At 46.8% G+C, this 71,695-nt stretch overlaps 2 protein-coding genes, 2 long non-coding RNA genes and 1 pseudogene across 4 annotated transcripts; 4 read left to right on the top strand and 1 right to left on the bottom strand.

The window, feature by feature from the left end:
- The first annotated feature begins 28,585 nt into the window (after positions 1 to 28,585).
- On the top strand, positions 28,586 to 29,716 carry LOC120680746. Its single transcript, XR_005677785.1, has 2 exons — positions 28,586 to 28,801; positions 28,997 to 29,716. It is a non-coding gene; the product is annotated as an uncharacterized LOC120680746 (long non-coding RNA).
- A 358-nt stretch (positions 29,717 to 30,074) lies between these two features.
- On the top strand, positions 30,075 to 30,624 carry LOC120680747. Its single transcript, XR_005677786.1, has 2 exons — positions 30,075 to 30,316; positions 30,398 to 30,624. It is a non-coding gene; the product is annotated as an uncharacterized LOC120680747 (long non-coding RNA).
- Positions 30,625 to 31,316: 692 nt separating this feature from the next.
- On the top strand, positions 31,317 to 32,484 carry LOC120681052 (annotated as a pseudogene).
- A 658-nt stretch (positions 32,485 to 33,142) lies between these two features.
- LOC120683642 (F-box/kelch-repeat protein At1g67480-like) lies at positions 33,143 to 39,236 on the top strand. The gene is made up of 2 exons (XM_039965735.1): positions 33,143 to 33,679; positions 38,642 to 39,236. The coding sequence occupies exons 1-2, from the start codon at positions 33,153 to 33,155 to the stop codon at positions 39,165 to 39,167; spliced, it is 1,053 nt and encodes a 350-aa protein (XP_039821669.1). The 5' UTR covers positions 33,143 to 33,152; the 3' UTR covers positions 39,168 to 39,236.
- A 3,996-nt stretch (positions 39,237 to 43,232) lies between these two features.
- LOC120682818 lies at positions 43,233 to 45,474 on the bottom strand. The gene is made up of 3 exons (XM_039964844.1): positions 45,138 to 45,474; positions 43,757 to 43,837; positions 43,233 to 43,670 (listed from the first exon to the last, which is right to left on the bottom strand). The coding sequence occupies exons 1-3, from the start codon at positions 45,322 to 45,324 to the stop codon at positions 43,312 to 43,314; spliced, it is 627 nt and encodes a 208-aa protein (XP_039820778.1). The 5' UTR covers positions 45,325 to 45,474; the 3' UTR covers positions 43,233 to 43,311.
- Between the last annotated feature and the right edge of the window lie 26,221 nt (positions 45,475 to 71,695).

Here is a 71,695-nt window from a genome sequence, read left to right as displayed (position 1 = left end):
TGATTGGGACCATGACATAGTATAAGAAGAAGTTGAAGAAAATTGAGGCAACAAAGGTGAAGACACATTGAAGATGATATTCATACACATGAGGGAAGGACTTCAAGAATTGCAAGATGGTCCATCTTCTCCTTCCACGCCTAGCATCATGCTAAGCATGGGGGGATTTTGTGGACAAGGAAGAAAGATATCATGGAGTAAGATAATCACGGTTGCCACAAGATGCTCATGATTCTTCTTCCATGCTTGGCACAATGCTTAAGTATGGGGGAGGCCGCGCTACACTTCATTACGAGCATCGAGAAGGACGGTAATTTTTCCTCAACTCTCTCTTTTTCTAAATGCTTGTACCTATATGCCTTCAACCATAGATGCAACATTTGTTTATCTCTCCCTATAATAACATGGCTACTAGGAGTACAACCTAGATTTGTTTTTGTTTTCAATGAATGATAACCACCATCACCTTGAGCTCACCACGATGATATTCTTATATGCTCTTGCTTATGGAAAAGTGATGAAAGTTGCTGCTTTGTTTTACCTACGCTATGTTGTATATGACTTGACCATTTGCTCTCAATTAAATGGAATTAAAATGATTAAAATACCGGCTCTTTTATTTGTGGAGGTTAAATGACTGAATTCTAGACCCACATATTCTATGTTGCTCTTTGATTTAAGTCTACCGATGACCTTACACCTTGTGTTGTTTAATTTCAAAACTTAATTTCTATGCTATCTACATTTGTGAATCTCTTGTAAAGTTCTACCTACCAAAGCCTATACATACATATTCTTTCATGATGAAACCTTTAGATTGCAAACTTATATTTTGATGAGTTGGATTAAGATTGATTTCTTCGGTATGAGACTAAGAAGCTGGTCATTCCATTTTTTTTGTGTAACCTTCTTTTTGCTAGCTTATTTATCCATGCATTGTGAGTTTCTACTTCGGGAATTTTGCAAACCTCGCTGGATATCCACCCTAAACCAAAAATATCTTTTTGTGATTACCTCCTTGACCACAACCCAATTTGAGTATGGATTATCATTTTGACGGAATCAAAAGAATCAAGGGCACCATATAAAGAAAAGTTTTGGGAGACAAGGCTCCCCGGAGATTCAAGAGGTTCTACGAAGAAGAAGGTGAATTTGAGATACTTACCCTAGCTAATTGGTTCTCCCACTATTCATACTCGAGGACGAGCATTTGTTCAAGCATGGGGGGATGGCTGGGTAAGTATTCTATGTTATCAAAAGTTCTAAGGAGCAAAAAGAAAGAAAAAGAGAAAAATAGAAAAATGAAAAAAAGAGGAGAAAAGAAAAATGAAAGAAAAAAAGAGAAGAATAAAATGCTCCTTAGTTCTTTTTGGCTTCATTAATTTTCCAAGTTACTTTGAAGAACTATTCCATACTCAAATCTTCCAACTATGTGCAATTCGATAACGAGAACTTCATTTGTGTCTCGGGATCATCCATTTGCCACTTGCACATGTCCACCTATCTAAATGTGTGTGTTTCATCTTTCTCCCTCTCCAACATTATTTTCCAATGGCCTTTTTGACAAGTCTCAGAAAATCCAATAGATCTCTCTCTTAGTTTGACAATATTTTAGATATAATGTTTTGCTAGGATTGTTTTTACCTACCAAGCTCCACATAAGACTTCCACTTTTATATATGAGTAGAATAGGTTGAAGACAATCTAATGTAGGCTTGAGAGACTTGATGAGATGAGTATTTCCATGTTGGCGCTCCTTAAGTACCCATTTAATCCCTTGTTTATCCTTGATAATGGCATGAATTTAATATCAAAATCACTAACCATCCTAACCCCGGCTTAATTATGGGTCATTTTCACACTTGCACATATATTTTGGAGGAACTTCGTTTTTGCAGGTTTTTGGCCTATTTTGGAGCATGAAATGACGAGGCCCGTGATCGAGCGCTAACACAGAGAAAGACGAAGGCCAAAGCCCAAAGGAAGGACCAAAGCCTATGTTGATTCGAAGCCCATTCATGCACATCCATCCTCCAAGAGAGCTCAAAGGACCAAGCCCACGAAGATGAGATCAAGATACTTCGGGATTAAGCAAAGCAAATGAAGATTTAAGGAAGGATTCCCTATCCTATCCTTTCCTCGAAGATATCTCCAAGATAACGACATCTAAAGGGGTGCAATTGTGAAGGACATAAACTCTAGAAGACGCGAGGAGTCTACATGCGAAAGAGGAGACCGAGGTGGTCCCGAAAGAGGGTAGGCCGGCCGGCCTAGCCCGTTTCCAAGGCGGTTCGGCCTCCCCTTCGACCAGTGGCTTCCTAGGCTTATAAATAGCTCGCACCTTATTCAACTCGGGGAATCAATCCAGCCAGAACTCAGCAAAAACTTAAGGCCAAGACCGGAGGAGGCTGACAGCCACCGCGAGTCTTCGAGGGTACCTAGGAGATGGCTTAGGCCACCCCTAGCCACCATGGCCTCCCTGCGAGGTTGTGCCATGATGGAGTTCGGGAGTCATCCCCAACATTCGTCGGGGTATGTACACACACGATGGTGATATCAATCTACTCTTTATTCTAGTTGTCTCGACATTGGTCTACTTCAATGCATGCTTTCTTTCTCATATGTGATGCATCCATATGTTCACAGTAAGATTAGATCTATTCGTGGTGATTAGTCTATATCTTGCGGATACATTGAGGTAGCGTGTTTTAGCTAGTTGGTTGATTACCCCAGTGTGGTGACAGCATGGCGGAGGGAAAAGCCCTAGCGATGACATGATGTGGAATAGGATCGATGGCGAGTATCATGGGAGTCGTGGCGCGGCCACCAAGAGGAGGAGCTTTGAGTAAGAGTACTTGGTGGGCGTTTGGGGTAAAGCTTTGGGAAACCTTAGGCGTCGACACGCACCTCGCACCGGTGACCTTGGGAAAGTAGGCCGCTTGCGAGCTGCCTTTCTGAGAGATGATTTCGTGTACCTTTAGTTGAGATGCAATCTATGTTTTGATCACCTTTTTGACTAGAACACTTATGCTTCATTCATATCTATCAAGTGTTCTATTTATATGCAATCTTCGCTTCATGTTTAGGATAGGTTCGATAGATTAGATGGTAAACTCTAGTCGGTTCGCTTCCGATCCACGGATTGATAAACCTTGGGGGAGTACTCTAAGGGAAAATCTACCACGATCCATGTGCTTGCGATACGTAAATTGGGGCTCTAAGGAGCGTCAACAGTTAGTTACATAGGGTTGTGTTCCACCCCACGGAACCGTTGTGGTAGTCGGCAGGTGGTGACAACCCTGTCCATCCTTTGTAGTCCACCACGTTCGGGTGTTTTCATAGCAGTAGTGCTGGTTGCCATTGGACTCCCCTCTCATCCTTTTCTGAAGTCCTTCCTTTTCCAACCGCCGAAGCAGATCAAGATAGTTTAGTTGCAAGTCCTCTGAGTAATGAGTTGGCTAACCGACGTTAGACCCTCTACCCACTTATCTCTCTTCCCCTGGTGGGTTCGGTTGAACTAGTTCTAGGTTTGGTCGAAGCTTTACCATTCCTTGGATTCGATATCCAAGGTATACTCCCTGGTGAAAGCTACATCGGTCTTTGTGCGCTTGCGGAGTAATTCGTATAGGTTAAGGAGTGCCAACAAGCTTTCTGGTGCCGTTGCCGGGGAACGGTAGCAACACTAGTCTAGAATTCGTTCAGCTGTACACCTTTCCGCCCATCCACATGGAGTTGTACTCCTAGTTTTCCGGCAGTTCCATCTCGCGAGTATTTGGAACGGCCACCATCCTACCATCCCCTCCTTATCTGATGTTTACGAGATCAGTCCCAGTCTCGAAACCTTGGTTCGCGCATAGTCCTTCTCTATGAGAAAGGACAAGAATCCCTGCTGTAATTCAACCACACCCGGTTCAAACCAAAACACCTTATGGTGAATTCACCCATACCTTCAGGAGAGTGTCATCTCTCAAATAATCATTGATCGGCAAGTCCGATCCTTGTACTTGCATTCTTGAGAGATGATCTGCCACGCAATTATCTGCTCCTTTCTTATCTCTTATTTCCAAATTAAACTCTTGGAGGAGCAGAATCCAACTGATGAGTCGTGGTTTGGCATCCTTCTTGGTTAGGAGTTCCTTCTCCGTTGTGGCGTAGTTGAGTTGGGGTCCGGTCAATGTCTTACTAGCATAGGATATAGCATAGTGTTGCTTATCTCTACATTGACCAAGCACTGCGCCTATAGCATAGTCGCTTGCATCGCACATAATCTCGAAAGGAAGTTTCCAATCGGGAGGTTGGATGATAGGCGCGGACACAAGTGCCTTATTTAGGGTGTAGAAGGCTATGAGGCATTCATCGTTGAAGTTGAACAGGGCATCTTTTGCCAACAAGTTTGTCAAGGGCCTGGCTATACAAGAGAAGTTCTTAATGAACCTCTTGTAGAAGCCAGCGTGACCCAGAAAACTTCTGACTCCCTTGACATTTGTCGGGGGTGGCAACTGTTCGATAATATCAATTTTTGCCTGATCCACTTCTATCCCTCGCTCAGACACTCTATGCCCGAGAACAATTCCTTCTCTGACCATGAAGTGACACTTTTTCTAGTTGAGAACTAGTTGTGTCTCTTGGCACCTCTTGAGAACTTTATCTAAGTTCTCAAGCTATTGATCGAAGTCTTTGCCATAGACTGAGAAATCGTCCATGAATACTTCCATGATGTGCTCAATCAGGTCTGAGAAGATCGCCATCATGCACCTCTAGAATGAAGCTGGTGCGTTGCATAGACCAAATGATATTCGCCGGTAGGCGAACGTACCATAGAGGCAGGTGAAGGTAGTCTTGCTCTGGTCATTAGGATGAATAGGAATCTGATGATAACCAGAGTATCCATCGAGGTAACAAAAGTATGAGTGTTTTGCCAACCTTTCAAGCATCTCATCGATAAAGGGAAGAGGGAAGTGATCTTTCCGGGTGGCCTTGTTGAGCATCCGGTAGTCGATACATATCCTCCATCCGGTCACTGTCCGCTGAGGTATGAGCTCGTTTCTCTCATTTTGGACAACCGTCATACCTCCCTTCTTTGGGACCACTTGAACTGGGCTGACCCACTCACTATCTTGCACAGGGTATATGATACCCGCGTGTAGTAGCTTAAGTACCTCTTTCTTGACTACCTCCCTCATCGCATCGTTAAGCCATCGTTGATGTTCTCATGACAGCTTATGTTCCAGCTCCATAGGGATGCGATGGGTATATAAGTTGGGGCTGATCCCCTTCAAGTCTTGGAGAGAATATCCAATGACGGACCGATATTTCTCTAAGACTGCAACAAACCGCCAAGTTTCACTCTCTATCATCTTGTCACTGATGACAACCGGCGTGGCTCTGTTGTCATGGAGGAATGCATACTTCAAACAGGGGGCAGCGGCTTCAGCTCAGGGTGAGGAGGTTGCAGTATCTCCTCTTCGTTGATCTTACTTTTGCCGTCCGGATCTGTTTCCTGGGTGAAGTGTGAGACATCTTCCTCAAGAATGGGCTGAGCTTGCTCTTCTTAGCTGATGTTCACTGCTTCCTCCTATGGGTCTTGCTCCGATCTAACCTCAGCAATAGTGTTGCATGAACGAACTAGACTGACCGGGGAGTCCGACCCTAGAGGGGGAGGGGGTGAATAGGGTCACTAATCGCTTTTTAACCTAGGGCTCAAACTACTTGCATAAGATAAACCTAACACGTCCTATACATGCTAGTTATGACTAAGGTTTATCTTTGCTACTCTCTACTTACCCCAAAATACTTGCAACCTATAGCCAATCCTAAACAAACTAACTAGGAAAGTAAAGGCACGCAAGATAAAGTAAATGCGGAAACATAGTATGGTAAGTAAAGAGGTAAGTGCAAGAGGGATGCAAACTCCCGAGTAGACACGGTCATGTAATGTGGTTCGGCACAAACGCCTACGTCCACGGGACACCGAGGCTCTTCCGATCACTGTCTTGCACTACGCCACCAAGGCGATGCCGGCAAGCAAAGGCAAGTGCCCACAAGACACCGAGTCTCGTGCACCACCACCGTCTCTCTCGGTCACCTAGCCGAAATCCACTACGGAGCTTCTCCACCAAGGAGGGGGTCTCCTCTTCCCCCGCACAAAGTGTCGTTGCCACTCCACACCAAGTCGGAGGGTCACACGATGGATCACAAGGATTGCTTGCCGCAGCAAGACTTCTCTCAAGGGAGCTCTCGCAAGAACTAATCCCTATTACAAGCACTAAGCACTCTCACAAGTGTGCTTAAGCCTATATGATGTACAATGAAGCTCTAAGGTGGTTGGAGATGATCTTTGGCTCTTGTATACTTCCTTGGTTTCCAGCACACTCAAATGAGCCGTGGGGTGGCATTATATATAGCCCACACAACCCAAACTAGCTGTTGGAAAAAAGCTGACAAAAAGTGCTATCACCAGTTAAACCGATGCTCCCGTTTTTTTCATCACCGGTTTAACCGGTGAGTGCATTTTCCAACTAGCCGTTATACTTCAACGGCTACCTCAATCGACCGACGTAATCAACCGATGCAGTGTCGGTTTAACCGGTGAGTGTAGTTGCTGAAAAACTAACTCTCTGGACAACAGCACCGACGTTCACCACTATCTAGCATCGGTTCATCCGGTGTATAGATTTTGCCTTAGCTGCTGAGTTCATTGCACCGACGTATTCAACTTTCCTGGCGTCGGTTCAACCGGTGTTACCAAAACTCCCAGATGTGCTCCAAGTCAATGCACCGACATATGTAATTTACTTAGTGTCGGTTCAACCGGTGATACTAAAATATCTCTGTCTTGATTGTTTTGACTTGGTTTCTTCACGGTCTCTTGAATCTTCGAATCCTTTGGACCGAAGAGGTTTCAGGGCGTTGCCCTGAGACCCGCGAGGGGCGGCTCCCCCTCGACCCCCGTCCACTTCTCTTTGTCATCACTTGAACCTAAAAGCCTGAGAATGGTCATCTTAACAATCATATTAGTCCAAGTGTTGTGTTGTCTATATCAATCACCAAAACATTATATTGAAATATGGCATGAGAGGCCATTTTCGCTACAAAGGGGCTCTATTGGCTGACCAATCAAGACAAACTCTTCACCTTCTGGGACATCGAAGACGTGGAAGTCCAGGATGACCTTGTTACGCCCCATTTTCAGGGACATAGCATGAAGAATTCCCTTACTTTCCACTATCTGGCCGTTGATCCACTTCAGGTGCTTACGCGAGAAAGTCAGGGGCTCGTATGAGACGCGATCTGCCAAGGTCTTGGATATCACGTTCACCCCCACCTTCGGGTCATAATAAGTCTCTTGTGGTTCAGCGTCCCCAATAGTACATAGGAGCACTATAGGGTTGCAATAAATCTGGATGATGCTACTGCTGGCCTCGGCTTCCTCTGTCCATTCCTTGCTTATGATTGCAAAAAGACCCTCTATCTGTGATGAAGCCTCGGGAATGAACACCTCAGATCTTGAGCATATACACTTATGCTACTTCGGCATGCTTGCAACATTACTGAGTTCCAGGTACTCTTCCTCTATAAAGAGATCGGGCATGAACATAGGCATGTCTTCAATGAGGGGCTCATGATCTGGGGACTTTGGTGGTTCGGTGATTTCCTCTATGTATGGTGGAGGTGGAGAGGATGCAGCTGAAAGGATTTGAACCTGCTGTGTCTCGCTGGGCTGCTCTATCGGCTTTGGTGGATCATCGTAGATACCGATATATGTCAGTGCTTGTCGGTGTCCTGACCCGGCGGTCCGGCACCAACTAGTAAAATGCTGCGTGATCCCTCACCCTGGATGTTTGATGCAAGTGGTAACACCGGAACGCACGAGTTTATCCTAGTTCTGGCCGCGGGGCCGTACGTCCAGCAAGAGTGTGCGAGTGCGCTGTATTATCTTGCACCGGGGGTGCCTGTAGTAGGGGGTACAAGCGAGGCGAGAGAGGGAGGAAAGCTCCCAAGTCTCTGCTAGAGGAGGAGATGATTGAGGCAAGTGCCAATATCGGGGCTCAAGAGAGCGGGTGTGTGTGTTCTGTGAGTTACGTGTGTGTGAATGATGATGAGATCGTGGAGAAGATGGTGCCCACCTCCCCTTTTATAGACACAAGGAGGGACGGAGTACATATACGGGGAGATCTAAAGTCGTCGTCTTCTCCCCGAATCGGGGGTGCACAGTGGGTGACTACTGTAGAAAGTACACTGTGGGGCACTGAAGAGCATGGCGCCGGGCATGGCAGTTGTCCTGGGCGACGTCCTGATCCCGTGGAGATCGCGCCGGCGTCCTGGCAGCTCCAGCGGGCGGTATGGTGGTTCCTGTAGAGGGTACCATCCCCTGCGCCCGACGTGGCGGCATTCTGAGGATCCTGCAGGTGGGGGTCTTGATCTGGTCAAGGCTCGGCCCATGCCGAGGGTCGTGCCAATGCCATTCGAGGGGCCTGCAGCAGAGGAGGTACACGGAGTAGGCAGCACAGTGGAAGGGGCAGCGCCGCGCACGTTCGCACAGTGCGTCGCAGGTTCCCATAGTGTTGCTACAGCAACGGGGATGGTGGAGCAGTGACCGGAGTTAGCGGACGAGACTCCGGGTGCTGTTGCTGTGTGGAGTGGTGGCCTGATGCCGTCTGACCCGGGTGCTGCAGTGGAGTTGTTGGCATTTAATGCCTACGTACGGCGGTCAGGTGATTGGATGGGCCGTTTGTCCTTTCCATCGAGGGGTGGCCTCGAGCGAGACAGAGTTGGCATGCTATCCCAAGGGTAGGTTCGCTACCCTCGAGTGAAGCGGAGGTGCGCGGAGCTGTCGAGGGCCTCGGCGGGGAACCCTCGAGCGAGGCGGAGATTGCCTGGGCCGTGGATTGAGCATCTTTGAGTCCTTTCCTTTCCTTCGGATTGGAAGGAGACTATTGGCCTTCGTGGGCCCATTTGCCTAACATGTGTTTTGCGTTTTGAGGGTAATTAAGTCCCCTGGTTAGGGTGCCCCTAATCATGGTACCCGACAGTAGCCCCTGAGCCTTTGTAGGTATGAGCATCAGACCTGCAGAGGCTTGATCCCTCGAGGGCGTGACTCGGGTGCTGACCGTGGGGATCTTAGTTTGCCCGGGGTGTGACGGTGCCCCGGTGAGTGTTGTCGGAGGAGATTAGTCCAAGATCGAGGTTCGTTGTTGGAGAAGCGGTGGGGAGGTCACTCCGAGTTGTCTATGCAGATCATAGTCGCCTCGGGCAATATTGCGTTGCCGCTGGTGGCGTCGCCATTGTGCTGATAGGAGAGTCCGAGCTAGTCTGCGGAGGATTTCGATCCTCGAATGTGTGAAGTTTCCTCCGTGGGGGCGTGTCAGCGCACCCGCGGGTGTAGCCCCCGAGGCCTTGAAGGAGTGCTCGCACTCGTCCAAGGGCTATAAACGCCTCTCTGCATGGTTGATTTGGGTGGGCGATCGCCCAGCTTCTTTTTCAGCCGGCCTCGGCATTCCTTTCAACCGGCTTCGGCATTTTTCTGCTGGTGCGGCAGCCAGCAGCCTCATTTGGTCCCGTTCGGACGGTCGGTCGGGAGCGTGATGGGATTTGATGATCATGTGAGGGGGAATTCGTTCGACATGTGGAACTTCACAGCCGGCGGTGGCCGACTCATTCGAAGGTGTGGCCTGAGCAGCGGTACGCGAGGAGCCCCCGAGCCCTGGCCCGTGTGAAGGCGTTCAGGGGAACCCTTGTCTTTTCATTACGACCCTCGTCGCCCTTCCGCAGGGAGGAGGGGTGAAGTGCGTCATGCTACCCATGCCCGGACCGCGAGCTATGGCTGCTTTGGTGAGCTGTTAGCGGGTGGTTCAAGTGGACGTCCGTGCCCCGTTCGATAAGGCTCGGCTTGCGGTCCAGGGACACGTTGCTTAAAGCACTCGCAAAGGTTCGCTAGGCGGGGCTCGGACCCATTCGATAGGGTCCGAGGGCTCGATGCTCTCCCTCGACGGGATCCCCCTGCTAGGCACCCTCGATCGGCCTCGAATCACTGCATGGGATGTCTCGAACTCCGTGTTTGAGGATTTCTTGTTTGGCATGCCCATGCAGTCCCTGACTCTGGCGATCTGGGGCGCCTGTCGAACCCTCGACGGGCCAGGCTTCGAACCTCTAATCAGTAAGGCCTTGGAATCGAATTCCTTCGACGGTAAGGAATCCCCGAAGGGAATATTCTGTAACGGTTCGCTAAACGGCACGGAGTTGCCGGTCGTGCACGTGGGTCTTCCACTAGTCATGGGCGACGTGGCCCGGTACGTGCGGTGCAGTGCGGGCGCACCTTTTCAGGCGGCTGCCTCGGGTAGGCGGAGAGGCGTGGGCGGTGGCTGGTGGATGGGACGGCGCTACAGTCCTGCCACGCCCCGATAGTTACCGTGCCATAATTATTGCCGAGCATGCGCGTGGGAGCCTCAGCGGTCATGGGGCCCGGTTGTCGGCGGTAGCAAAACCTACCGCATTCAATGCGGTAGATTTGGGGCCGTGGCGGCGAATCTGCCCGTCGTGGTGGATAAAAGCGAGGAAGGGGGAATTGATTGGGATCACCTGGCCATTTTGCTCTCGCTTCCGCTGCCTTCTCCGCCTCCCCTGCATCCAGAGCCCAGAGCCAAGAGCGAAAGGAGGAAGAAGAAGAGGAGGGATTGCACCTTAGCCATCATTTGAGCTTGTTTCCCGTGCTCCCCGCCAATTCGAAGTGATGGTGTAGACCGAGGAGCCGCTACCATGGGGGAGGTCCTCCGCCACCGAGGCGGTCTTTGAGGGGCTCGTCGCCGAGAGGCTCTTGCCACTGAACACCAACCCATCGTGGCTTGTGTGGATCGCTCCGCGACCGGAGGAGATCGAGCCGAATCCCCCAAGCGGCTACATCGTGAGCCTCGTGCGGCTCCATGAGCGGGGGTTTGGCTTCCCCGTCGGCCGGTTCATCCGCGCGCTTTGTGACTACTACGAGGTGGAGCTGCACAACTTCGGCCCCAATTCCATCTCATAGGCGGCGGTATTCGTCGCCCTCTGCGAGGGTAACCTGGGGATAGAAGCACATTGGGATATGTGGATCCACCTATTCCGCGGTGAGCTCTACATCGACAACGTCCAAGTCCAGCCGAAGAGATACGCCCGTGCCGGTGGTCTCATGCTCCACTTGCGCATGCAGCGGGCGAACCTGTACATCTCCTGCAAGAAGACCACGAACAATGCCGGGTGGTTCCGAGGATGGTTCTACCTGCGTAACGACGACCAGCGGCTCCCGGTGTTCACCAACAAGGTGCTTTGGGAGAGGCCGGAAAAGTTGAATTGGGGGTGTCGCCCACAGAGCAGCAGAATAGGCTCGAGGTGTGCACCAACGCGCTGCAGTACTTGGCGAAGGAAGGGCTGATGGCGGCTACCGTCTGTTGACAGTAAAATTTGGCAAGTCAGAGGCCGACCGGTCTGACTGGTCTGCCCAATTTTAGTCCAAGTAGGAGTTATTATATTTGTGGAAACTTTGTATAATCCAACTTGGAGAAGAGGTATGACTTCCCCAGCCTATAAATATAAAGGCTAAGGCCGATTGAGGTATTCCCAATTGAATCAATACAAAATATATCTACTTTTTGTTTCTCTCAAACCCTAGATTTTACAAACCCTAGCGATGTTTGAAGGCATTCTGAGTGGCCTTGCCGACCTCAGGGAAACCCTAGCCTCGCGAGCTCCGACGGGGTCCCTCCCGAGCTTGCGTTTCTAGGTCATCACGATGTTCTGCACCCGACCGGTCAGACCGGTCCGCCCAGGGCACTGCTAGTTGAGATCGTTTTGACGACCTCCTGCGCGTTATAGCGCACACAAGTGTGTTGGCGCGATTCTGTGTCAACATACTTTTTGGCGACTCCGCTGGGGAACAGATTAATCTGGTTTTAAAACCGATCTAATATAGTCCTCGAAGAAGATGAGCACTTCAGAGATCGACAAGGACAACATCATCACGGCTACGCTGGAGGAGCTCACCGAAGAGGAGCACAAGGCCTACCTTCTTGTGGAGGAGCATGTCAAGGCTCAATTCCTGAAGGGCTTCAAGAAGGATCATGGTGGCCTCGTTAAGAGGATGGAGGAGTTCGTATTGCCATCTCTCAAGCTTACCAAAGATAAGTTTGAAGAGATACCCAATGTAAGCCTCTCTCCCTCTGATATGTTTGATAAGATGTCATCCATGATGGACCAAAAAATTGTTGCTACACAAGCCACTGCGGGTGATGTTTTAATTAAACTGACTAGTGATATTGATGAGCTTAAAGGTAAAAAACCTATGGTAGATCCTAACTCATAAGATCCAAGTTCGGCTATCCCTGAGTTCACATCTGAACCAATGTATGGTATGCCGCCGAACTCGTTTGTAGGGCAAACCCCGCCACCGTCAACCGTGTACACTGCACCTGCCGGACCGGTCCTACCGGTCAGACCTGTTACCAGACCGGTCAGACCGGTTACTCAGTACCGTCGCCGGTGCCTCTTGAGACAATTCCAGGTTCGGCTGTCCCTAGCCGAACTAATGAGTTGTCACTGTATACGCCACCTCGCACTACAACTGTAGCGGAAGAGTCACGAGGATCTGGACCTAATCAAGGGCCGATCCCAACTTCCTCACAGACGATGACACATGGAAATCCTAATGCGCATCGTCAATTCTCTGAGTTTTATACCAGCCAGCACTATCAAGCCGATCTCCTTAAGTTCAAAGAAGATCTAGCTAATGCAATTAAGAGTAAGCTTGGGGTGGATATGGGCACTACACGTTTATATCAAAAGCCTTATCCCGCTGAGTTTGATTTTGTTCCTTTTCCTGCTGGTTGGCATACAATCATCCATTAATGAAAGACGATTGGTACTTTTTGAGATGCAAAATTGACAAGGCTCCTTTCCTTGTTCATACGCTGGAATTGAACAATCCAAAGGTGCTCATTCGGCCGGAACAAGCCGAAGGAGCTAAGGGGAAGAATTGTGTCATCGGTAATCCAAGACCGATGAATACAAGTGACAAGATTCTTTCCATGGAGGTTATCAAGGAAAAGACTGATGATGGCAAGGATACTCTGAACATCATAGTCAGAAATCCAAGGCTCGGAGGTAAGGAAGCTCTCCACCAGAAAGTCGGTCTGCCGCTCAGGCATGACCGGTCACCGCAGATGCCGGCGTGGATGTCTCGGATCAGCTCCTTGCCCTCGGGGATGGGGATGCACCGTTGCAGAATGCCCGAGGGACTGCGCTTGTACAGTTCATCGTCGATCAAGACGAAGGACTTGGCTCGCCTGGCAATGCGCCGTGCCTGAGTGCGGTCCTAGGGTAGGACCCCTCGGATCATCCAGTCGAGGTACTGGGTATGCCAATCTTGCAGAGGCGGGGCCTCGTCGATCTCCATTGCTTTAGCCTCGTCCACTGAGGAGGTCTCGATGTCAGTATCCATGGCCTCGGACTCCTCCGTCGAGGGGTCTCTGGCTGATGGCTCTGTGGTCGCAGCCCCCGAGGGTTTGGGTGCTACTCCGATGGCTTCCGCAGGATTCTTGAAGCCGACGGATGGCTTGGTGAGGTCACGGGCGAAAATGTTCGAGGGAACGGTGGTCCGCCCAGACGTGATCTTGGCTAGTTCATCCGATTCTTCGTTGTACTTGCGCGCGATGTGGTTAAGCTCGAGCCCGTCGAACTTGTCTTCGAGGCGACGCACTGCATTACATTACGCCTCCATCTTCTCATCGTGGTAGCTAGCCTCCTTCATCACCTGGTCGATGATGAGTTGGGAGTCCTCCCAGACGTCGAGACGTTTGATGCCGAGTTCAATGGCGATGCGGAGGCTGCTGAGGAGGGCCTCGTATTCTGCCATATTGTTAGACGCCAGGAAGTGTAAGCACACCATGTATCGCATGTGCTTTCCAAGGGGTGAGACGAATAGCAGGCCCGCGCTCGCACTATTCTTCATCACTGACCCGTCGAAGTACATGAGCCAGCATTCGGCCTGAATCTCAGGCGGGGGCAGCTGAGTGTCGGTCCATTCGGCAATGAAGTCTGCCAAGATCTGGAATTTGACTGCCTTGCGAGGGGCGTAGGTGAGAGTCTCTCCCATCAGCTCCACTGACCACTTGGCAATCCTACCCATGACCTCCCGGTTGTGGACTATCTCCCTGAGGGGGAAAGACGAGACCACGGTGATGGGATGAGCCTCGAAGCAGTGGTGCAGCTTGCGCCGTGCCAAGATTACTGCGTAGAGCAGCTTCTGGATCTGTGGATATCGTGTCTTGGTTTCGGGCAGCACTTCACTGACGAAGTACACCGGCCTTTGGACTGGCAGAGCATGTCCCTCCTCCTGTCGTTCTACAATGATGGCTGCACTAACGACCTGAGTCATTGCTGCTATGTATAGGTAGAGGGGCTCACCATCCACTGGTGGTGTTAGGATAGGAGCACTTGAATGCGACGCCTTGAGTTTGTCGAGGGCCTCTTGGGCCTCAGGGGTCCACTAGAAGCGTTTGGATTTCCTTAGGAGTCGATACAGAGGTAAGCCCTTCTCACCGAGGCGTGAGATGAATCGGCTGAGGGCCGCTAGGCAGCCCATGACCTTCTGCACCCTCTTTAGGTCTCGAATTGGTCCCATCCGAGTGATGGCTGAGACTTTCTCAGGGTTGGGTTCGATGCCCCGCTGGGAGACAATAAAGCCCAAGAACATGCCTCGAGGGACTCCGAATACGCACTTCTCGGGGTTGAGTTTCACCCCCTTAGCCCTAAGGCAATCAATACGCACTTCCTGGATTTCACAACGATGTCGTCGACATACGCCTCTACAGTCCGCCCGATATGGTCTTTAAACACATGGAGCATACATCACTGGTATGTAGCTCCGGTGTTTCGAAGGCCAAAGGGCATCGTGACGTAGCAGTACATGCCGAATGGGGTAACAAAAGAAGTCGCGAGCTGGTCGGACTCTTTCATTTTGATTTGATGATAACCAGAGTATGCATCAAGAAAGGACAAAAGTTCGCATCCCGTAGTTGAATCAACGATTTGATCAATTCGTGGCAAAGGAAAGGGAACTTTAGGACATGCCTTATTTAAACTAGTATAGTCTACACACATTTTCCATTTCCCACATTTTTTCTTAAATTGCATAGGATTAGCTAGCCACTCGGAATGGAATACCTCCTTGATGAATCCGGCCTCCAGAAGCTTGTGCACCTCCTCGCTGATCGCCCGTCGCTTGAGCTCGTCGAAGCGCTACAGGCGTTGCTTGACCAGCTTGGAGTTCGGCAGGATATCAAGGGAGTGCTCGGCGACCTCCCTCGGGATGCCAGGCATGTTCGAGGGGCTCCACGCGAAGATGTCAGTGTTGGCACGGAGAAAGCCGACGAACTCCACTTTCTATTTGCTGTCGAGGGTAGCGCTGAACTTCAGCGCCTTGCCGTCGGGGGTCTTCGTGTCAAGGGGGACGTCCTTGGTACCCTCGGCAGGCTCGAAGTTGCCCACGTGCCGCTGCTTGGAGTCCATGGCCTCCTCGGCCATTCCTTGTAGCTGCGCGGCGAGGGCTTCGTCGAGTGCCTGAGCCTCGGCGTGCTCGAGGCACTCGACATCGCACTCGTATGCATGCTCGAACGAGGAGCCGATGGTGATGACACCCTTCAGGCCCGGCATCTTCATCTTGAGGTAGGTGTAGTTGGAGATCGCCATGAACTTGGCGTAGCAGGGATGCCCAAGGATGGCGTGGTAGGCTCCCCGGAACCCCACCACCTCGAAGGTGAGCACTTCCTTGCGGAAGTTGGCCACCATGCCGAAGCAGACAGGCAGGTCCATCTGGCCGAGGGGTTGGACTCGCTTCCCCGGTGCAACGCCGTGGAACGGAGACTTGCTGGGGCGGAGCTTGTTCAGTTCGATCCCCATAAGCTCCAAGGTGTGGGCGTACATGATGTTGAGGCTGCTGCCTCCGTCCATGAGCACCTTGGAGAAGCGGGTGTTGCCCATGATGGGATCCACAACAAGTGGATACTGTCCCGGTTCGGGATGTAGTTGGGGTGGTCCTCACGGCTGAAGGAGATGGTGTCCTCCAACCAGTCGAGGTAGGATGGCGTGGCCTTGTTGATGGAGAAGACTTCTCGGTGCTCACGCTTGCGCTGCCGAGAGGTCAAGTTCGCCGTCGGCCCTCCGAAGATGAAGAAGGCGTTCTCCACCGAGGGGATTTCGCCGTCGGCACCCTTATCATCCGCATCCTTCTTCTTGTCCTCGTCGCGATGCGCGACGCGATTGTAGTACTTGCGGAGCATCTCACACTGTTCGAGGGTGTGGTTGACTGAGCCCTTGTGGTAAGGGCACAGCTTCTTGAGCATATCGTCGAACAGGCCGCCACCGCCTCGAGGGCCCTTGCGGTCTTGGGAAGCGACAAAGGCCTCGTCGGTGTCCTCCACTTGCCCCTGTCCGCGCTGGTTTGGTGGGACCGGCTTCTTTCCTTTCTTCCCCCGCTTTTGTTTCTTGGCGGGGGCCTTGGTCTTGCTGTTGCTGCCCTCTGCGGGTGCATCCTCCTTGCGCTTGTTCGCCTTGTTGTTGAAGATGGCACTAACTGCCTCCTCGCCGGCGGCGTAGTTGGTGGCGGCATTGAACAACTATTGATGTTGGCGGGATGACTTTGCGCAAGCTCGTGCACCAGGTTCTTGCACGTCGTGCCTTCGAGGAAGGCATTGATGACTTCGACGTCAGTGACGCTAGGGTGCTCGGTACACTGCTTGGAGAAGCGTCGCACGTAGTTGCGCAGGGATTCATTGGGCTTCTGCTAACACCCTCGGAGATCCCAGGAGTTTCCGGGATGCACATAGGTGCCCTGGAAGTTGCCCACGAAGATCTTAACTAGGTCGGCCCGGTCGTGGATCTGATCCGCAGGCAGATGCTCGAGCCACGTTCGTGTGGCATCGGCAAGGTGAAGAGGGAGGTTGCGGATGATCACAGCGTCAGCCCTCACGCTGCCCAGCTGGCATGACAGGCGGTAATCATTGAGCCAGATTGCGGGGTCTGTCTCTCCTGAGTACTTGACGAGGGTGGTGGGTTGGCGAAAGTGTGGGGGGAAGGGAGCGATGCGAATCTCCCGACTGAACACGCGGGTGCCCGGAAGCTCCGGTGACAGTCCCCTGTCGTGCTCAGGATCGAAGTGGCCACACCATCGAGGGGTGTACTTCCTCCCGTTGATGATGTTGCGGGCGTCGCCGTCGTCGGTGTGCCCACACGCATCGCAAAGGGGCTCCTTCACAGGAGGCTTCTTGATGCAATTGTGCACCGAGGGTGCCCTTGCGTTGTCCACTGCGGCTGCTTTGCCCTTTCCTCCCGGCGGAGTGTGCACTAAGGCCCCGTGGCCCTGGTGTGCTACCCCACCGGCCTTCGAAACTGCCGAGCGCATGCGAGACGCAGAGCTCTCAGCCTGCTGCACTGCAGTCTACTCGATGAGCACCTTCGCCTTATTGCGCAGGTTGCGTCCCTCGGACGTAGAGGGCTATGGCATGGCTTGAAGTAGGTAAGCTGCAACGACGAGCTTTTGGCTGGCCCTTTGCAGTTCCAGCGGCTTATCAACATTGTCGTCGGCCAGGATACCCTCCCGAGCGATGCGTCCCGCCGCCTGAGCCCGCGCACCGCGCGCGGTGCGCTCTTGCTCAAGCGTTGTACGTAGCAGTCGTGTCTGCCGACGCTCCTCTTTGAGCCTTTTTTGAGCTCCGTGAGTTGCGCCAGCTGCGCCCGCAGCGCCGCCGAGCTTGATGAAGCGGCGGGGTTCGAAGGGGGCGCCACCACTTGGTTCGCTGGTGGGGGCTCCTCATTGTTCCCATCGTCGCTCGGCACTTCGTCAACCACCCCATCCGCCAGCTCCACCATTAAGCATTCCCGGTCGGGATCGTAATCCCCCTCGCTGGAGTCTTCGGAGTAGGTGAGGCAGTAGTCCGCCACGAGCTGAAACAACCGGAAGGTGTTGAGGTCGCAGACCCTGGAGTAGTCCCACTCTGTGGCCGTGAAGTTGTCCATGAAGAAGTTGATGTCATCGGCGAACGATCCCGCCATGTCGGGGTAGGAGTCGTCGGGTGATGACGCGATGAGGTTGCAGATCGAGAGGAGGTTGTGACCCGGCAAGTCCTCGTACGTGCTCATGCTAGTGTTGACCGACGAAGCGTAGGTAGCAGCTGCGTTGCGCATCCCAAAGGGAAAGGGCGACGACATAGTCGCGCCCTCCTTGGGAGGCTTCGGGGCCACGTTCGGTGGTGGTGCCGGCACAGGTAGCACCTGAGCACGTGGTGACGAAGTGGCGACGCCGTTAGATGCGACGCTGGGCTGCAATACGGCAGCCTCGACCCACGTTGGGGAGCTGAGGCGTGCCGCCCTGCGCCGCTCCATGCGTGCTTGTCGCGTGCGCTAGCCCGAAAGTCTGTTGCACCGGGTCGGTGGAGTCGGAGTGCCGGGGTTGGCCTTGGGCGGGAGAAGCTCCTTGTTGAAACTATTGCCGGTCGCAACGAAGTTGAGGCTCCCGGCCGAAGCACAGTGCCCGCGCGGGAGTGGGCGTGGCTCGTCCGCCATCCTGGAAAAAAAGATAGAACGAAGACAAGATGTCACGCAGCATTGCCCCTACCTGGCGCGCCAACTGTCGGTGTCCTGACCCGGCGGTGCGGCACCAACTAGTAAAATGTTGCGTGATCCCTCACCCTGGATGGTTGATGCAAGAGGTAACACAGGAACGCACGGGTTTATCCTGGTTCCGGCCGCGGGGCCGTACGTCCAGCAAGGGTGTGCGAGTGCACTGTACTATCTTGCACTGGGGGTGCCTGTAGTAGGGGGTAAAAGCGAGGCGAGAGAGGGAGGAAAGCTCCCAAGTCTCTGCTAGAGGAGGAGATGATTGAGGCAAGTGCCAATATCGGGGCTCAAGAGAGCGGGTGTGTGTGTTCTGCGAGTTATGTGTGTGTGAATGATGATGAGATCGTGGAGAAGATGGTGCCCGGCTCCCCTTTTATAGACACAAGGAGGGGCGGAGTACATATACGGGGAGATCTAAAGTCGTCATCTTCTCCCCGAATCGGGGGTGCACAGTGGGTGACTACTATAGAAAGTACACTGTGGGGCACTGAAGAGCATGGAGCCGGGTGTGGCGGTTGTCCTGGGCGACGTCTTGATCTCGTGGAGATCGTGCCGGCGTCCTGGCAGCTCAAGCGGGCGGTATGGTGGTTCCTGTAGAGGGTACCTTCCCCTGCGCTCGATGTGGCGGAGTTCCGAGGGTCCTGCAGGTGGGGTTCTTGATCTGGTCATGGCTCGGGCCGCGCCCGAGGGTCGTGCCCATGCCATTCGAGGGGCCTACAGCAGAGGAGGTACATGGAGTAGGCAGCACAATGGAAGGGGTAGCGCTGCGCATGTTCGCACAGTGCGTCGCAGGTTCCCACAGTGTTGCTACAGCGCCGGGGATGGTGGAGCAGTGACCGGAGTTGGCGGACGAGACTCCAGGCGCTGTTGCTGTGCGGAGTGGTGGCCTGACGCCGTCTGACCCAGGTGCTGGAGCGGAGTTGTTGGCATTTAATGCCTACGTACGGCAGGTGGGTGAGCGGACGGGCCGTTTGTCCTTTCCGTCGAGGGGTGGCCTCGAGTGAGATGGAGTTGGCGTGCTTCCCCAAGGGTAGGTTCGCTACCCTCGAGCGAAGCGGAGGTGCGGGGAGCTATCGAGGGCCTCGGTGGGGAGCCCTCGAGTGAGGCGGAGATTTCCCCGCGGGTTCGAGGGGGCTCATATGGGCCGCAATGCGTACCTGGGCCGTGGATTGGGCTTCTTTGAGTCCTTTCCTTTCCTTCGGATTGGAAGGAGACTGTTGGCCTTCATGGGCCCATTTCCCTAACAAGTGTTTTGCGTTTTGAGGGTAATTTAGTCCCCTGGTTAGGGTGCCCCTAATCATGGTACCCGACAGTGCTATTCAGAACTTTCTCTAGGAGAGTCCTGACTTCAGCCAATGTCTTGTACATGACGAATCCCTCGGAAGCCACATTCATGAAATGTGCACTTTCTAGTTTAAGGCCATAAAAGAGGTGCTGCATAAGTATTTCCTTCGGCATCTGATGTGGTGGCTCGGAGTCTACTAAATGCATGAATCTAGCCCAGGCTACTCCAAGTGATTCATCGCCTTGCTCGAATGATAGCAGTTGTTTCCGATGAGGGATCACTTTGGAGATAGGATAGAAGAACAAGTAGAATTCTTGCCGGGAGGCAGGGGTACGTAACTCGATAGTGTTAGGCATGGTACCTAGACTTGGTTAGTAACATAGGGTTGTGTTCCACCCCACAGTACCGTAGTGGTAGGTGGCAGGTGGTGACAGCCCTGTCCGTCCTTTGTAGTCCACCACGTTCGTGTGTTTTCATAGCAGTAGGATTGCCAAAAGTATGTTGGGCCCCTTCTCACCCCTGTCTGAGCCCTTCGCTTAGGCCGCCAAAGCAGATCAAGATAGTTTAGTTGCAAGTCTTCTGGGTAATGAGTTGGCTAACCGACATTAGACCCTCTGCCCAATTACCTCTCTTCCCCGGGTGGGTCCGGTTGAACTAGTTCTAGGTCTGGTCGCGTTTTATCGTTCCCCGTGGATTCGATACCCTGGAATACTCCAAGGTGAAAGGTGCATCGGTCTCTGTGCGCTTGCGGAGTAATTCGTTTAGGCTAAGGAGTGCCAATAGTAACTAAACAAGTTACTAAGACAGAAAGTAAAGCTAGCAAGAAACTGAAGTTGAGACAAGGAACTTACTCAAAGTGTATTCCTCCGAGGTGGACACAAAATGTAGAGTAAGACCGAGAGAACTCGAGTCCTCTCCTTTAGCTCGGCTTTCACCAGAGCCCTCACCTCACTCTCTTCCTATTCTAATACAAAGAGTGTACCAAGAGAACTCGCTTCTCTAATGGATGGTGTGTGTTACAAGAGAGGGGTTTGAGCTCTATTTATACTGCTTCAGGGTCGGTACTGAGCTTGGCGTCAGTTGCACGCAGGTAAAGTCGGTGTGCTTGTCTTCCACGCGAAGTTGGGGCTCGTGACGCTACAAAGTGGGGCCAGCCGGCCTCTAGGCCGGCCGGCCTGGAGATGTGGCCATCTGGTCACCGCCTTTGCGTGGACATCTGTGATTGTCTCCTGAGGTCGGTGGCAGTTGCTTGGCTCCAACGCAGGTAGTTAGAGGCCGGCCAGCCTCACCAAGGCCAGTCGGCCTGGCTCTAGCTCGTTTTCGGGCCTCCGTTGCTCTGGCACATTGATCATGAGATGCATTTTGCTCCTCTAGTCAGTTTGGGTCTTGACTCTTTGGTCTGTCACTGGAATTAGGCCCAACTTAACTTGGTTCAAGCCTTTCGGTAGTGACTTATAATTTGTGCATGAAACACCCTTGGGTTGGCTTGTTCATGTGCTCAGGACCATGAACCACAAAGTTGCATGATCAAATCTCATAGTGGTAAGCCGGCCGGCCTGGCCTAGGACGGCCGGCCTAGAATTCTCCCCATTTTGGCTCAATTTCGTACATGTTGCTCCTAAATTCAAATACTCACCAAAACTCATGGAACTTGTTCATGTTAGTGAGAATCATAACAATATAGTCCTAAAAGCATGAAATCCGAAGGAATGTTAACGGTAAAATTCATCAAAATTGACCGCCAACAATGCACGAGATGACAGCGAGCGCAAACAAAAGCGCCCAGCGGCAATGACTCCGGGATGAGCTCTGACTCCGGCATGAAGGAGTCTGGGACGAGCGGCGATGACTTTGCCGCGTCCAAGGAGTCTGGCGCGAGCTCCTGCAGCTCCGGCGCCAATGAGTTCAAGATGAACTCTGACTCCGGCATGAAGGAGTCCGGGACGAGCGACGACGACTTTGCCGCGTCCATGGTGTTCACCACGAGCTCCTCCGCGGTGGCCATCTGCATGGAGCCAGGCGCGACCTCCTCTGCGGCATCCATTAGTGGCGGCGGCGGTAGTGACCGGTGTGGTGAGAGGCTCACGTCTAGCGGCGAGTCGGAGCCCACGTCGAGCGGCGAGTCGGAGCCCACGTCGAGCGGCCAGTTGGAGTCCATGGTGAGGATAGGCAATGGGTGAGGCGAGGTAGGAAAGGGAAGGCAGGACGAGGAAGCAAGGAAGGTGAGCGTGCGGTGTTAATGCAGAGTAATAAGCGCGTGCGACAGGTGAGTAAAACGAAGCGCTCTCGCTTGGTGCAATTATGCAGGGGCATTGCCATCCAAACCTCCCTCCAATGGGCCACAAGGACTTCCTTTGCGCTGCGTGATGGGGACGTGGGTTTCCGATCTTCCATCAGGTTCTGGATAACTCTCGTTGTAGGCGGAGTGCGACACACCGATCCGGCTTCAGATCCTAATATCGGAATCTAGCAATTTTAGCACCACAACTCATCTGGTTATCAACCCTGTCACAACCCGGTTGACCTCGCCAAGAAGGCTAATCCCTGCAAGTGCAACGAAGAACACAAGCAAGAACTCAAAAGAACGCAGCTCAATTGAAGTGACTCTGCATATGAATGATTAATCTCACGAATCGGGGTCTCACAAACCGACACGGCAGCGAAACTATTCTTGACAAAATAATCTAAGCAAAACCTAAGCCCTAACGATGTGGCGGCGGCTGTTATTGAAGACCCTAGGGTCATCGAGGAACCCCTGGGCACGCCCCTATTGGGACTCCAACCCGATACACGGACCATCGGCTCAAAAACAGTGACACAGCACCGGGACAGATTCTGGATGCTGAATTATTCGGACAATTCCTGACGACTCCAGATGAATTTTGACGTGCGACTGGATCCATTGGAAGCTCCTTGGAATTATCTTTCCAACCATATGAAGTGCACCCAAATCCGAACCCGTATGCGACCGTGGTGCCCATTTTAGTGCAGACTGCTCCTGGACTCCGACACGGACTCGAAGTCGACTTGGTTTGGGCCTCCAACTTTGCTTAGACGCCCTTGCTGACCTTCTAAGGTAGTGACCAAGGGGGAGGACGTCCAAGAGCTTATTTTGGGTGTTCTCCACCTCCCTAAGTCATGATCTAACTTGGATCAGGATCCCAAGGGTGAATATTAGGACTATGACGACGTAGCTTCCGGCAGAAACAACAGCGGAATGTCTTGATGATTTGAAGACCTTGCCAACGAGATATTGAGATGGGACCAGATCTATTTGAAAGCTTATCAAATATAAGCTTTCCATCAAGAGCTCATGGACCTCAATCGCACTCCGGATGACTGAATTATGACATTCGCAATGATTCACTATCGGTCTACCGACGAACCGAAAGTTCAACTTTATATTTGTGCCTACCATCAAAGATTGACATGTACAAGTAGAACCAAGTGAATTGTACCAAAAATCATTATGCAAATATAGGAACGAGGTCACCTTATATTTAACTATCATGGTCGTATCCATAGGTTTGATGACCTCATCACTGTGGGCGTCGGCGGCCAGAACGACTTCTTTTGACGTTACGGAGGAAGTATAATACACCAAGGTCCATAAGAGCAAGTATTATAATAGGCTGTAAGCAGGCTAAATATTGAGGTGGAGGAGAAAAAGTAGGAGAGAGCAGTAGCAGGCTGTAAGCTTACAGCTGGTTTCGACACAATAACCAAAAAATCTTGTGAGAGAGACATGCGGACCATGTATTAATAATGAAGAACTAAACTACTGTATGAGTAGGCTAAGAGGTAGACTATAAGAATCCTTACAGTTAGCAGAAGACTAAATTATTAACCTTGCTCTAAACTTGTTCGGGTGTCCCCAAGAGCCAACCGCCAGGCGCTAGGCTCGCGCCGCACTGCCCGCGAAAGTTCCTAATTTTTGCTCTTTCTTCTCCGGACCGCTAGACCAGCAGGCCTGGGGTCGAAACCCGAGTGCTTGTGTTTTTTCTCTTGCATTTTTTTGGTTTTTCTTGAAAAACATGTTGTGATGAAAAAGTTATGTGTATATAAGTTATACATATAATGTTTTATAAGTTTTGCTTTTTTCGATAAGATATATATACTTTTTGATATAAAAAACATATATACATAATTTTTCGCTTTGTCATATAAGCTTTGCTTCTTTTCGTATAAGTTATGTGTATAAACTTTTTGCAAAAGTATATGCATAAACCGGCTGGGTGAGTGGAACTGCACAGAAAGGAAAAAAGAAAGGGAAAGTGTGGCCTCTTTTAGTTGCGCGTGTAAAGTTTTTGATATATAATCTTTGCATATTTGAAGTAAACTATGCAATTTATTTTTTATTTTTTCTAGATTTAATACTCCATGCATATAAAATTCACTTTCGATATGATAGTTTTGGAATTTTGAATTTTACAACTAAACAAGCCATTGTTTAGTCCGTGGAGCAAAAAGCTGCCATGCGCCCGATCCTTTCGAAAATTGACCCTTGGCATGGGTCCTGGCGGGCGTCCGCGGAAGAGCAAGGGATCCAGCGTCTTGGCATGGAGGCAACTTGGGTGATACCCGTGGGCGCCATTGCTCTATTGAGGGTGTTGTATCTCTCAGCAGTCTTCTACAGGTGAAAACCTAATCCATATTTTGGACGAGCAGGGGCATTGTCGACGTCGTTCCCTTTCTGAAAACATAGCTAGTGGAACTCGACTCGGCTATGATGTCACTTTCGGTGGACAATCTGCGCTTCTCGGCACCCAGTCGATATGAGAAGGTGAAATTTGCTGCATGAAGTCAGATCTGCTGCGTTGGAGACGTGACAGTGCTGAAAACTCAAAACTGATAGTACATCAGTTCCAGGGTGGCTGGCTATTCACTTGTTCTCCATTCTGATGAGAAGGTCAACATCTGATCTGTTCTATTAACTCCTAACTTATCAGGTTACCCTTGCCGTACGGCTGTACTGCTCGCCCATTCAGATAAGCTCGCCAACAGAGCACTGACTTGATGGGCGGCTATACACAGTGGCGGAGCTGGGATTCAAATTGGGGGGCTCATTTTCCTTTCTTCTTCCTCCCTCCTTCATTTTTCTTCTTCTTCCTCCTCCTTTCTTCTTCCTCTTCTTCACTCATGCTTGAAAAATGTTGGGGGGCTCCATGGGTTCTATGGGAGTAGGGGGGCTGGAGCACCCCCAGCACCCCTGGCTCCGCCACTGGCTATACACTTGTTCTGTTGAAAAACTAAAAGTGGTCGTCAGGCTATACACTTGTCTGATGGGCTTATGATATTTGACTTTGCGCTTATCGCCTTTTCACCTCCGGTGGAAGGTACAGATATTGGTTGTCTGCATGTGAAATAAGTTGACCTTTACATCCTGACTTTTGGGTCTTGTTTGTTTTCCCTGCGCTACTCGAGCTAAAAAAGAATCTTTCATGCATGGAGTACTAAATGAAGTTTATTTGCAAAATCTTTTCACGGATGGGTGTAACTTTGTGCGACGAAACTAATAACAGTAATTAATTGATGATTGGCTACAGTGATACTACAGTAATTATCATCTAATCATGCGGTCAAAGGTCTCATTAGATTCGTCTCGCGAAGTAGCGCAGGAGTTGTGGAGTTAGTTTTATAAACTGTTTTTATTTAGTACCTTTAATTAATGATCAAAATTTATGCTACTTGTGCTACGGAGCAAACCAAATAGGGCCCACCGTGTCGGGTCTTTTCTTGCCATGGTGACAGTGACATCTCATCCATGGAGGTTTCTTGGGTGATCTCTGTTTTCAAACACAGAATGAAAGAAATGTGCTTCGGTGCCTTGGTATCTAGGTCTTTATCATGTTCTCTTACGAATTTTCTATATTTTTGCATGTTCCCCCTGTTAATGACAGCAACTTTGGTTTGGGGGTTTTGTATAAGATAAAGGAAGTGTTTATATTCTATTAATAGAAGTACATGTTTCGGCATTTGTTAAATTTCAAAAAAAAAAATATTCTGATGCATAAACCCTGCAAACTTATTGTCCTGCATTTGTCAAAACTACAATGGAAAGAGGGCGTGCCGCTACTCGCTCTGTCGGTCGTCGGCTCTGGGTTGAAAAGGAGATGGTGGCGAAAATTTTGGATCCGCTTGCGGACCAATGACCACGACGTCCTCGTGCGCCGTTTATCTTGTTGAAAACGTCATCCTTCCACCCTTTCCCTCCCTCTTCGGCGAACATTCTGAGTGAAAACTTAGACCATGTTGGCCAGACAATGATGACGCCTGTGGCGTCGTTTCCTTCCTGTAGGCGTTGTTTTGAAAGCTTTGTTGGTGGCAGTCACCTACTCTCCTCGGAGAGTTTCCGCTTCTGCACCGGTCTTTGGTTTGTTTCATCTACATCGTCCAGGTCGCGCTTGGTCGTCCGGTTCTATTCGCTGGCGGATGCTTTGCCGCCGTTCTGTCTGGCGGATGCTTTGCCGCTGTCGTCGTGTTGGTAGAAGTTTGCTTCAGTCGGATGCTTTGCCGCCACGGTTGGTTGGTCGGTTGGATGATTTGCCACCTTTGTTAGGTTGTAGATCTTTGCACCGTGGATGTTGTTGTGTCTGCTAGCAGGTTCAATTGTAAGGTTGTGGCTAGAGGTGTGGGTTCGGGTGAGTCTCCTCCCGTTGTTCTTGCTGTTTTTTGTTTGTTGTGGTCATCCGCCACTCGTTTTGTGTTGTTTGTTTTCGCTTTAATAGCCTCTGTCTATAAGTCTATAATAATCATATTGCTTCTTTTTTAATGAAATACGTGCTCAGGTACATTCGTGAAAAAAATTACAACGGAATTTTATGCGGAAATTGCAGCTGGAGTTGGCTTAGTAAGGTTTGCAATGCAAACTCTTAATCTCGCAGTATTAAGAAGAGAGAACTCAGATCTTTCAGAAACAAGTCGTCAGTGGGAAAACTTAAAAAAAAAAGCAGAGGTCCGAGGACACCAGAGCAAGAGAGAAGGCTTTGCAATTCCCACAAAACCACTGCTGTATAAAAAGGAGCCGCGCGCCAAGAGACCACCCCACCGCTTCGTCTTTCTCCCATCCCCGTCGAGAGTTCCGCCATTGCCATCGTTCGATTGTTGCCCTCCAAAACTCCGAGCCCAAGGCAAACACTCCCGACTCCAGGTAACCCCTGCTTCGCCTGTCTTTGCCCTGTTCTTCACTTCTTGAGGGTGCTCCTCGGGCTTTATCTTGGGGAAGAACTTTGGCTGTTCTATGTGGTTTTCATACCTTGTACCCAACACAGTTTTCCTTTTTATTTCTTCCGGCAGAATATTCAGCCTTTTTGGTTGGCAGTAATCATGAACAAATCAGTTTTTACGGCTAGGTGTTAAATGACGCGATGCTCATGATGCTTGGCAAATCAATAAAGATTACCGAAATGTTTTTTTGACCGGATTAACAGCTTCACTTGGATTGCCTAATATAAACTAATCTAATGAAAAATTTACCAAAATAGAATACTTCCTTTGTCGTAGTTGGTTTCTGACTAAATGAAATCACCTCTTCCAAATATCAACCCGGCAAGTCACGTTTGTTAATAACTTCCAGGAAATTTGTTGATACTTGTAAAAATGATCTTATTCAACTCCTAGTTCAGCACTTTCTGAGAGATGTCTGGCGTAAACCGTAAGTAGGCCAAGGTTTCAGTTTCCATTACTGAATGAACTCAACTTTTTTTCCCCATATATTCTTCAAGCCTTGTTGAAACACAAGTTTTTTTCTGTCTGACCGGCTATGTTTGCACCACAACTATTATAATCTTCATGCACTACTACAAAATACATCATCGCCAACGCCCCATCACCGCCGGTTTGTTTCGAACCGGCGGTGATAGTCTATCACCGCCAGTTCCAAATGGACTCGGCAGACCTGGCGGTGATGTGTTCTCCACCTTTTTTTTTCATTCTCCCCTCCCTCTCTCTCTCTCCGGTATTTTTTTCCTCCTCCCCCTGGGTCCGCCCACAGCCCTCCCTGCCTCGTGGCGCCGCCCTCCTCCCCATTCCCTATCCTCCTCCCGCGCCCTCCCATGGCGGCGGCGCCGGTCCTCCGCCCCGAACTCCTCCCTCGTCCCGCGCCCTACCATGGCAGCGGCGGCTGGCCATCCGCCCAATCCTCCCTCCTCCCACTCCCTCCCATGGCGGCAGCGCCCGGCCCTCCGCCCCCTCCTCCTCCCTCCACCCTCCTCCCGCCCCCTCCCGTAGCGGCGGCGGTGGCGGAGGCCTGCGCGGCGGCCATGGCGGCCGGATCCGTGCAGGGCATGACGAATCTGCCGCGGCCGGCCCTCCGCCCCCTCGTCCTCCCTCCTCCCATGCCCTCCCAAGGTGGCAGTGGTGGCGGAGGCCTGCGCGGCGGCCATGGCGGCCGGATCCGCGCAGGGCATGGTGGATCTGCAGCGGCCGGCCCTTTGCCCCCTCGTCCTCCCTCTTCCCGCGACCTCCCATGACGGCGGCGCCAGCCCTCCTCCCTCCCTCGCCGTGACGCTCCGAGATCAGGCCAGCGCACTCCTCCCTGAGCTCAGGCCGGAGCCGCCTAGAAGCCAGGAGCCTTCCCCCGCCCGTTTCCTCCTCCGCCATCACATCAGCCAATCTCGCTGCTCCATCCATCTGATTCAGATTTAGCTTCTTCTGCTGCAGGTGGCTCTACCAGATCAAGCCATCAGTGACCCACGAGCCCTTCCAGCCCTGCCCCGCCCACGTCTGCCTCGTCGGGGAGTTCAACCGCTGCACCGCCGCTGCCACACCCACGCAGCTACGCTGGAGGCCGCTCGAGGTTCCCCTGGACTCGCCCCTCGACTTCATCGACGGCCTCTACACCGTCTACGGTGCCGGGAGCTCCTTCCTCCGACATGGGTACGCCATCCACATGTTTGTTTTGCTTGCGATTGCCCCCTCCCTGGGTTAATTTTACCCTGCTCCTTCATAATCACTGGTTCCTCATATCATGTACTGTACTCTACACTAGGTACCCAGCGAGGAAGTAAGTCGTCCTCTCGTCTGATTACCTTCCTTTAGTATGTAATGTTTTTTTTTGCAACTATTTTTCAGAAAAGGAAGATGTTTCCAGATTTGGCTCCACTGATGTGGCACTATTTTGGCACAATGATTGTGCTGCTGTAGGTATGTAGCAAACCTTGTGCTCTTCTATGCATACTTATAGTATGATCAAGCTTAATAGGAGCTTTGAGTGTATTCTGTCATCTTCTGTTTCCATGATCAGTCTGTTATGTTATTCATTCCCGATTCAATCCTCAAGTTCATGGCTATATCAGTTTTCTTAATATATGTTTGTGAAGTTTAAACCAATCTCATAGGTCAGCCTTTTGGTCTTACGTAGTATGTCTGCCTACATGAAAAAACAGAAAATTTTGTCATTCTACCCTGCACTTTCACCCCCTACGTTATCTGCAAGTGTATCGAATAGAGCCTGCAACGTTCTTGCGCTTCATCCTTTGTTATTGCAGTAATAAAGCTTCTCTAAAATATTGGACAGCATACTGTTTGCAGTAACTAACCTACCAATAGATTAAGGTCCTTTGTCCTCTGCATGCATCTACCAGTAGTACAAAGCTTATTTCAAAAGTGCACGAATTTCTTAAGGCTGGCTTTCTGATCAGGCTTTGCTTATCTCCTTTTTTTTCTGTTATCTTTGGTGAGGGGCCTTGCCTGGTAATCTGCATGCAACTCTGATGCCCTACTCAATAGTCTATTTGGGTAAGTCCCACAATTCACTAAATATATCTAAGCTGTCCGACAATATTGATGAAACTATTTTAGCCAACATAGATTGTAACCTCCCATCATACTGAAGTGCAACCAATTCTTTATCTCATACCATAAGGCTACTCATTTTATACGGACTGTATCATATGTAATGGATTATCAGTTCTTGTAGAAATCTCTGCTTTCTGCTTTATTATGATTTCTACAAATTTCTGCTTCAAGTTTTTTTGTTTGAATTTGGACTGCAAACATATATTGTGCTATTGAACCTAGCTAGCTTAGTAGTAGCTGATAGGTTAAATGCATGTTTAAGTAATGAGATGAGATTACCTAATATAATTCAGTTAAGCTAATAACTGAATCTGCTTGTTCTTAAGCAAATGAGGTGTTCCACAATCAGATGACATATAGTATCATTGTTGTCATTGTGCCTTGCTTGCTTTTTTTTTTACTGCTTTGCCACTGATTGAGCTGAGTAGGACCACAGACACACTAAAATAGGACAATGTTTTTTTACTGCACAAGCAATTAGGTGTCAGCAATACAACAATCTTGCATTGATATGGGTAAACTGGAAATAAGCAGACTGCCAGTGCAAAAGGAGGCCAGGGCATGACATCTTTTTGACTACATAATGGATGGATAGTATTAGGCTGTTTGAATACCTACAGCCTGACAAAATGGATGGATGGTCTTAGGCTGATTGTATCAATTTGTGCAATGCAGGTGATTGTTGAGAAGGCTGAGAGAAGTGATATTCCTGACATCGACAAGAAAAAGTCAGTTCTCAACTTCTCTACTAGATATCTGAAAATTATTTCTACTTAGGCTGAGAGGTGATTGTATGGACTCTTTTGTTTAATCTCGATGTATGAGCTCATATGGTTAAATTTTGCTGCTATAATTATATATTATATATGTTGTACAAATTATGCAATATTATTATATGAAAATATTTTTTTATGGGAAAAAAGTCTTCACCGCCGGTTCGTGTCTTCAACCGGCGGTGTTGATGTCCCCATCACCGACGGTTCCAGATACGAACCGGCGGTGATGGGTGCACATCACCAACGGTTGGCGCACGCATCACTGCCGGTTTATGAACCGGCGGTGATGAACCCCCGGCCATCATCGCCGGTTCTGGAACCGGCAGTGATGGCCCCGCTATCACCATCGACTTAAATCCAACGGTACCCAAAACTGTTGGTGATGCACTTTTAGAACCGGCGGTGATAGGGGTGGCTGTAGTAGTAGTGATGTTCTCACAGAAGAGAAACTATGTCATGAACTTCTGTTGATTATTCCAAATCCGATGAATATTTCTCAGTTAATCACTTAATTGGCGGTCTTTGAATTCGACTATTCTGCTGTAGGCAACTAGCCCTGGTGAAAATGGAAGCTGTTTTGACATTCGACCCGCTATTAATATAATGCTATGCTTTGCGTAGATATTGGGGCTATGTATGTAGGAGGGACCTGCTCCAACATCATTAATAAGGAGACCAAGGCTGCATATTCGACTAGAACAATCCACCCCAAGGCCTTTCATGATTGGATAGCATTTTATATGGCAAAAATAACAAAGTCAGATAAATATAAGTGGAAGAACATTATTTCAGTACCATTCAGGGGCGGAGGGCCCGTTATGGCCCAGTATGACTGGCGAGCGCCATACCTAAGCCCAGGCCCAAATTTTTTTTTCTCCCCCCGCTGCGTTCCGCCGGCCGCTCGCCCCACAGCCGCCTCTGCGCCGCGGCCGGACCCCTACGCCTCCGCGCCCCTCGCGCCCCGGGGTCTCCATTCCCGTCGTCGACCTCTCCCTCCCCGCGTCCCTCGCCGCCGCCGCCGCCGCCGCCGAGGCCGCCCGCAGCTGGGGCTTCTTCCACCTGGTCAACCACCACCGGGCCCTCGGCGTCCCCGAGGAGCACCCCGTGCGGGCGCTCGCCGCCGTGCGCGCCTTCAACGAGCTCCCCGCCGCCGAGCGCGCCGCGCCATGCCCGGCGGGGTCTCCTACTCCTCCAACGTCGACCTGTTTCGGGCCCCCGCCGCGGGTTGGCGCGACACCATCCAGATAGCGTTCGGGCCCGAGAGGCCCGACCCGGCGGCCGGCACGCATCCCAGCCGTCTGCCGCGACGAAGCCATCGAGTGGGATGCGCACGCCACCGCCGTGGGGCGCGCCCTGCTGGGGCTCCTCTCCGAGGGGCTTGGGCTCGGGCCCACGAGGCTGGAGGAGGCTTCGTGCCTCGAGGGTAAGGTCAGGGACTGCCACTACTACCCGGTGTGCCCCGAGCCCGAGCGCACCATGGGCCTCGTCTCGCACACAGACCCCGGCGTGCTCACCGTCCTCGCGCAGGATTGTGCGGGTGGCCTGCAGGTGAAGCAAAGTAGCAAACCGATGACGACGAGACGAGCTACTGGGTGGATGTGAAGCCTGTGCCCGGTGCGCTTGTAATCAACGTTGGGGACCTCTTGCAGGTACAATCAGATTGTTGTTACTTTGAAAGTAGCCAATTAATCCAACTGCAACCCGTATGATCAGAATCAAGTCATATCTGAAGTATCTGAATTCGGTCCTCTGCCAATTCAGTTCAATCTGTACCATTAACTCTTTGTCTCTTTGTGGGCTCTAAGTACTTCAAATAAGTTCACTTCACATCACTCAAAAACTCCAATGTTCTAAATACTTCAGTTCTTGTACTGCTTTTAAGCATTCAAACGGCAAAAGTACACCATTGCTGGTTACACTTACGTCTTGGCCAAATCATGGAAGTAAAATAGTTGTTACAGCCTTGCCTGTTGGATTGTTGGAACATATTGCTCCATAGTATGCAACTCTAGTATTACTTGGCCTGTTTAAATACTTGATATTTCGATTTCTGACAGAAACCATGTATAGAAATGCTGGTTAGCTTCCAAGCAAAAACTCAGAAACCATGTATATTTCGATTTCTGACAGAAACCATGTATATTTCGATGCCAAAGTATCCTAGACGCAACTAATAAATTTATCGGTATAACTCTATACTCTAATTGTATATCTCGTATTATATTTAATATTTTTACTCTAATGTTTCACTACTAATTGATATTTTCTCATTGTTTCACAGCTTATTTTGGTCCAATTGTTGATTTGATGAGTACTCTACATATTTTTCTTTATTTAAGGTATTTCTGAACGATGTTCTTGTTATGAACTTTTATTTCCGTATAATATATGACTATAGTCTATAAATACACCGCCACACCTAAATTTTCGGTAGTCCTCCGCCACTGGTACCATTCAAACCAATGTCCCTTGTAGTTCCAAATTGTGATGGATATCATGAATTTTTTTTTTGTGTGCAACATCACCAGGTAGCAAATAAGCAACGTCAACAAACACGGAAATCAACTCAAATATTGTATCAACTCAAATATTGTTCCTTGTTAACAGGGAGGCAACAATTGGCTAGGGAGTAGGCACTTGGTGCTACATTGACAATGCTTGCACTTGTTGCACCAAGAGAACCATTTGTTCAGTCACAGGCGTGCATCAGTGCTAGAATGCAGCTCAACTTTTCAGCTGAGATAAATCTCCCCTCCAGTATGATGATCCAAAAGCAGGACGATTCATACAGCGTGCTGATACCTGGTCTACCAGAAGATCTGGCAAAGATATGTCTTGCTCTTGTCCCTCGGAGCCATTTCTCTTTCATGAGTTCTGTGTCAAAGAGTTGGATGGCATTCATCGGCAGCAGGGAGTTCATCGCTGTTCGAAAGGAAATTGGGAAGCTTGAGGAATGGATTTATGTCCTGACCACTGGAGCAGGCGATCAGGGAAGCCGTTGGGAGGTGCTGGGGAGCCTGGAACAGAAGAAGAGGATACTTCCTCCTATGCCTGGACCAAAAAAAGCTGGATTTGGTGTTGTAGTTGTTGATGGAAAGCTTTTTGTTATGGCAGGCTATGCTGCTGACCATGGGAAAGAATTTGTTTCTGATGAGGTCTACTGCTATGATGCTTGTCTTAATCAAGTACTAATTGACGTAGACGCGGCCCGATCTTCCAAGAGGTAGGGTAGATTCGATTGGTGGAGTACGTGACGTTGGCGATCCGACTTCTAATCAGATACAAATTCGAAGCCTGCAACCGTTACACCACCGCTCCGCTAGTTATCAACTAATCACAACTTGATTGACCTCGCCAAGAAGGCTTTTCCTGCAAGCGAATCGAGAACACAAGCAAGAAAGGATAAACACGCAATCTGAAATTGCAGATGTGTATGAAGCGAAAAACAAAGTAGGGGTTCAAGAACTCGATTCCAAAGGACTAATCGACACAGTGGAGGAGATCAAGAACGGGGGCCCTGGATCACTGTAAAATGACTTGTCGCCACAGTTACAACAAATCAATCTCAGTTTTGCAAGGAAAACTAGAACTAAACAAAACCCGAGTCTAAGCGGCGGTGGCTACTGAGTTTATGGAAGAACTAGACGTCCTAGGGTTGACGGGCGACCAGGGGTGGGGCGCCCACAACATGGGCTTAAAGCCCGACACGATACACGGGCCATTGGCCCAAAAGAGGTGGCGCAGCACCTTTCCATATTCTGAACGTTGACTTTGTTTCGTGAATTGCTGTTGACTCCGAACAGATATGGACCTGAATCTGGTGGACTTGGAAAGGTTATGAAATTATCTTTCCAACCATATAAAGATCTCCTCAAACGGACTCCATATGTGGCGGTGGCGTTATTTTTGGTGCAGACTGTTTCTGGAATTCGAGAAGAAAACGAAGTCCAAATTGAAGACGAGTCGGACTTCAACGTGTACCTATCCGATGCAGCGATGTCCTCATCATCCTCCCCTTCTTGAATTGGAGTCGTCCTCGACACCATCCTATTATCAATCTCCTGCAAAAGGTTAGTGACAGCAAGATGCATTGTGCAAGACATAGGAGCATTTGGAAAAGATTCATATCGACAAAGCATAGTATAGCAAGGTGCATCATGATTATCACAAAGCTCAGCAGCAGCAGATTAGTAGCAATATAAACTCCTTTCAATTTAATTCATTTTGTTTTAGTATCAGAAGATTCATTGCTAACAATTTCAGCAAGCTTTTTAAAATATTCCCTAATATCAGCTGGCGATAAAGGAAGCAAAATATTTTTTTTGTCCTTATGCATGAGAGTATATGTATTAGTTCTACCATGGTTGCAGCATCAGTATCAAATTTCCATGGTCGTCCTAACAACAATGATAATGATTGCATAGGTACAACATCAAAATCAGCATAGTCACGATAAGAACCAACAGAAAAGTGTATGCGTGCTGATTTAGTTACCTTAGTCTTACCACAATTGGTGAACCATTCTAGGTAGTAAGGGTAAGGGATAGAACGAGTGGTCAAGCCAAGCTTCTTGACTAAATCTGAACTCACCAAGTTGCTGCAACTTCCGCTATCAATTATGGTGAGAACACGACAATCTTGAACAATGAGAAACATGTGGAACAAATTCTTGCGTTGGAGCTTCTCCTCATCCTCATGTTCTGCTTTAGAAGTCAACACACGCTGGACAAGAAGACTAGAAAAATCCGCCGTTGCAGCTATGGAATCAATTGCCTCACCCTCATCTTCCTCCGAATCTGCAACAATGTTAGCTGCAAGAACCAAATCATCCTCAACATCACTAGCACTTACATATCCATTACCATCAGGTGCAGCGATGAAAGCACGAGTACTTGGACAATCCTTCATGACATGTCCCATTTCCTTACAGCGGTGGCACACGATGTTTGCAGATCTAGTCGAAGAACCCTTTTCCAAAGTAGTATGCTTCTTGTGTTGTTGGGTCTGCACAATAGACACATTGCTTACCTCAGAAGCGGGCGCAGGAGCTGGTGGTGTTGTTGGTGGCTTAGCAACTGGCGCCTTGGGCTTCTCAACATCGGAACGCTGCTGAAACAATCTCCCAGTGTTGGACCTGAAAGAAAGTTGGTCTTGGCGGCGTCCCTGTACTTTTCGTTCTGCCTTAAGAGTAAGATGATACAATTGGGAAAAACGAGTCCATTCTTTGCAATCGAGAATATTTTAGATAGCACAGTTTAAACCACCAAAGAATCTAGCACTAGTTTTCTCATCATCCTCACGAATACCACAACGTGCTAGACCAATAAGCAATTCTTGATAATATTCCTCTACTCCCTTATCACCTTGTTTTAAAGTTTACAATTTTAAACGTAAATCACGTTGGTAATAAGAAGGAACAAAACGAGACTTCATGCGTTGTTTTAAAACAGGCCAAGTTTGAGGCACGGCAGCAGCATTACCAGCATTGCAAAGATCATTCCACCAAAACAGAGCAAAGCTAGTAAATTCACTAGTAGCAAGTCCAACTAAATGAGAATTAAATTTTTATTCAACAGTAAGTTCCCAATCTAAATAAGCTTCAGGATCAGCAGTGCCAGTAAAAGAAATCATGGTAAATTTGACTTTAGCAAAAGAATCATTATTACCACGATTTTGATAACCTCCCATACCTTAGAGATTGCGCCGAAGACGGTCCGCATCACGAGCATCAGCATCAAGGTCGGCATCCTCATCCTCATCGTCGGCATCCCCATAAGGTTGGCGTCGGTGTCGCCGTGGAGGGGGACGTTGTTGAACATGTTCAACCCGGGTGACCAGGCCGTTGATAGTGTGCATCAGCTCATCAAACTTCCCGTTGATGTAGGTGCGCTGGTCATCAACAAGTCTCTGATGTTCATTCTTTGACACACACTCGTTGAAGTCCGTAGGTGACTCTCCTTCTGTCCCTGACATGGTTAGCAGATAGCAAAAGACAACACTACCCAGGTATTATCCCTATCAACTAAAAGCTACTGGGTGGTGGTGATAGTGGAGTGCAAAATCTCAAACAGCTTACCACCGTCTTGCAAGTGTTCTTACTAAAACCAAACAGAATGGTACAATATGTTGTCGAGCTGGGTGTAACAGTTGCAAGATGAACCTGTGCTGATTAGAAGAATATGTGTAGCTTGGACAGGCACAATATGGTAGCAAGGGATTAGCAATAAACGCAACAGAGTAGCAAAGTTGAATAAGTATCCAAGGCACAAGTCACAATTGCTGGCTAAGATATGTCCCTAGGCGTAGCACAATAAGTTGGAACAAAGAACAATGGATAAAGCTAAAAGAACAAGCAAAACAGCACTGGCGCAATTGTTTTTATTCTTTTTGCCGATATTTCTCCAGGACTAGTAGGAATCAAGATTTTTTATTTTCTCAACTATTTTTTTTTATATTTTTCTCTGAATCAGGATCACAGGAAATGGAACCACAAAAATTTTCACCTTAAACAGAGGTGGAATGTGGCCTACACAAAATCAGGAACGTTTCCTGAAAACAACTTCGGAGTCTCAAAACTCTATGTTTGTGAATTTTTTTGAATTTCTGAGATCGACCCCAAATGGTGAAGCAATTTTATCGCATGTGCAAAATTTCGTCACCTTTCTGCTGTAAAAAATTGAGCCAAAACGGAGCACCGAGCGAAAAGTTATGCCCGTTTTACCGAAGGTAACTCAAGTTATGGTTTTTGCTCTTCACAACTTGGCAGATCGGGTGACGGCGGCTAGGGCAAAGCTTCCCTATTCTCCAACACAAAACCACAGCTGAGCAAAGCTTCTCAGCAAGCAAACAACCTTGGGCAAAACATCCCTAGTGTATGCAGCAAGGGTATCGCCAGATGAAATCAAGAAGGGCTGCGATGCATGGCGAAAACACAAGGCGGCTTGCAACCAATCTAGGGCTTGCGCGGCAAGAGTTCACACAAGGCGGCTAGCGAGGGCAAGTCAAGTAGCGTGAGGGCTCGACTTGTTGGTGGGGTAAAGGTGGATGGGACGGCGGCGGAAACAAAAACAGCGACGGGCGGTTGACTACAACTACGAACACACTAAACTAGCAACAAGACTCGACCACGAAGGAGAACTCAACTAAGCGAAACTGAAACGAAAATTACAGAGGCTAAAACAGGTTATGGGACAACAAAAAGTGTAAATTTTTTTGGGCTTTTTGTGGACTGTAGGTAAAGGAACAAGATGAATCTAAAGGAGAAACACGAAATTATACCTCACGGTAAACTTGAATCCTGATACCACTTGACGTAGACGCGGCCCGATCTCCCGAGAGGTAGGGTAGATTCGATTGGTGGAGTATGTGACGTTGGCGATCTGACTTCTAATTAGACACGAATTCAAAGCCTGCAACCGTTACACCACCGCTCTGCTGGTTATCAACCAAGCACAACTTGATTGACCTCGCCGAGAAGGCTTTTCCTGCAAGTGAATCGAGAACACAAGCAAGAAAGGATAAACACGCAATCTGAAATTGCAGATGTGTATGAAGCGAAAAAACAAAATAGGGGTTCAAGAACTCGATTCCAAAGGACTAATCGACACAGTGGAGGAGATCAAGAACGGGGGCCCTGGATCACTGTAAAAGGATTTGTCGCCACAGTTACAACGAATCAATTTCAGTTTCGCAAGGAAAACTAGAACTAAACAAAATGAGTCTAAGCGGCGGCGGCTACTGAGTTTATGGAAGAACCAGGCGTCCTAGGGTTGAGGGCGACCAGAGGTGGGGCGCCCACAACATGGGCTTAAAGCCCGACACGATCCACGGGCCATTGGCCCAAAAGAGGTGGCGCAGTACTTTTTCAGATTCTGGACGTTGACTTTTTTCGTAAATTGCCGTTGACTCCGAATAGATATGGACCTGAATCTGGTGGCATTGGAAAGGTTATGAAATTATATTTCCAACCATATAAAGATCTCCTCAAACGGACTCCATATGTGGCTGTGGCGTTATTTTTGGTGAAGACTGTTTCTGGAATCCGAGAAGGAAACGAAGTCCAAGTTGAAGACGAGTCGGACTTCAATGTGTACCTATCCGATGCAGCGATGTCCTCATCACTAATTCATATCTTCTCAAAATCCAGGTGGACAGCACTTGCCAAGATGAACGTTGCACGATGCGACTTCGCATACGCAGAGGTCAATGGTGTAATATATGCAGCTGGTGGATTTGGACCTGATGGTGATAGCCTGAGCAGCGTTGAAGCATACAATCCACCGCAGAACAAATGGATACTGATGCAGAGTCTTCGCAGGCCGAGGTGGGGCTGCTTTGCTTGTGGGCTCAATGACAAGCTGTACATCCTGGGTGGCCGTTCAAGCTTCACCATTGGCAATTCTCGCTCTGTCGACGTGTATGACGCTGATCGGAACGCTTGGGAGGAGATCAAGAGAGGATGTGTGATGGCCACCTCTCATGCTATTCTTGAAAAGAGGCTGTTCTGCATTGAGTGGAAGAATCAGAGGTCACTTGCAACATTTAACCCGGCAGACAACTCTTGGGAGAGGATCCTGGTGCCGCTTACTGGCAGTTCCAGCACCCGATTCTGCCTCGGGGTGCTCGGCATGAAGGTCCTGCTATTCTCACTGGAGGAAGAACCTGGGTAGCAGACACTGATGTATGACCCGGCAGCACCAACAGGATGTGAGTGGCAGACGTCTCAGCTCAAGCCTTCAGGATCGTGCATATGCTGTGTAACCATTGAAGTTTGATGGTATGGATATGTCGAAATGGGATCATCGTATTCTAGTTCTACTGCATCTTTGATCTTCTGAAAATTTGGCCAAATGATGTGCATTGGTGTTCATAGTTATATACCAGATAACTTTCTACTTTATGGTGCTGCTGCACTTCTCCTTGTAATTGGATTCATTTATAATTTTGTAAAGTACCATATTATTTTAATTCATTAATAACAGCAGAAATCACTTAAATGTGTATTGTTTTTTTTGTTTAACTGGACAGTGTCGTTTAAGTTTCTTGCTATAATGCGCATGTGGTGGCAAGTCCCGCGGAGATTTAATGCCCAGCAGCTCCGTCAGCCAATAGCAGCAGTGGTAGCAGCTCTCCGCGGGGCGCCGAGCGGGCGTATTGCCAGACGCCCGCCTCCCTCTCTCTCTCCTCGTTTCTCTCTCTTCCACGTATATATCCGCCCGCTCCCTGCCGGCTATAATACATGCTCTAATGCAGCTTCCCTGAAGAAGCTCAAGAAGTATCTTTTTCTTTACTATCAGAGAAGGCTTCGATCTGTCTACCAGCATCCACCCACTGAACCACGTCCTCTGGATGATCTGGGGCTCTGCTTCTTGATGAAGTGAAGTCTATAGAATCAAGACAAATTAAAGGGGCATGTCAAGAATGCAAAATTTGACTTAGATTTCACTGGTTCATGTGTGTATAAAATAATGTATATTTTAACATATATTATATTTACGCAGTTTGAATCTTTACCCTGGGCTTTGCTTCAACGAATAACATATTTTTGCTTCCTGGGACAATGACAGAATTTCTATTGACACAACCAGTTTAGGCACGGTTTGGGTCATATTCTTGTACATCAAAGCCAAAACTCTGCTATAGCTAGTAACAATGAAATTACAAGACAACTTTTTTAGACAATTTCTTATGTGAAAATTTTACACAGAATCTTTATTTCTAACAACTTGAATTAAAATGTTATTTTTTTCTGCTTGAAACGATCTCTGCCATTGACTAGAATTAAAAAGTGTATTTGGACATTTAGTTTCCCTATATATGCATCTTGTCCATATATTAACTGCTCCTGATACTCAGGACACCTCAACTTTAATCCATCTTGCACTATAAGACACATTTATTCTAACGAATAAAGTTCTCCATCCTCAAGTTGACAAACCAGAACCGTTCCTCATGCAAAAAAGAAGTCAAAATAAAATCTGCAGCAGGATGGCATTAAATGAGACAGTGCAAACAATATTTAAAATTCTGACCCCCTTCTTTTCAGAAACTGCCTGTTGCATAGATGGCCGCGATGAAGGCGGCAGCCGGCTGTCTCCATCTCCATCTCCTTCCTCCAGCATCCCCTCCAGCATCTCCGTCTCCTTGGGTGTGGGCGTCGATCCCGGACGCCGGCTGCCAGATCCGGCGCCTGCGCCACCGCTGGCTGCAATTCCCCTCGCGTCGCGGGGTCACCAACTGCTGGACGCGGTTCTGCAGATCTGCGCAGCGAGCGGGCCTCGCGGTGGCCGTGGCGACGGCGGCGGTGGCAGAGGCTTCTGTCACCGGGGCGCAGGCAGCCACCACCATCGTGCGGCTGACGAGCCGCAGACGCTGCGTGCCGGGCGCCGCCGCCTAGCGAGGGGAGTGGGCGGCGGTTCAGATCCAGGCCGCTTTCCGTGGCTACCTGGCGGTGCCCAGGTGGCTGCGCGGGTTCCTCGGCGGCGGCAGGAAGGCTACCAGCCCAAAGCGCAGCGCCCGGTGACGCCCCTCCGGGAGTACACGGCGGCGCCGGGAGTGGCGGACGACAAGCAGGGCCGCGTCGGTGTTGCAGGTGTGGCCTAGGCTCTCCTGCCTCGCCATCCCCGGCCCAGTTGTGCTCCCGCAGTTCCTCGTCGTGAGGGCCTCCGGCTTCGACGACGGAGAGGCTAGCTCTGGGTTTGGCGACTACTTCTAGCGATGACATCTTCGTTTTTTTTTTGCCTGTGTCTTCTACGCAGTTCCAGAGGCTAGTGTCATCTTGGCTTCAATCTGCAGATTCTCTTACTCCGAAGACAGGTTCCATCTGCACTTTGTTCCGGTGGACTATGCACGTACCTATATTAGCCACTTTTGTAGCATGGTATTCGTGGCAGACGAGGCTACAGATGGTTTGCTAGACTTGGAGTTCGTGGCTGTTTGAAGTGGGCCAAGTCTGGTCTGTTTGGTAGCATTGGCTTGGAAAGAAGGGGGAGCAGCACCAGGTGACTTTGTCTATGTCGTACTTGTTCGGTACTGATTCTTCGGTGCCAGGAAGAAATTCCAAAGTCTGACCTTAACTGGTTGTACTTGTCAATAGCCTTGCAGAAGGCATTGTTTGGATTCCGAAGAATTGCTCTCTAGGGTATAAACCTATGATCTTGCCTTAATTGGTTGGGTCGCTGCAATGGCGGTGCGTGCGCGTATCGTTTCCACGTTGATGGCGTTGTCATAGGAGTCTTATTCAAAGTCCAGGTGTTGCTATGGTAATGAAGGAGGCAAGGAGCTGAAAATGAAGTTGTATGTTGTATTTTGCTATGGCATGATTTTTTGTCATGTCGTTTTTTTTGTTCCTTTTACTCTTGAGGATGTGTGTATCCTAGTTATGCAGAGGCCGGGTTGGATCTTAGTATGATTGTATCATCTTGATGTAATTATCTAAGATCAATAAAGCTTCCCTTTTTTTAAAAAAAGGCATCTATATTCTTTTCCTCACTTTAATGAATAGGCAGAGCTATTGCCAAAGAAAAAGGTTGTACTTTGTTTGAACCATATGTGATTTTGTAAAGTAATTTCTGTGTTGCAGTTATGCCAAATTGATTCCTTGACCGCAGCAGCATCTCTTATGCATCCACCTATGTATCAACTACTTGAATGTAAAAGCACATCAGCATCGATTGCCTTGTTCTTATGTTACTGAACTAAGAATTTAAATTTCAGTTGAATGGTCACACACCATTAGAAAAGGTACAAAAATTGTTCTAGAAGTTCTCAATGATTCTTCAAAAAATAGAGATTGGCATACCATTTTCTTTGTCCATGAAACAAGGATTTTATTAGACTTCATTTTTTTGTTTTTTGGAATCTTTGGAACTTCACTTTGAGCTTAGCAAACAGTGCAATTCTAACTTTTTGTATTTTTCATGTATTTTCACGTTGAGTTGATTTTTTCCTTCAAGTTATGTGCATAGCCTCCGATCATTTCTCCATACATTATTATACAATCAATTTTTTTTTAAAAAAACTTTGTTTTCCCTATTTCCTTGTATTTTTTGGAAGCAACAGGAGGGGACGCGCATTCCCTACTGATTATATATAAATTAAAAGAAGAAAAAGTCTTTACAGCAAAGTCTCAAGAGACAAAAAAAAGTTACGAAGAAAATTAAGCCAAGCAAGAAAATTAACCAAAGGAGTTTATCCATGCTTCCAAAAGTTCTTGTTGCTTGGGTTTCACACGACGCAAAAGCAGCATGAGCTCTTTCTTGAAAAAAACTTTGCATTGAGGCAAAGAAATATACTATGGTGAAAAATACATGATTGATGAGACAGCAGACCTATCCTCCGAGGTTATTATCTGTAATAACATTGGCATTATTCTGATGCTTTTGGTTTAGATTTTAACCAAAAATACACACATGCAGACACACTAAATATTGGCCTTATTCTGATGCTTTTGGTTAGTACGACCAAGCTTTTCTATACATAGTGTGCGCGTGCATGCTCTCCGACTTATTTCAACAAATATCATCGACATATTCTATTATGGATATGCAAAATCTGAGGGGGCCAACAAAGGTTTCTTCTTTTGCTAGTCACTTGACATTGCAAATAGTAAGAATGTTGACAGTCTAGCAAATAAAGTCAGACAGAATGATCAATACAATTTCAGAAACTAGTCGTGTATATTTTTAGCCACATTATCTTTCCTTTATCTTTTTTCTTATTATGCTCTTTCAGCATTTCAGAAATGAAAAGGAATATATATATTAGAAACTTAATTAGTTTTTTTACAAAATCATAATATTCGACATCATAATACTAGTTTACTTTGTCCTTATTATGCTCTTTTCTCTCCTTCATGCGGCTTGTGAAGCTATGCTTCCAGATTAAGCTTGGGAAGCAGCCTGACCTTGATGACTTCTTCGATTTCTTGCCTTTGCGAGAAGACTTCATGTGTTCCTCAGCATGAACAGCGACATCGCCATTCTCCAAGTCACTACTGCCATCGTTGACGCTGTCATCATCGTCGTCATAATGCTGCTTCTCCTGAAGAAGCTCAATAAGTCTCTGCTTCTTCTGAATCAGAGAAGGCTTCGATCTGTCTACCGGCATCCGCCCACTGAAGGATGTTATTAGTCTCGGATGACCTGGGGTACTGCTTCGTGATGGCGTGAAATCTTCAGAGTCAAGATGAATAAACAAGTCAAAAGAATGCGAAAATGGACATGGACTGTGCAGGTCTACATTCTAGCTCAGGCTTTACCTCCCCTGACGCTGTAAAAATCATCTTCGGCGTCGGAATCTAACCAGGACCTTGCTTCAAAGAATGACTCATCTTTGCTTCCTGGCACAATTAACAGATACTATATGTTAAAACAGACTAAAAATATGCATAGATTTGTCTCATAAAGTGTATATAGAAGTAGAAGCCAAAAACAGTTGCAATTTAGACAGTCACCGAGTGATGCCTTTCTTTGATCAAACATACTGCTGTAGCTTCAGCTACGGCTTAGAAGAAATGCACTGTGGAAATTCAAGGGACCCATGGCACACGTGGTAACATTGAGAGCACAAGAAAAATTCTGGAAAACACAAGCAAGTAGTTGCCATCTAGACTCTGCGTTCTTCTTCGTGAGGAGAATGAAAAGTATGACATTTTTTTGTTTTAAAAAACCTCTACACATACTATTGAATTCCTAACGTTACAATGTCTATGTTTTCTTCTCGCCGAAAGAAGATTTCTGCCATTGACTATAATTATAAAAAACAATATTTTGGACATTGATTCTTCTACGTACGCATCTCGCCCATTACTCAGTCCTAGATATTGAGAAAAATCCTCACATTTAAGCCCCTGTTGCCACACGGCCGCACTCATTCACTCCAGGAAATAAGTAGTCTCTCCGGCCTTCCTGGCATTGACAAACAAGCTAGGATCGTACCTCCTCACCTCATACAATTCGGGGATGAACTCCTCCACAGGACACCATCAAACTCTGACAGGGACAGCACTCTCCTTGAGACACGTACGCACCTTGTAGTCCTTGACAATCGGATCCTGGCCAATGGTGCCCATGAGACGTGCGTCCTGAAGCTGCATTTGGCCCTCCACATGTTAGGTGCAGGACGCACGCAGGATCATATCGTCGTCGTCTCAATCAGTCTGTCAGGTGATCCAACGCCCGAACGAACTGTCCCGGCGACCCCGCGATCGTCGGCCCGTCCATCCTGACCACTACTCACCGCAGGAACACAACAATCCTACCGAACGGAACCCAACTAACCGTGGAGCCTTGCGCGTGTCCAGGACTCCAGCAGGTGCAGAGAGATAACATAGTTAATTCGTTTTAATCGCTTTTGCATGATTGCATCGACCGATAATTATCTCTTTTTTCTTGTTGCAAAAGGGGTTAAAGGTGAACAAACAGTGGCGCGTCGTTGTCAGGATCGATTGAGGAGAATGCTGGTTGGTTGAATAATCAAGAGCAGGCAAGATATGCTGTGGCAAAGTAAAAAAAAAACTCTACGTTGCTTCTAGGGAGTCATCAAGATCCATTTGACCGGTGGTCACCAAGAATCCCAAGATCGTAGCAAGAACAAGAATGAAGGAACGATGGCGTAACGGGGCAGAGATCCTCGCGTACCGTTCTCGGTGCCGTTCCGGATGTCCACCGGGACTGCGGCGACGGTTACTGCGCTGGGGTCATCGGCGTTCGCGGCGGCGGCCGCAGCCGCGGCGAATGGATCGGATTGGAACCCGTCATCCGCCGCCGCCGCAACCGGATTGGCGCCGTCGGAGGCGGCTCTCGCGCCGGCGATCCCGAGCCTCATGTTGTCGCGGTGGGCAGCAGATGGAATGGGAGGGAAGTGGCCGGGGACTGAACGAGCCAAGGAAGGAATCGGCCGGAGGGGAAGGAAGCTCCGCGCACGGCATGGATTTTGAAGGGCGCCGCCTCGCGTCGCGTGGGCGGCGGCCGTGTCGCTCTCGACGGATTGGTCGGATGGCGCGCTCGCGAGGTGCCACGTCACGTAGGCCCCACGCCGGTCGAATTATCTAAAGAGCCGTGGCGCGCGTGGATCAGACGATGATTTCCGCCAATTCTCCTGCAGGCTGCAGCTAACCAGCAGACACGGCTCCAGATTGATCTGTCTAGCTAGCTATGTTTATTATTATTATTATTATTATTATTATTATTATTATTATTATTATTATTATTATTATTATTATTATTATTATTTGGCATGAATACCTGCCAATGCAAATGTGCTTGCACGTCGTGCTCTGCACGACCAAACTAGTTTCTGCAGCAACCAACCACGCATGCAGCTGTGCTGCTATATAGTTCTCCAGGCTCCAGCTACGTGCCTGCAGGCTGCAGCCTCTCTCTGTTCGCTTCGAGGACTCGTTAAGTTTTTTTTTCATCGAAAGACAGGACTCTGTACACGCTGCAATGAAAAAGCGGTCGTCCTACTCGTATCCCCTCGCGATCGACAGGAGACCTGCAACTACGGGCGCGTCTATGCGGCCATAGAATTCCATCCATCACCTGAAGGCCCACCAAGCCCTCCCCGGTCTCCTCGCCGCCGCCCTGCTCCGACGCCACCTCCGACACCTCCGCTGCTGCCGCCACCCCTAACCTTCCTCATCACAGTGCCGCCCGGCTGTCATCGTGCCGCCTTCTCTTCACCCCGCCGCCGTCCACCGCCCACCGTCCCCCGCCCACCGAGTTCTACCTCGCTCGACCGCCGCCCCCGACCCCCTCCTCAAAGGTCGGCAGCCATGAAAATCCCAGCAACCTGAAAAATTAAGTTCCACCGCCTCACTCCACCACCCTAGCCGCCGGCGACCTCGCCGGCGGCCCCCCACCCCCACCAGTGGCGAAGCTAGAGCTGAACGGATGGGGGTGTACTGTTCATGGATCTGTTGCTTGTCCTTTTATTTATATGATGAAAACTTGTTGATTAACACTGAACTTGTAGTTTGGTGTGGGTGCATGGGCACCCACGGAGCTCAACATAGCTCCGCCCCTGACCCCCACCAACCACCCCTCCCCCTCCTCTAGCTCGCGGCCGCCGCTCCCCCTTCCCTAGCTCGCCGCCGCAGTCCACCGGAGATGAGGAAGAAGAAGGGAGGCCTTTAGGCGATGGCTTCCATATATGTCCCACGTGCGATATATAGTCATACATAACTACTGCTGCATTATTACATAGGAGAGTGTGTAACACCATGGAAAAATAGGGTGAAAAATATAGGAGAAGGGAGCCTTGTTGGGCCAGCCCAACACCCTTAACCCTTTTAACAGAACCTGTCTCTTTGTTATTCATTTCCTCCAAACTAGCCCCTCCCCTTATCACGTTACTTCCTCGTTCCCTTGCTCTCCCATGGCTTCCCTCCCCAAAATCTCGTGGAATGACCGGTAGCACGCTCTAGCCTAAGAGGGGGAGGGGGTGAATTAGGCAAACTAAAACCTTACACCTATGGCTCCAACTATTTGCACAAAATTAAACTAAGCATGCTATCTAGATGTGCAACTATGGTTGTTTTAGTGTGAAAACCCCTATCCCAAAAGAGTTTATCAACCTATAGTCTTTCCTATCAAGAAACTACTCTATGAAAGTAAAGGCACACAAATTGCTAGTATGAAATGCGGAAGCTTAAACAGAGGGATAGGAGAAAGCAAACTCTTGACGTGGGTGTTTATCCCGTGGCTTGGTTAGCCACAAAGGCACACCTACATCCACGTTGTTGTAGCACTCACTAAGAGTATTGCTACTCGGCCACCAAGTCTCTTCTGTGAACACAATCACGGTCACCTTGGCCCCGGGTTCCACTAAGGAGCTTCTCCACAAAGGATGGGGGTCTCCACGTCCCTCGCACAAAGTTGTCGTCGCCGCTCCACACCAAGTTGGAGGGTCGATGACGTGCCGGTGAGCCTTCAAAGCTCCAAGGTGCCGGCGCACCAAAATCTTCTTTTGGTTCACTCAAGAACCACAGCACAAGGGCTCAAAGCCTTGCAATCTCACTCACTAAGAGCTAATTCTTTACACAACACTCTCACAGTATGCTAAGGTCTAAGGATATGAGTGCTAAGCTCTTGGATGGCTTGGAGATGTTCTTGGGTGTGTTTGTGACTTTCTTGAACTCCAGCAAACTTCAAATGGCCGGGAGATGGCATATATATAGGCCTCTAAGTCGAAGTAGCCGTTACCCAACTTTCTGCGCATGCACCGGTGTATCCGAAGGTATAGCACCGGTGCATCCGGTCACTCTGCGCCATGGGGTAGCCATTGGGTCTCTGACAGCTGACGTGGTGTCACCGGATAGACCAGTGCCTAGTCACCAGTGCAACTCTTCTCCCTTGCAACTGTCACAGCATTACACCGGTGCATCCTCCGGTGCACCATCGGTTCAACCGGTGCTGAAGATCTTCGTTTTGGCCACTTGACATGCTCTCTGATGCATGACATGGTGCATGCATCGGTGCATCAACTTGGCACCACTGGTGCATCCGGTGCCACTAGGCTTCTGGCACCAACACTGCAAACTGCTCCAGTGAAGGGGCACCGGTGCATCCGAGCCCCACTGGATAGACCGGTGATGGCTCACCAGTTCAACTGGTGCAACTGATTCTTGCAGAACTCATCCAATTCAGTGTTTTTTTGAGTTCTTTCTTCGTGTTTTGCTTTGTTTGGCCTTTTTGCTTCATCCCTGGGATTTATTATTGTTCACTTGACACATGCATTAGTCTCAGTGATTGCGTTGTTACTCAATCACTAATATCACAAAACTATAGCCTAGTGTGGCCATGTTCCTTACAATCTCCCCCTTTTTGGTGATTGATGATAACACAATCAAAGCAAGCATAAAATTTGTAAAAATTGATACCAATTGAAAACAATTGAAAACCACTTACACTTGCTTGGATGCTTACCATCATCCAATGATGACTTGGCCTCCCCCTAAATCCATTATCCCCTTTGTTTCTCCTAATTTTTTTTTCTTCTTTTCTTCCCCTTTTGAATCAAAGTTGCTCCCCCTTGAGAAGATATTCATTTGTACCTTGTTTTGATCCAAAATTCTCCCCCTTTGAAATCAAAATCACCTAAAAAGGCTTTGGCAAAATAATATAGCTCAAAGGGAAAAGTTAGTAGCCTAGGGAGTTAGTCCCATGAATCATGATCCAGTTGTATGATATCAATAAAGATACCAATTGAGTGATTACTAAGGTGGATCACTAAAACATGACACTAGCATGACATGAGCTAAGTTTTCCACAAAGCGTGTGCACAACATGATAGTGTGAAAATCAAGTGCACAACTAGATATTGAATGAGAAAGCTTAGATCATATCATGCACGGAGGTAGCCCTAAAAAGCATAGAATTGACAAGAATACCAATTGAAGGGGTTATAGACCATGCATACCTCCGGGGTTTAGTAGTTACCTTGCATGTACCAATTTGAATGTCACTTGTCATGATATCAATTGAAATTGAATATCAACTGAAAGTCTTTGAATTGAAGAACACTTGGTACATCAAGATGAACTTTGAGCATATAGGCTATGATCTTAGAAATGGAATTTAGTTCCATAGACCATGGCTCAATATGAGACTACAAAGGATAAGCTTGTAAACATGTTAGTCTCAAAAATCACAAACTATAGGATGAACTCCCTCTAAATGTGTGCATTTAATATTTGAATCACTAATCAAATGTATGCACATTGTTATTGATAACAATGGGAAGTTTACCCTATAGCTTGTGCTCATGGTACACAAATAAAATACATACCTCATGAAGTCCATGTACCATGAAGGATTACCTTGTGTAGCTTTCTACACACTTATCAAATCATGTAGGTTGCTCATGGGTTAGAATCATGGCACAACCAACCCCCCATATATAACACTAGGTGATGCAATGCACACGACCTAGCAAGGGCAATGGAGCTACATGATGCTTGAATTAAAATCTAGCTACTATTACCTTATGGGGGACTTGGGCAACAAATGTCCAAGATGTGAGCTTGGCTTCTTTAGCTTGAATCCTTCATCTTCTAGGTAGCCAAGCCTCCAAATCCCCCAAAGCCATTCTTGGGCTTTATGTCTCCTTTGGAACCCACACCATTTGAGGCCCCTTCGTATTGGTGAAGACATCCTTGGGCACCCAAATGGAGTGATTCCAACTTCTTTCTTGCTTCCCAACCTTGTGAGCAACTACCTTGCCATTTGTCTTCTTTTTGATCACATAGGAGGTGCTATGGCTTTTGTTCCTCCGGTTGGGCTTGGTGTAGATGAGAGAACTCTTGATTATGAGTTTCTTCTTGTTCTTCTCATCCGAAAGCTTCTTCTTTGGTTGAGGGCATTTGTTGGACTTGTGGCCTTGGTGATGGCACTTTGAGCAAGTCACGGTGGATCCCTTCTCAAGCTTCTTCACCATGTCTTCACGGTTATCTTGAGAAGGTTGGACATTGTTCTCTATGCCTTTGCCCTTCAATCTAGCCAAGTCCTTCATGAGCCTTTCCACTTTTTGCTTGAGCTCATCATTTTCCTTAACAATGGAGTCATCACATGATTCTACAAAAGCATCCTCATGGCATTTCTCATTGCAAGGGTTAAAGCAAGATTCATTAATTAAATTAATGCAAGAAGTTGAAGCATCTTCTTTAGAAATTGAGCTTGTAATAGGGGTAGATTGCTTCATTTCCAAAAAAGTCATTTGTATTATTAATGCTCTCAAATTTTGATTTGAGCTCTTCATGTTCCTTGCTAAGCAATTTGAATTTGCACAACAAATCTTCATAATTTATAGCAAGAGAAGCATTAAGATTATTAAGAGCATTAAGGTTTTTAATTTCTTTTGATTGCTTTCTAATGACTTCTTGGTGCTCATGAACTAAGTCAAGAAGATCCTTAATTGAAGGAGAGTCGGAGTCATCATCACTTACATTGCTATCCATACCTTTGGCCGTGTGGCATGCGTTGGATGATGATGAGGCTCCCTTGTTGGTGCGGGTGGTGGTGCTCTAGATGGACTCATCACTTGAGCTTGAGCTTAATTCTACACCATCATCCACCCATTCTCCAAGAAAAACACGAGGTTCATCCTTGGGCTTTTTCTCCTTCTTTTGCTTCTTCTTCTTCTTGTGCTTTCTCTCAACCTTTTGGGGAGAAATAGATGGTAAAATACTTAACCCTTCCCCATAGTATTGTGAAGCCATTTCTAAGGGATTCATCCCTTCCCCCAAAGAGCTAACTCACTAGGCGGTGAAGCCTAAATGATTAAATGAGCCGGTTTTCACAATTTGCCAATGGAATTGGCGTTCTTAGTGAAAGAAGTGAGTCGAGGCTCTGATATCAATTGGAAGCACCGGTAGCGCGCTCTAGCCTAAGAGGGGGAGGGGTGAATTAGGCAAACTAAAACCTTAGACCTATGGCTCCAACTATTTGCACAAAATTAAACTAAGGATGCTATCTAGATGTGCAACTATAGTTGTTTTAGTGTGAAAACCCCTATCCCAAAAGAATTTAGCAACTTATAACCTTTCCTATCAAGAAACTACTCTATAAAGTAAAGGCACACAAATTGCTAGTATGAAATGCGAAAGCTTAAATAGAGGGATAGGAGAAAGCAAACTCTTGACGCGGGTGATTATCCCGTAGTTCGGTTAGCCACAAAGGCACACCTACATCCATGTTGTTGTAGCACTCACTAAGAGTATTGCTACTCGGCCACCAAGTCTCTTCCATGAACACAATCACGGTCACCTTAGCCCCGGGTTCCACTAAAGAGCTTCTCCACAAAGGATGGGGGTCTCCATGTCCCCCGCACAAAGTTGTCGTCGCCGCTCCACACCAAGTCGGAGGGTCGATGACGTGCCGGTGAGCCTTCAAAGCTCCAAGGTGCCGGCGCACCAAAATCTTCTTTTGGTTCACTCAAGAACCACAGCATAAGGGCTCAAAGTCTTGTAATCTCACTCACTAAGAGCTAATCCTTTACACAACACTCTCAAAGTGTGCTAAGGGCTAAGGATATGAGTGCTAAGCTCTTGGATGGCTTGGAGATGTTCTTGGGTGTGTTTGTGACTTTCGTGAACTCCAACAAACTTCAAATGGCCGGGGATGGCATATATAGGCCTCCAAGTTGAAGTAGCCGTTTAGAGCTGTTACCCAACTTTCTGCGCATGCACCGGTGTATCCGAAAGTATAGCACCGGTGCATCCGGTCACTCTGCGCCATGGGGTAGCCATTGGGTCTCTGACAGCTGACGTGGTGTCACCGGATAGACCGGTGCCTAGTCACCGGTGCAACCGGTGCAACTTTTCTCCCTTGCAACTGTCACAGCATTACACCGGTGCATCCTCCGGTGCACCACCGGTTCAACCGGTGCTAAAGATCTTCGTCTTGGCCACTTGACATGCTCTCTGATGCATGACATGGTGCATGCACCGGTGCATCAACTTGGCACCACCGGTGCATCCGGTGCCACTAGGCTTCTGGCACCAACACTGCAAACTGCTCCAGTGCAGGGGCACCGGTGCATCCGAGCCCCACTGGATAGACTGGCCACCGGTTCAACCAGTGCAACTGATTCTTGCAGAACTCGTCCAATTCAGCGTTTCTTTGAGTTCTTTCTTCGTGTTTTGCTTTGCTTTGCCTTTTTGCTTCATCCATGGGATCTATTATTATTCATTTGACACATGCATTAGTCCCATTGATAGTGTTGTTACTCAATCACCAAAATCACAAAACTTATATATGATAATCTGGAACATTATACATGATGTATATAATTATGAGAGGAGTATGAATATGACATTGCTAATTTTGGTAATTGATGGATATCTAGCTCTTTACTTTAACATGGGTGAATAGATATAAATGGATTGTTCAATGGGTGAGGAATTATGAAAAAAATATGGGACTGAAATTATATTTTACATATATCGTATACATACTTTGTGATTATTACGTGACATGCTTTTCTTTTGTACTGATGTCTACGAAATCCTTAGTGGTTTCATAGCTGACGGTGCTGTTTTAGAGGAATGTTATCTTGGTGTGGAATATATGTTTCTTTATGCCTCCTAGTGCTAACATGTGCGGATTAAATGAAATTTTAGTTATGAGTAAGGTTGGAAGTAGTTTCCAGAAGTGTTTGGCTCATGTTTCGGGTTGACTAGCTTTATTTTACAAGTTCCTTTTTCCGGGTTTGGCATTTGATTAAGGATTTGATGCACCACTCCATATTTTAAAACGATAATAATATTTACATTCTATCCCGTACCTTTTAAAATGATGGCGGAATCACCCAAAAGACTGGGCCCGGGTGCATTGATCGTCGTTGCTAGGCAACTTAGACCCAATTCGGCACGCACCGGTAGTTCCTCGAGTGAAGCCTCGATAAAAGTCACACTATTCCAGGATCGTGCAGACAACACTCACACGAAGGTGAGCCCAAAGATTACAACACAGAACATCTCATACATCTCAGAGTTTTGCAGCGGAAGGTAAATTTATTACAAAACCATGTTCTGAATAGTAAAGTGCTACAGAGCCCCAACTACTCAAATTATTCAAGTGTCATAGTCTCAACAGAAGCAGTAAAAGATATATAACGAAATGCACAATAAAATTATTACAACATATACAAATAGTTAGATGAATATAATGCGTAAAATAATGGGATTATGCACCGGGGCTTGCCTTCCTGAGCACTGTCAGGCTGAGAGTCCTCTAGAGATTGGCCCAGGTCTTGGTTCACGTTAGCACAATTAAGATTAACCTCCGGAGTGGCAAGAGAGTCCGTGGGAACCAGTTCGTAATCACCGTCGGCGAGATTAACCGCGTCTATATGCAATGCAAGATTTTCATGGTTACACTAGGATAAATAAATTCTTTCCTTCACGATAAAGTTGTAGTCCAATAAAATTAACTTAATGATGATCTTTGTGAGTTCATTTACTGGGCAGTCATTTATAGAGTAGTAAATACAACTAAATTTCATCATGAATGAGTGTGTGGGTTGTTTTCCATTTCTAGCATTAAAACATAGCATTTGTTCACAAATTCATAACAGAAAAATCTACTCAGGAACTAGTGATGAAAAATTGAGGTAGAACATCTCAGATAATCTAGCATCAGCTGAATAAATTTCAGCATCTAATCCTTAAGCATTTAATCATGAAAAATCATGCAAGCATATTACTATAAGACTTCATAATTTTGCACAGAATGATGGGCATGGTTTCTAGTGCTACAAAATTTACAAGAGCATTTATATATCATCTACTCAGTATTGTAAATTTTCCAGATTTTATTTACTTATGCAGCAGGGGTTACAAAATTAACAAAATCATCAAGCTGTCATCACAGATAAATTCCACAGAGAGTTATACAAGGAGTTTGGATCTCACAATTTTACCAGAACCTAGATATGGTCTAAAAATGTTCCAGAAAAATTTTCAAGCATTATTTTTACCAGATAAATTAATTTGAATTTAACTTTACATGAGCTTGCATATTAATTCAAGGTTCAAGATGATCAGTAATGAATGTTAAATTTTTACCTTGAGAAATATGTGCTATAACTAAGAACATTTCCGAAAATAATGATCAAATAGAACCTATTTTACCCAGAACAAAAATAACAAATCTAGCCATGATTTACTAAGCATGATTTATAACTGAAGCAATACTCAATAAATAGAGTCCAAACTTTGCATTCATGATTCCAGAACTAAAACAAGGCTCCAGAAATAAATCTAGAATTTTCTAAGCAAAATAACTATATATGGTGAATTAAGTTGATTAAACAAACATTAAACATGATATATAGTAAACTAGCTCTAACATTTCTTAAACTTATAGATCAGCAAGATTTCATTTACATGTGCATCCAGAAAAAATTCCAGAGCTAGATCATGTCCATGTTTTCCAGCATTAAATCATGAATTTCATTAGCAGATTTGAGAATCTTGGTTGTTTAAGCAAGTTAACAGTTCAACCAGGTCTCATCTTCTTATCATAAGCCTAGTACTCTACCAGGAGTAACATGTCAAAAAATCAAGGTCATCCAGTGAGCAGAACTTCCAGAACACACATTAGGTTGTTTTTTATTCTTTTTCATAGATTAAGTTGTGTATGGATTATGTAGATATGTATGTAACAAAACTTGTATATTTTGTTGTAAGGGTTCTAGAACATTTGAGTTTGCATTTTTATGATTTTTCTGTGGTTTGTTATGCATTTTTGAAGTTCACTGCCAAACTCAGAGAAACTTGCATTCAGACCCTCAAACGAAAAAGAAAAATTACAAATGGGTCCTTCGCCGGCCTTCTCCACAGCCGCACCTTGCCGGTGGTGTTCTTCTAGGCAGGGCTTACTGGTGCTGCGACTGGGAGGCACGCTGGGTAGAGGAGTTCGAGAGCTACCTACCAAGGCCGGTGTTCGGGGCTGGGGTGGCCGGAATCGAGATCGTCGGCGTTGATGGAGGCGGTGGCGCTCGGGTCGCCAGTGGTGTGGCTGAAGGAGAGCTCGGGGTAGTCGAACGCCGAGCGTACGAGCACCGCGAGAGCAGCAATTAGAGGGCTTCGAGTGGGGTTCTGGGCGCGCGTGAGCGTTACTGGAGTTGGGTGAGGCTGCTGGCAAGGTTTGATGGGACAATGTGGGTCGGAGATGGCCTGTCCGCGCGAGCTCGAGCTCGCTGGTAGTGGCGGGCGGCGGAGGAAGGGGAAAATGAGAGGGGTCGCGCGACGGCGGGGACTCAGGTCCTATTTATATGCTGGAGGGCTTCGAGGTGAAGCAAGTGAGCTCTGGGGAAGGTTGAATAGGGCCAGACGACCTCAGCGGCGAGGTGGCAGTCGGAGGAGGTGGCGCGGCGCATGGCGGGCGGCGTGGCAAGCGGCCAAGTGTCCAGGGACACGTGTGTGCGCGAGGAGAGGCCAAGGGGCCATCCAGGTGTCCTCAACGGGCCCTCCTGGGTCCAGTTGGCCGCGGACGTGCCGTGGACGAGGTCCACCGGCGGCGTATGGGCGAGCGGCGGCGGAAACAGAGGGAGATGGAGATAGGGTCTTTTCTGTAAGCTAAAATTTTCTCTATTTTCCGTGGCTCAAATGAAAAAGTGTTGAATACCAAACTTGTGTAACTTTTCAAGATCTACAACTTTTGTTTTAGGCAAATTTTCATTTGATGTCCACATTTTGAACTATTTTAAAATTCCAAACTTGCACTAAAGGGCTTTGATTTTTATTTTATTTTTGTTGGGAATTGGCTGAAAGTTGAATCCAGCATATGTCATTTAATGTACCAATTACAACCCAAACTTAGTTTTGTGCATATTTTTTAGTAGGATTTGAATATGTTTTTACCCCTTTACTCTCACATTCCATTTTCCAAATGTATAGTTTGACTTTTATTTGACCATTTCTTTCTGAATTTAATTTCCAAAACCCTTCTACAAATTATTTGAGTTAAATGAACTGGATTTTAGTACACAGACACCAGATGTGTCACAGCCTACCCCCTTAAAAAGAATCTCGTCCCGAGATTGGATGATTGGGATTAGAACAGAGAATAGGATACCTGGGGTGAAGCTAAGAAAACCCGGATATTGTCGATTGAGATAATCTTCCATCTCCCAGGTGGCTTCTTCTTCAGTGTGATGAGACCACTGAATTTTATACATTTTTACCACCTTCCAACGAGTACCTCTCTCTTTTTGATCCAACATTCTGAGTGGATATTCAGTATAAGAGAGATCGGGTTCCACCAATATTTCTTGTTGATCGATGATTTCGATCGGAACTCGGGTGCATTTCTTGAGTTGAGATATGTGGAAAATGTCATGGATGGCTGTGAGTCGTGAAGGAAGTCGCAGTCGACAAGCCACGGGTCCACATTCTTCGATAATTTCATATGGCCCGACATAGCGAGGTGCTAACTTGCCTTTGACTCCGAAGCGTTGAACGCCTCGAGTTGGTGAAACTCGTAAATAAACATGATCACCAACTCTGAATTTCAAAGGTTTCCTCTGCTTATCAAAATAACTCTTTTGCCGGAATTGGGCTGCTCGGAGATTTGCTTGTACCACATTTACCTTTTCCTCAGCCTCGACCACTAATTCGGGTCCGAATATTTTGCGCTCTCCAGTCTGGGACCAACTCAAAGGAGTTCGACACCGTCGACCATACAAGGCCTCGAATGGTGCCATCTTCAGACTGGCCTGATAGCTATTGTTATAGGAGAATTCAGCCAAAGCCAAGCATTTGTCCCAATTCTTATCATAATGGATGACACATGCTCGAAGCATGTCTTCGAGAATTTGATTTACCTTTTCGGTTTGCCCGTCAGTTTGTGGATGGTAAGCTGAGCTTCGAATTAATTTAGTTCCGAGAGCCTCTTGGAGCTGCTCCCAAAACCGTGCCACAAACTGAGTACCATGATCTGAGATAATGGTTTTTGGTACACCGTGCAGACAGACAATTCGATCGATATAGATTTCAGTGTACTTCTTAGCTCGATATTCAATATGTACTGGAGTAAAATGAGCGGTCTTTGTGAGTCTGTCGACAATAACCCAGATGGAATCATGATGTTAAGAGGGATTGGGTAAGCCCACAATGAAATCCATACTGATATCTTTCCATTTCCATGATGGAATTGGCAGAGGTTGGAGAGTTCCAGCAATTTTCAAGTGACTAGCTTTCACTCTCTAACATGTGTCACACTCTGCGACATATTTAGCAATTTCTCTCTTCATTCGAGTCCACCAAAAATTTTGTCTAAGATCTTGGTACATTTTGGTGCTGCCCGGATGAATGGAAAATTTAGAGAGATGTGCTTCGTCCAAGATTTGTTTTCGCAGCTCATGATTTTTGGGAACGACTAGGCGATCCTCAAACCACAAAATTCCTTTATGGTCCACACGGAAACACTTGTATTTATTTTCTCCTTCTAACACTTTCTGCTTGATGATTCGGACACTCTTGTCATGTAATTGTGCCATGATGACTTGGTCATGGAGTGTTGGTTCCATAGAAATATGAGTTAGTGAACCCTAAGGAATGATCTCCAGATTCAGCTTTTGCATTTCAGCACACAATGAGTCATGGTACGATTCTGCTGAAAGGCAGTTGCAGTGAACCTTGCGACTGAGCGCATCGGCTACGACATTGGCTTTGTCCGGGTGATAATAAACTTCCAGGTCATAATCTTTGATTAATTCCAACCATCTTCGTTGCCTCATGTTCAGCTCACTTTGGGTGAAAATGTATTTGAGACTCTTATGGTCGGTGAAAATATTGCAATGAGTACCCATAAGATAATGTCTCCCATGCTGCTAGCTCAAGATCATGAGTGGGATAATTGAGTTCGTGTGGTCAAAGGGCTCGGGAAGCATATGCAATAACCTGATTGTCTTGCATTAGAACACAGCCAAGACCAGTACCCGATGCATCACAGTAAACATCGTAGGACTTGCTGTTGTCCGGTTGAGCTAAGACTGGGGCTGTGGTTAACGTATAGAATGCTTCATCGTACTTCACATCCCATTTAAATTTGACATCCTTCTTTAGTAGTTCCGTCATTGGCTTTGCTATTCTGGAGAAGTCCGGAATAAATCTGCGGTAGTATCCCGCCAATCCGAGGAAACTGCGAATCTGATGAACGGAAGTAGGAGGCTTCCAGTCCATTACTTCTTGAACTTTGCTGGGGTCAACTGAGATACCTTCACTGGATATAGTGTGATCCAAAAATTTGACTGTGTTCAGGCAGAATTCACACTTGGAGAATTTAGCATACAGCAGATGATCGCAGAGGCGTTGAAAAACAATGCGCAGATATTGTTCATATTCCGCCTCATTCTTGGAATAGATCAGAATGTCGTCGATGAAAACCATGACGAACTTGTCAAGTTCCGGCATGAATACCGAATTCATAAGATACATGAAATAAGCGGGAGCATTTGTGAGACCAAAAGACATAACCAAATATTCATAGAGACCATATCTGGTTGATAATGCGGTCTTGGGAATATCACAAGGTCGGATTTTAATCTGGTGATACCCCGAACGAAGATCAATCTTAGAGAAGATCTTTGCTCCAGCCAACTGATCGAACAGTACGTCAATGCGGGGAAGTGGCTATTTATTTTTTATGGTTACTGCATTGAGAGGCCAGTAGTCGACACACAACCTCAGACTGCTATCCTTCTTCTTTACGAACAATACTGGACAGCCCCAAGGTGAAGCACTTGGGAGGATAAAACCCTTGTCCAAAAGTTCTTGCAATTGGATTTTCATCTCTGCCAGCTCTTTGGGCGGCATTCGGTACGGCCTTTTTGAAATAGGTGCTATACCAGGCTGTAGTTCAATGACAAATTCGATATCCCGGTCTGGTGGCTTACCAGGCAAATCATCCGGAAAAACATCGGCATACTCACGGACTACGGGAATATCTTCGATACGAATATCTTTCATGGCATAAGCACAAGAATTGACATGTTCTGAATGAGGTAAATATAGAACCGAGTGGCCATGGATAAGAGAATTGATTTCAACAACTCGGGAAGAGATATCTAACAGTACCCCATGTCTATTCATCCAGTCCATTCCTAGGATAATATCCATACCTTCCAATGATAACAAGATTAAATCGGTGGGAATTGTTTTACTACCCAACTTAAGTGGTACCAGTCTGCTAAGTTGATTAGACGCTATTTTACCACCAGGAGTAGATATCATGTATGAACCTTTGGTGTGACAAAAATCTAACCCAACTCTTGCTCCAAACTTAGAACTAATGAAGCTATGAGATGCACTAGAATCGAATAAGATAATTGCGGGGTGATGGTTTATTGAGAATGTACCCGACATAATTGGTGCTACTTCTGGAAGATCAGCTAGATTGGTGAAGTTAAGTCGGCCTTGCCTGACTTGAATGGTCTGCTTCTTGCCCTTGTTCTGATCATTTCTGCGAGAAGCCTGTCCCTGAGTTTGTCCGGCTAGAGGGCATATCTTTGCAAAGTGATTCGGGCTCCCACATTTAAAACAACGGTTGTTGTTGTTGTTGTCAGGGCGAGCGGCCTACTGAAAATTCGGCCTAGGGCCGGTCTGCTGCTTCTGTGGTGGAGCATAGCGAGTTTGCTGAGGTGGCACAAACCGAGCTTGCTGTTGCTGCTGAGGAGGCCGAAAAACTCAACGCCCTGGCTGAGGGGCCTTCTAAGAGGGTGCAGCTGAAGTATTCCGCACAATGCGATACCTCGGTGCAAAGGCACTCGAGGGTCCAGTAGGTGCCTAGCGCTTCTTTTCAGCGCGATGTGCTGAAATGAGATCCGCCTGAGTAATGGCCAGATTCACTAGATCATTGAAAGAATCAGCACGGACAAGATTTAGCCTCTCCTGCAACTTGGTACTGAGGCATCGACGAAAGCATTCATGCTTCTTGGCGTCGGTATCTGCATGATGACCAGCATATTGACATAAGTGATTAAAAGCATGGGCATACTGTAGTATAGTTCGAGTGCCCTGAGTTAAAGCCAAGAACTCATTGAGTTTACGATCAATAAGTCCAGCCGGAATATGATGAGCTCGAAAGGCATCCTTGAACTCATTCCAATTCACCACATGATCATACGGTAGCATTCCGCGGTAATGATCCCACCACATACGAGCTGATCTGTGAAGTTGCTGTGCAGCATATCGAGTCTTGTTCGCTTCGGAACAAGGAACCGTCAACAAAGAAAACTTGGATTCGATTGTGCGAATCCAAGCATCCGCATCCAGTTGCACATCCGCTTTGGTGAACAGCGGGGGCTGCGTACTGAGAAAGTCCTGGTAGCTCACCTCTTGCGCTTGATGAGCATGATGCCCACCTCGCGGCTACTGCTGAGCTTGCACTAACTGCCGCAAGATTTCAGTTTGAGTGGCAAGAACTTCTGCGATGCCCGCGGGTGGAGTTGGGGGTGGATTGCCATTCCCTCCAGCTCCAAAACCACTGGGGCTGCCTCGAGTTAATCCAACCATCTGAAACGTGAGTAGTTTGCATTAGGCTCAACATTTTCATCATTTCAATGGAAACATACAACTCAAAACATGAATGGAAGAATAGGAATTGCATAAATCGCGTTACACAGAAAACTGGCGATACAAAAAAGCGCATAACTAGAGTTTTGTGCATGATTTGGACTTGAAATTTATACAGTAGATATATAATTTCATAATCTACAACTTTGGTAGTCAATGTAAAGTCAGATTCTCAGAGGAAGTTAGTCGAGAAATTCAATTACTCCTCCTCTGGTTTTCTGATTTCACAGAAAACAGAGCCTCTGTATTTTGAGGATATCTCCTGCTGTACACGTTCGTTTGAGCTGAAATTTGGTGAGAATTTAGATAATGAAATTTGGAACAACTTTGGTATCCAACGTACGAGCTAAATTGGAAAGTAAGTAAGGATAAAAATTCAAACTAGCTGCTGCGTTCAGCTTTCCACAGTCTGCCAATATCTTACATGAGTAGCATTAGAGGTTCATTACATCCATCAACTTCTCATTTCTACTTGAGTGCTCCTAACATTAATACTAAGGGGTTACTCAACTCTGATTTAGCCTAGTAGCCCATGATCCAAAGTTTAGGCTACACTAAGAGGAGTCTACAAAAGTTAGAAAAAGCGTCTCGGTCTACATATTGACCGACGCCTCGCTCGCTGCGGGAGAGTGTGTCTCGTCCGGCGCGGGCTGTGGCGCCTGCTCCTCGAAGTCCATCTCCGAGACACCCTGGATCTCCTGGGGATCCTCCTCACCATCCACCTGCATCGGGCCGGGTGGTGCGTGAAGAGCATCCTGCATCTAGTGAAGCTGCCCCTGGGCGTCGTCGAGGTCAAGCTGAAGGTCATGGAACTAATCCTCGAGGAAGTGGAGAGTGGCATCACGGTCCATCACTGTGTCCTGAAGCTCCTGGACCTAGCTCTCGAGCTGGGTGATCAGAGCACCCCTACTCGCAAGCTCGTCACTGGCCTCCCGAAGCTGCTCGTCTCTCTGCTGGACGGTCAAGTGTAGAGCCTGGGCCTGGTCAACAAGCTGAGCGGTGGCCTGACTCTGGAAAGTTTGGAGACGGTAGAGGCCGTCCAGGCACAACGCGGTCATCCGGAGTGCCCCGACCGGGTCGAGGGTCGCAACTGTGTCCACGTTGGCCTTGTCAAGCCAAAGTGGGTCGGCCGGGTTGTGTGCGGGGAACAACCTGAACGCGGACAGAACAACCTCCAGCGGGTGCTGAGAGTAGAAAGTGGTCATCGCCCTCATAGTGGTGGCCTCCCAAGTGTCCAGCAAATGGTGGCCGATCACCTGGGTCACGATCGGCTCCCATCCGTTGAGCAGGTGCTGTGGAATCACCATCGTCACGCTGCAACGGCGAACCCCGCTCTCCACAAAGTCATGGCCCTCGTAGAGCGGTGGCTGGGGGTAACCGGCTGCACTCAAGAGCTCCTAGAGATGGCGAGGAAGTCCGTCCCAGTGCAAACAAGCTGAGTGCACGTGCCCCTGCTCGTCGATCACCGCCAGCTCATCCATATGTCCCAACAAAAGACCGATGGATCAGCTAATGGTTAAACAAGGAATGGCTGATTCTGGAGAGTTAAAGAAATTGATCGAAATGATAGATAACATGCTCCAAAAATTCTCAAAACTTTACATAAGATACCTAGGGTAGTGAGGAACATTTCATCTAGTCATCACTAATTCCAATTCAAACCCTAAGATATTGGTATGCTCAGAGTTTCGAAGTGATGTCAAACCAGAAATCAGTTTGTCCAGAGAGGGTGTAATTTAACCATATCTACCAAACCAGTTGGCCAAGATAATTTAAATTTTTAGGGTAAGTTAAACTTTCATATTGTACGATTTCTCAAATGAGCAACTTAGGATGGTCGAAAAATTCAGTGTAGGCAGACTGCTCCGAGTTGACAGATTTGCAGAAGGTTATTATAAATTCAAAAACACTATGGTAGGAGGCTTCAAAAATTCTCAAATTTTTTCAGTAGTTTGGTAATTTATGTGGTTACATTTCATCTTACAGACCAAACTCTATTTGAGGTGATTTTACTATTTTAAAAATTCGAGGAAACCAGAATTGGAGATTTTACAGATTCCTAAATGATCCATAGGAAGGGATTTTAACCTTTTCAATTGTGACTTCATTCAAACATTTCTTTGCTGAAGATTTAGGAATGAAAGCAGATCCTAATTGTTCTCACCAAAGAAAAGAATTGTCAAGTAACCTTGGTCTTACGCGGTTAGCTTCGGTGGCATACATAATACGTCTCTCGCTATATAACTACTCGATATAGCTATCTAACCTAGGATTCGATTTCGAGTTAGCGTACCTGCACAAAATTTGACTGTATATAAAATGAACCTTCTATGCCAGCACTCACGAAAGTGTTCCCATATATTACTGATCACTATAGAAATGGCATCCATACAATTCCCGCCATATGGACAACGTTCAGCATACGTTATCGAAATAACGTATTGACTGAGTACCGTCATTGATGGGGAATTGAATTCCAATTTCGAACCATTACTCCCCATATAATCAACCGATGGTTGGTATATAGGCAGCAGCTCAAGTAGGCCACTGCTTGAGCTCCAGCGTTCGGCTCGCATCACCGACGGGAAGGTCCAACTCCCTCAGCTGACTGAGCAAGCATACCTCCACGGCGACGATGTAGTTGCAAAATTTAAATTGCAGAATTTAAATACTGAAGTGTAATGTGCTGGGAGTTAGCCATACAATATAAGCCACCTGATTATACCCATAAGATCTCCTAGGGCTTTTACGTTCTAGACTTGTCCTTGGAGATCCTAGACTTTTCACCGTCGACGAGATTAACCGCGTCTATATGCAATGCAAGATTTTCATGGTTACAATAGGATAAATGATTTTTTTCCTTCACGATAAAGTTGTAGTCCAACAAAATTAACTCAATGATGATCTTTCTGAGTTCATTTACTAGGCAGTCATTTATAGACTAGTAATTACAACTAAGTTTCTTCATGAATGAGTGTGTGGGTTGTTTTCCATTTCTAGCATTAAAACATAGCATTTGTTCACAAATTCATAACAGAAAAATCTACTCAGGAACTAGTGATAAAAAATTAAGGTAGAATAGGTCAGATAATCTAGCATCTACTGAATAAATTTCAGCATCTAATCCTTAATCATTTCATCATGAAAAATCATGCAAGCATATTACTATAAGACTTCATAATTTTGTACAGAATGATGGGTATGGTTTCTGGTGCTACAAAATTTACAGGAGCATTTATATATCATCTACTCAGTATTGTAAATTTTCCAGATTTGATTTACTTATGCAGCAAGGGTTACAAAATTAACAAAATCATCAAGCTATCATCAAAGATAAATTCCATAGAGAGTTATACAAGGATTTTGGATCTCAAAATTTTACCAGAACCTAGATATGGTCTATACATGTTCCAGAAAAATTATCAAGCATTATTTTTAGCAGATAAATTAATTATGTATTTAACTTTACAGGAGCTTGCATATTAATTCAAGGTTCAAAATGATCAGTACTGCATGTGAAATGTTTACGATTTTTCTGTGGTTTGTTATGCATTTTTGAAGTTCACTGCCAAACTCAGAGAAAATTGCATTCAAACCCTCAAACGAAAAAGAAATATTACAACTGGGTCCTTCGCCGGCCTTCTCCATAGCCGCACCTTGCCGGTGGTGTTCTGCTATGCAGGGCTTACCGGGGTTGCGACTGGGAGGCACACTGGGTAGAGGAGTTCAAGAGCTACCTACCAAGGCCGGTGTTCGGGGCTGGGGTGGCCGGAATTGAGATCGTCGGCGTTGATGGCGGCGGTGGCGCTCGGGTCGCCGGTGGTGTGGCTGATGGAGAGCTCGGGGTAGTTGAATGCTGAGCGCACGAGCACTGCGAGAGCATGAGGAAGCTTCTGGGGTAGGTCTCATGCTCGATCTCCGCCGGAATCGACCATTCCACGGCGAGCCTCGAGCTCGCCGGCGGCGGCGCGATTGGGCGGCGACGATTGGAGGGCTTCGAGTGGGGTTCAGGGCGCGCGTGAGCGTCACTGGAGTTGGGTGAGGCTGCTGGCGAGGTTGGATGGGACAATGTGGGTCGGAGATGGCCTGTCGTGAGCTCGAGCTCGCCGGCAATGGCGGGCGGTGCAGGAAGGGGAAAATGAGAGGGGTCGCGCGACGGCGGGAACTCAGGTCCTATTTATAGGCTGGAGGGCTTCAAGGCAAAGCAAGTGAGCTCTGGGGAGGGTTGAACAGGGCCAGAGGAGCTCGGCGGCGAGGTGGTGGCGCAACGCATGGCGGGCGGCATGGCAAGCCCCCAAGTGTCCTGGGACACGTGTGTGCGCGAGGAGAGGCCAAGGGGCCATCCAGGTGTCCTCAACGGGCCCTCCTAGGTCCAGTTGGCCGCGGACGCGCCATGGACAAGGTCCACCGGCGGGGTACGGGCGAGCGGCGGCAGAAACAAAGAGGGAGATGGAGATAGGGACTTTTCTGCAAGCTAAAATTTTATCTATTTTCTGGAGCTCAAATGAAAAAGTATTGAATACCAAACTTGTGTAACTTTTCAAGATCTACAACTTTTGTTTTAGGCAAATTTTTATTTGATGTCCACATTTTGAACTATTTTAAAATTCCAAACTTGCACTAAAGGGCTTTGATTTTTATTTGATTTTTGATGGGATTTGGCTGAAAGTTGAATTCAGCACATGTCATTTAAGGTACCAATTACAACACAAACTTATTTTTGTGCATATTTTTTAATAGGATTCGAATATGTTTTTACCCCTTTACTCTCACATTCCATTTTCCAAATGTATAGTTTGACTTTTATTTGACCATTTCTTTCTGAATTTAATTTCCAAAACCCTTCTACAAATTATTTGAGTTCAATGAACTGCATTTTAGTACACAGACACCAGAGGTGTCACAAGGGGACCGAGAGATAACATGATATGGAGAAGGTTTTGTTGATACTTGACATACATAAGATTCTGTTATTCAATCATGGTTGATATTCATTATGTCGAATAAACTCTTTATGCATCTCTCTTTATAAATTATCATGACTTTCTCTTACCATTATGCAGTATGTGGCATTTGTATTTTGGTGGTGGTATTTATCTTGTGGCATTGGATCGTATTTTTGCATTACATGGCAATTGGAGTTATGTCGCGAACCTATGGTTGCGATCATACTACTGCAGCATCATTTATCGATGCAGCTTCATGCCTTGTTGGGTATGAAGGCAGAAGTTCATGTGCATTTATATGCATTTCTGTATGGTTTTGAGGGTTGGATGTGATAAAGTATATTGCGTTACACTATAAATAATTATATCTCACATTGCGCAACAACTTATCAGACTTTGGGTCACTACTGGAAAAAGGTCCTTACGCACCGGTTGAATAGGGCCTTAGGTACCGGTTTTTCCAACCGGTACCCCGAAACCGAGACCAAAAGCTCTTGGCTTTAACACCGGGTAACACAACCGGTACCAATGGTATTCATTTTTGTCAAAAATATGCATGCGGTGGTGGCTGGGATTCGAACTTGGGACTTCTTGCGTCACGTGCACCTTCCTTACCATCTTACCTACACATCACTTGTGATGGGAAGAGAGATATTTTCCTTTTGAAGTAACCCTTGGATGAGCCTTAGGTACCGGTTGGTGTTACCGGTTGGTAACACCAACCGGTACCTAAGGCTCTTAAGGTACCGGTTGGTGTTACCAACCGGTACCTAAGGCTCATCCATAGGTACCGGTTGATGGTACCACCCGGTACTAATGTAAAAGTTACCACCCGGTACCTATGGTGATCCTTAGGTACCGGTTGGTGTTACCAACCGGTATCTAAGGCTCATCCATAGATTCCATCAACCCCAAAATTACCGGTATGAAGATGAACCGGTACCTATGCTAGCATAGGTACCGGTTCATCTTCATACCGGTACTTTTAGGGTGGACCTTTGGCTTGTTTTCTACTAGTGGGTATACTATATGTTGGTTGTATGGATATTTGGATATATATTGGTTTGATGTAGCTGCATGAAAACTAACATGAGAAGTGATCCTTTTTCTCAGTAAGGTGAGTTATATTATGACTAAAGAGATTATAGAGATATTATATGTTTTTCCCTTCCTTGCATTTGTAAATCCTTCAATTTCATTAACTTTTGTTATGGGATATGATATATGCATTTATGTACTTTATTTTCCAGATTGTTATGGCAACCTATGTGTTATGGTTTTTACATGTAACTTGCTTTCTATTATTCTATTCGGAGGAGAAACTCCTTGCAAACTAATGCTATGCTTTTCATGCCATGATCACCTAATTCTTAGAGGAGGTAGCGGATATGGGAGGACTATCCTTTAATACTTGTTGCGACATTAATGATTAATTAATCTAATGTGGTTTAAATAGTTTGTTAAAATGTTCGCTTGCTGAGATTATTCAATCTCACCCCTTGATTTTCCCTCTCCAGGTTATCCTATGAGGAGTGCATGGAGGGAAATGGGTTAGTTGCACATCCTATACTTTTACATGACCTCATAACGCCAAGATGTTTTCTCTTGAGTCCGAGAGTTGTTAGAGTACCCTTGCTAATGTTTGTTAAAGATAGAGTTGTTATGTTGGAGTATCAAGCTTACTTAATATATTTATTATTGTTGCTTCCACGTTATGCATCTTGTAGTATAGCTGTGTAGCATCCTACTTAATATATTTATTATTGTTGCTTCCATGTTATGCATCTTGTAGTATAGTTGTGTAGCATCCTAGGTTTGCTTGATACTTGAGGTGTTACAGAGTATCTGATTGCTTTTAACTTATTGAGACTACAAATCATAAGACTTGAGCTACTTCAATTCATCGTCCAAGCGACGTGCTCCGATCCACTCATTTCACGTGGAACTCGAGATCCATGATTATCCATCGATTCTCCAGATTGATCAGCGGAGCTTCTGGTGGTATACTTTATCTTTTCTTTTACGAATGCAATTAACAGGATCAGGGGCGGAGCCAGGTGTAGCCGTTGTTGTCAGCTGACATCGGCGAATTACTGCAAAATCAATAGCAAATTACTGTTTCATACAATTCAACTAAGTAGCTGATACCGGTGGCTCCGTCAGCTGGCTGCGCCCGAGGATGGAGATGCGAAGGGGGCGAGCTGCACCGCCAATCGTCCGAGATGAACCAGGAGGTTTTGTTCAATTCGCAGATGAAGATCACAGTACAAGAGCGGCAACAGGGCGAGAAACGTTACAATTATTCTGCGGTTCTCTTGGCAATATTGTGCTTGAAACTGATGCTTTAATAATGGTCCAGCAACGTATGATGCTGCTCCATCGGGTGTTATAGTTAATAGTCCTCGATCTCATGAATTTCCTGCGCCATGATGTCATTTATCTGCCCAGCTTTATTACAAGAGATCATCATTATCTGTTTCATTAACTGGGGGAAAGAAAGAGATTGATTATTGGGATGCCCGGGGTACAGAGAGGCTCAGTGATCTCTATTTTGGTGAAATCGGCCCAGTTCGTAAGGACTGATTACCTGGGCCCAATTGGTGAGTGCTCAAACAGAAGCCCAGGAAATGAATCCAGCCAGTGGGCTTGGGCATACCAAAAAGAAGATTGTAGGTGCCAATTAAAATGGAGAAAACGCAGTTCCGAAATTAGCCCAATAGGCAAAGAAACCCATTTTTTCCCATGAAAATTGAAATCAACGGCCTACTACATTCACGAAGTACGTGAGAGCAAACCTAGAATAGAAGAGCACATCACGCTTGCAGAACGATATATCATACCATGTCCTTTTTTCCTTTAAATTGTATACACTCTGTTACAGAGATCGGAGGTGGTCTTAGCGTGATTTAAGATTAATATAAATTATTTATCATATATATAAACAATTCTCCAAATAGGTTTGTCATGTTAACAATAAAAAAATATTCTTGGTTATCTCACTACCATCACCGAAATAATATTTTTTTACTACCATTTTAATTCCTAGCTCCTACATTAAAGTGACAACCTTTTGAATGAACTAAACAAAAAAATTACCGATCGTGCTCACGGTCAAGAGCGGCTGAAATGTCACATGACAATTTGAAGTCTGTCCTTTAATTTTATTTATTACAGGGACGAAGTCAGACAAGAAAGTCGTCGAGGTCGGAAGCATTAAACACTGAGGTTGGACACATGGATGAACAATGCTAAACCGTAACTTTTCATTAAATTTGGCAAATTTCATCGTGGTCCGACAACCCCGATAGCTGCATGCAGCTCCGCCCCCTGATTTATTACTCAACTATCTCTTACTATCACACAAATATGGGAAGGATTGATTCATGACTTAGTAAATAAGTTGTTAATGATTAACTGTTTATTTAAAATGTTTACCACTTTATTCAGCCAACATTTATCCTTGTTCAAGTCTTGCATGTTATTATCTCCTAATATACTTGCTAAGTACCAACCATAAGTGTACTTCCACTTGCTAAATTAATACTGCTCATAACAAGGCCAGATTGAGGACTTTCTAGAAGATATTTAGAAGTACTAAGTGTATGTTCCCCAATTAACTAACTGTGGAGTTTGGACGATCCGCTACTTGAATAAATATGAATTGAAATGCTTATTTGTTTATATTCATGATTTCAGTTTGGTTTGTAATAAATAACTACAATACTTTAACATTGTTATTGTTATTCACTTTCATCGTCATGTATATGTAATTTTGATCATGGCACACATACGATTTACCGCTCGATTTATTACATCAAAATCGGTTGTGACAAGTTTCGCCTCTGATTTTTTATATTTGATCTTATTTATTACTAGTAGTAGATAAAATAACTACTAATATTTTTATTATATATAACAATTGATAATTTAATTGTGAAGGTAAAATATGAGCAATTACATCTTTGTAAGATTAGATTGACTTATTCACTATTATATTTAAAAATAGAACATGGCCAATTTACGACTGGCCGTATTATATACCATCTGTACGGCCTTGAATTAATTCAGGCCATCGGCAACACACAAGGTGTGCATGCATATGAGGGGGCAAGGAGTGAAGGGAAAAGAAGTAATGACGTAGGGGCGTGTATGGATATGTGAGGGAAGAAAAGAATGGATAGAACCCGTGCATGCACGTAATATCAAAATAAAAATATGGTAGTTTCAAAGTTGAGTATCGAAATAAAAATCAAGTTACGCTATTGTGTTTGTTTCAATAAATGGTCCAAAACAAGATGTCACACCAGTATATTTTAAGGGTATATTTTTTATGAGGGAAAATATTTTTAGTATATTCTTATTTTCTTATATATTTTTTTTTGCAAAAGTTGCTTATGGCTTTACAAAATATTGCTTTACACGTCTTTGTTCAGTTAAGTGGATATTAAGGTTTATTTTGTATAGATAGATTGCTTGGTGTGACAAGTGGATGAGGTAAACAACTTTGTTGGGAAGGTGAATGTTCATTGCAAGATCAATAATAGACAACTTTAACAGATCAGTTGAGCAATTTAACTATTTATTTTCATATTTGTCCATTATACATAAAGCAATTTATCTATCTTTGAAAATGGTATCGAAATATATATGTGGGATTTTTTTTTGAGATCTCTTCATCAAAAGGGATACAATTATGCAATAAGAATTTGAATTTGATGGATGGTTTAAGAACAATAATTTTTAAAATTTTAAAATTGCTTCCTTATCACTCCACTTGAGCTGCTATTATTGAATGCAAAAAATGTAAGGACCTAGGATTTCACGTGATCTAATCTGATAAAGTTGATGGTTTACGGGTTAGATAAGCATTTAGTGCGCAGCAAATCGATGGAAAAGGTGTGTATGTATGGACAAAGTTACTGCTGGCGTAGGGAAGTCATTACCTTGATTGTTCTATTGAACCATCCTAACCTGAAATGTTAGATCCATCATCACCAACATCTCTGTTTATACGTATTCCTTTGTTACAAGTACTTAGTAGACATCTTTACCTTTATTTAATTATTTTTGCTGTTTAACTTTGATATTTTTTCAAGCCAACTAGATAAACGATTTTGTATGTCCGTGTACTAGACAATTTGAGCGTTTCTGAATTAACTAAATATCACAAAAGTTAATTATTGTGTCAAAGTGTCAAAACCTTTTTCAAGATAAAATTGTCAAAACTTTTTCCGGATGGGGTTTCTTAAAGACAGGTCCCTCCTCAAGGCACGAGAGCGATTCACGCTACGGCATGTGTACGGCGGTGAATTCCCAGCCCGCCACGTCACCCAAAATGCGCTGCTCACCCGCGGCCGCTCCCACAGCCCGAACCGTTCCCACAATTATATTTTCAAAAAACTCCCTACCGGACCAAACCCTACCTCTCCCTCGTTCCAATCTCTCTCTCTCTCTCTCTCTCTCTCTCTCTCTCTCTCTCTCTCTCTCTCCGTCCCTTTCCTCTCCCTGCTGCCGCCGCCACCGCCCCTCCATGCTCGCCGTGCGCTCCTCCTCTCCGGCGTGAGCGCCACCATCACTCTTACCCCCTCCATCTCATCTCCCGTCGAGCATCGAGTGGCCCCGGCACCGACTCCCTCTCCTATCTCTCACGCGTGCTTGGATCCATGAAGGAAGATGATGGTGACATGGTGTTGGGTTCTCGGCTTCTTTACAACCAAAGCAAAATGCATACACGAAGGCGGTACTAAGCAAAGTGGAAGAGTTTCGCCCTCATATATGCACGTGTCGAGTACAGGTAGGTTAGGGGATATTTATACCCCAACCTTTATTACATAATGATTTCAATACCCCTACCTGCCCAGAATATTCTGCGTATATTCCGGACCGTAGATCATTTTACAGGTTGGAATGTACAAATTGTCTACTCTATCCGATTCGTGCTCGGGACGCAATCTCGAAGGTCCTCCGCAACCTTCGGATTATTGCCGGACCTTCGGGGAGCCCTCTTGAATCTTTGGAGTCTCTGAGGCTTCGGGTCTTCGAAGTGACCTTCAATCTTCTAGAACCTTCGGTTTCATCCGAAGACCTTCGGCCGCATCACATGACCTTCGGCCGGAAGAGTGACCTTCAGGCTCTGGTGACCTTCGGTACCTTCGGCTTCCGTCCTGCAGTC

The sequence above is a fragment of the Panicum virgatum genome, chromosome 7N, assembly GCF_016808335.1.
Source record: "Panicum virgatum strain AP13 chromosome 7N, P.virgatum_v5, whole genome shotgun sequence".
Classification (NCBI taxonomy): Eukaryota; Viridiplantae; Streptophyta; class Magnoliopsida; order Poales; family Poaceae; genus Panicum; species Panicum virgatum.
Note: the sequence above shows the minus strand (reverse complement) of the source record. Positions and strands in the feature narration are given on the sequence as shown.

Excerpts from the sequence above, each read along its gene's own strand:
- LOC120683642 (XM_039965735.1), top strand. The coding sequence starts at position 33,153 with ATGCTTGCACTTGTTGCACCAAGAGAACCATTTGTTCAGTCACAGGCG. Across the intron at positions 33,680-38,641 it reads TGCTATGATGCTTGTCTTAA|CAGGTGGACAGCACTTGCCA; the intron begins TCAAGTACTAAT and ends CTTCTCAAAATC.
- LOC120682818 (XM_039964844.1), bottom strand. The coding sequence starts at position 45,324 with ATGAGGCTCGGGATCGCCGGCGCGAGAGCCGCCTCCGACGGCGCCAAT. Across the intron at positions 43,838-45,137 it reads CCGGAACGGCACCGAGAACG|GAAGCAAAGATGAGTCATTC; the intron begins GTACGCGAGGAT and ends TAATTGTGCCAG. Across the intron at positions 43,671-43,756 it reads TTTTTACAGCGTCAGGGGAG|ATTTCACGCCATCACGAAGC; the intron begins GTAAAGCCTGAG and ends TTGACTCTGAAG.